At 37.5% G+C, this 72,089-nt stretch overlaps 2 protein-coding genes and 1 pseudogene across 3 annotated transcripts; 1 reads left to right on the forward strand and 2 right to left on the reverse strand.

Annotated features, from left to right (window-relative positions):
* The first annotated feature begins 3,908 nt into the window (after positions 1–3,908).
* On the forward strand, positions 3,909–52,195 carry LOC308640200 (vomeronasal type-1 receptor 90-like; annotated as a pseudogene). The gene is made up of 2 exons: positions 3,909–4,371; positions 51,874–52,195. The product of its transcript is annotated as a vomeronasal type-1 receptor 90-like (transcript).
* On the reverse strand, positions 9,506–10,459 carry LOC308640188 (vomeronasal type-1 receptor 94-like; the record flags this gene model as incomplete). Its single annotated transcript, XM_081312185.1, has 1 exon — positions 9,506–10,459. One exon carries the CDS (start codon positions 10,457–10,459, stop codon positions 9,506–9,508), a length of 954 nt encoding a protein of 317 aa, XP_081168311.1.
* LOC308640193 (vomeronasal type-1 receptor 90-like) lies at positions 35,129–36,076 on the reverse strand (the record flags this gene model as incomplete). The annotated part of the gene is made up of 1 exon (XM_081312186.1): positions 35,129–36,076. One exon carries the CDS (start codon positions 36,074–36,076, stop codon positions 35,129–35,131), a length of 948 nt encoding a protein of 315 aa, XP_081168312.1.
* Positions 52,196–72,089: the final 19,894 nt, after the last annotated feature.

Raw genomic sequence — 72,089 nt, forward strand, 5'->3', positions numbered from 1 at the left:
TTAAGAGAAAAGTTTTGAGTTTGATTCTCCCCAGGTTGCTACTATCCACCAGAGACTAAAGTAAAAGTAAGAGTCAGGTGACATGTTCCACTGGGGAAACCACAGTTCTGAGTTCTCCAGTGGGATCTTGTCACCTTATTGCAGAAGCTAAAATTAAAGCCCTACAGAGAGGTGAGTTAAAGACGTATTTTCCTTAAAACAGTGCAGGATCCACTCAGGTCCCCTGACTCCCCAACCGACCTGCCCAAGTAAGTGCTTTTCTCTTCCTGAGATGCAGCACCAGTGTGTGAGGGGGCTTCTGTGATTGTGATGAAGAATCAAAATAACCAAATGATATGTTAGGTTCTAACATAGCTCTAAATTATGCCTCCAGCTATGGAGCAGGAACTAGGAGTGTAGTTGCTTAATATCACAACAAAAGGACAGTAGTGACCGCCCCTTCCTGGCTTTCAAAGGTCCAATGGTATCCTCCCTCCAGGTCATCAAGGAGAAAGGGGATGATAGTGGAGAGATGATGGTGAACTTGATCTGCGCGATAGCAACGAATGACATGTGCCCTTTCATGTATCGATTGCACATCAGGAAGCGAGGATGCAAATGATAGTATTTACATGATGGTGTCCATGGGGCACCTGAGAAAGCAGCTATGTCCCCCTCCCTCCCTCCAGCCAGTATCCCTCCACACCCAGGCCCTAGAAGCCCAAGTGCTGTGGGTCTGCTTTCCTCACTGCTGACTGGGATGCATCAACTTCGGGATTGTTCACTAGTCTCTGGCCCCTGGGTGATGACATGTAACTCTGTGTTGTCCATGATTTGGACAGTGGCACAATGTGAGATATTTAAGTGATGGCTCCTTGGTCAGGGCAGGAAATGGTGTCTCCACTGGGTTACAGTTCCCTGGAAAGGACTTCATACCCTCAGCTCTAAGGACCCTGGGGATAATTTTTTAAAAGCTAGATTTCCATTTCCGTTTGTTCTCCACTAGTCTGCCCACTTAGACTTTCCTTGTCCTTTCCCACTGGACTCTCCCTCACTGGGACCTGTCCCTGAACTTCTTTTCCACATTATTCTCTTTGTATTTATATCATCGTATTCAGAACCTCCAGTCTGAGGAGACCTTGTTTCCACCAGGGATTGAGTCATGACCTGGGGCTCGGGCCATCAGGGTAGCCAGGAACTGCTGCATCCCCTCTCTCCCCAGAGCTGAGGAGGTGTTCTGGGATCATCCTGGTGATGGACAGGCTTCAGTCTTCTCCCTGATCTCGTGGTTGGACTAGTCCTGGCAGGTGTGAGTGGGGTGAGGCACAGCCGGGAGGGGACAGGCTCAGAGGATTCTTTTTAACTTGCTTTTATGAAATGTCCACATTTTCAGGATGTTTTCTAATAAAACTGATCAATTAGCACAGAAGTAGCAACATTGCATTCTTTATAAAACATCTGCCTGTGAACCATGGAGGGCCCTATGGGTCTCACTGATACACACGTGTGTGACCCGCACAGTGTGAATACGGCCAGCTGCTTCTCAGCCTGTTGTGTCCTGGGGCTGCAGGGAGCTAATGCCTGTGGGGGACCCGTGACAGCATGTGACCCTGCCACTTCCCATGATCAGCACTGTGGGAAAACGATAAGGTTTTCCTGTGTTTGCACGTCCATGGGCCTTCCTGGCTCCATCCCTCCCTCCCATGACAATGCAGGCAGGGTGGCCATCCCCCTGGCAAGGCTGAAACCAGAGTCCTGAGCCCTCCGTCCACAGATATATCAGGTAGCCTGTTTCTCCTGTTTTTCGATGCTCTCCATTTTATTTTCTAATCTGCATTAAACTGAATTGAAGACAAACCTGTATTTCATAACATGATAGAAGGGAATCATCATTATTTCATTTTCTGTAATTTTTTAAAGGCCTCTTCAAGAGTTACATATCCAGTTTGTGTTGCTGTAAAGGTATTTTGGGGTCAAAATGTGAGTGTACATCTTACAACTCACTTCAAGTGTGCACACAGGAATAGGCATCATCTATCCATAGCTACCTGTAGCACTGTGCCTACTAATAACCATCTGTGACTCTTCAAATGTGGAGACTCCTGGACCATTATATTACCACTTTTTCTTTTTGTTTTTCTTGAGCAGAACAAGGGAGGGAATGTTCTTTACACAAATGTGTGAATGAAGGAAAAAAAAACACTTCTTACTAAATGAATCATTTGGAGGAGATTACATTTTTCTAATATCATGAATTAATTTCCACTATTTACAATGACACTTCCACAAAGATTTCAAGTCAATCATTTAACTAGGCTAAAATATTTAAATTGTGTGGACTCCTGGTTGTTATTTTTTCTCACACTTCATAACTGATGTTATCAAACTATAATTTTTTAGGTAGCTGTGGGGATGACTGCTAGTCTTACCCACTTGTTTTTTTGATGATAGAATGGGGGGATATGTTGCTCACCTCATTGTAAATGTTACATAATTCATAGCTATAAGGCAGAATTAAGATGGAAATAAAGAAAATACCTTCATTCTATAGGGAGCTATACCATGAGATTGTAACCATCAAATTTTCTATTACACTATTGTCTCTCTCTCCTCTGGGGAAATATCATTGCTTATGAAAAGAAGATATGAAATATTGTTCTCTTATGTAAACTCCATTATCAGAGTGAGTTTGGATTTCTTTCTCCTAATTAAAACACTAAAAACTCTGACCCCTAAAGTACTTAAGATTTTCCTGGTGTGCTGTTGCATTGCGTACCTGTTACCCCAGCAGCTTGGGAAGCTGATGTACGAGGTTTTCAGGTTCAAGGGTAGACTCATCAACTTAGTGAGACCCTGTCTCATAATAAAAATAAGGGGCTGGGACTGTGGCTCAGTGGAAGAGCGCTCACATAGCACGTGCAAGGTCCTGCGTTTGATCCTTAGAACCACATAAAAATAAAAAAAAATAAAGATATTGTGTCCAAATACAACTAAAAAATAAATATTAAAAAAATAAAACAGGGATGTGGCTCAGTGGTTAAGCACCTTTGAGTTTAATTCCTGGTTAAAACACACACACACGCGCGCACGCGCGCGCGCGCACACACACACACACACACACTTAAATCATGATTACTTTTCAAAATTTTTGCATATGCCAAAGAGGGGACAGAAAAGAAATTTTGGAATTAAATCCTGCTAAAAATGGATGGTTCTGCCCACTTATTTATGGTTTTCTCTGGCATAATCAAATATATGTAAAATAATAAAAGTGGTTATATAAACCTGGGTTCAATATCTGGTACCAAAAATATATATAGAAACAAATTCAAGAAGTCTGCCTTCAGAGCTAACATTTTTCATATTTTGTCTCTAAACTGGTGATGAGCAATCCAGAACAGAGAACACTGAAAATATAGAACTGAATGGGACTTCATCCAGCATCCACATTCTTTCCTTGAGGGTTTTATGTGGACATCCCAGCCATCTGCCCCACATGAACTCACTTTGGATGCTACCTACTGAGCTATTTATGAGGTTGCTGCACATGCTAAGACAAATTAATCCTGGCCCTACCAGTGGAGATAAACAGAAAAGATATTTTGCTTGTGTATTGAGAGTTTGGAAAGGGTGCATTATATAAGTGCCCACTTACTTTGAGGTTGGAGAACTTGGTGGTTGGGGAGGTTGAAGCTGGTAACCACTGTGATTGATGAGAATTTTATCTTTATTTGATCCTCAGACATGGACTGTATATGTCTTTTCACCAGAAAAAAAAGAAAATGACCAAGAGCAGCACCCTTTCCATTTTTCTTGCTGTAAGAAATGTCTTTTATTCCCAAATTGTCCTTGGGATCACAGCTAACATCTTCCTCCTCCTCTTCCACATCCTCACGTTCCTTGTCCAGCGCAGGACCAGGCCCATGGACATGGCCATCGCTCACCTGGCTCTGATTCATCTGCTGATGCTCATAATCAGGGTGTTCCTGGATATAGACATTTTGGGGGTTCAGGATATTTGGAACGACATCACATGTAAAGCCGACATCTACCTGTACAGGCTGATGAGGGGCCTGTCGATCTGCACCACCTGCCTGCTGAGTGTCCTGCAGGCCACCACCCTCAGCCCCAGAGGATCTTTTCTGGCCAAGTTCAAGCACACGTCCCCACAGCACAGTCTGTGGTGCTTTCTCCTTCTCTGGGTGTTCAACATGTTCATTAATGTTCATATTTTAGTCTCTATTGGAGGCCCCTCCAATGACACATCAGATGTTTGGTTTTCCACTAAATCCTGCAGGGTTCCCCCACAGGTTACTATTACAGGATCTTATTTTCCCTGGTAGGAATACTCCGGGATGTCCTCCTTCTCGGGCTCATGGCCCTCTCCAGTGGGTACATGGTGGCTTTCCTTTGGAGGCATAAGAGGCAGTGCCAGCACCTCCACAACACCAGAAGGATTGCACAGGCCTCCAAAGAGCAGAGGGCCACTAGGACCATCCTGCTCCTCATGGGTTCTTTTGTGGTCATGTACTTTGTTGACTGCATGATCTCCTCCTCTTATGGGAAAATGCAGCAGAAGGATCTGGTTCGCCTTGTGTTCCAGATGCTGGTGGGCAATGGCTACACCACCGTCAGTGCTGTGATGCTCATTATACCAAAAAACGAATAATCCAGTTCTTTCAATCCACACTGGGGAGGGCGAGAACATGTTTACACAGGGCCAGATGACCCCTCACAGTTTCATCCCACGTTATTTCCTCCTGAGTTTCCAAAAATTAGTTGATGTTGGAAAAAAACCTAAATGAGGATGAGGGAGATGAAACTTCTGTTGTTCTTTGTAATATCTTTATCAAACTAGGTGAGGTGGTGCACACCTGTCATGCCAGCGGCTCAGGAGGCTGAGGCAGGAAGATCTCAAGTTGAAGGCTATCCTCAACAACTGTGTGAGTCCCTGAGCATCTTAGTGAGGTACTGTGTCCAAATAAAAAAAAAATACAAAGTTCTGGGAATGTGGCTCAGAGGTCACATGCACCTGGGTTCAATTCATAGTTTCAAAAAAAAAAGTGTTAAATGATATATGGGCTGTTTTGTTACTGAACTTGCCTAAAGCAGATACCTTCCCTTGTCCATAAGTAGACCATGACTGTGAACCCTTTGCTGGAAGAAAGCATTTTGGAAGAATAGTTTTGTTTAGTTAGGAACAGAAATATCTTGCCTAAGTACAACTCTTTTGAGGTACATGAGGCAATAGGTGTTTTGATGTATGTTTTTTTTTTTTTATTAGAGCAACAAACATCAATAAGAATAATGAAATCCCCTCCATGTTAACTCCAGGTTTTTTCCCAATATACCTATAACATTATTTCTCCATGTATTTTTTTCTGACTTCATTATTTAACTTTTTTAATGTTATTTTATTTTCGTCTGAATGCTAAACCAATAAAGAGTGGGGAGAAAAAAGCATAAGTAGGTGATCAGGAATCAGAGTGCAGGAGAGCACTCAGATGTCTTGGAAACACACAGATCTAATCCATGTTCCCATCTAAATTTTATTGGCCTTGCAGCCTTGAAGTAGTGGCCTAGTTCTTTCAGCCTCAGTGTAAAATAGAGACCGTATCTGTTTTAGGGTTATCATGTGGATGAGAACAAATAATAGCACTCATTTGGCATCATGTTGTTCTGAGATTCGAAGGATGCAAATAAGATTACTAGCATGGCCCCCGACCAAGGATGTCATGCAATTTATACATCATGTTGTGACATTGAAAAGGTAAGAGTAGCATCTCACCTCTGTGTACACAGACACCATGTATTAACTCTTAATTTTCTTAGTGATTCTCTGAATGCAGTAGTATTACGATCCCCCACATTACAGTGAAGAAATCAAAACCCAGATAAATTAAGTCAGTGGATTGCAGAGGAAATAGGTGAGGAAAGTCAGGATTTGAACTCTCAAGCCCAGGTTACAGGTCCTGAGCCTAACCAATGGTCTGTCTTTCTTGCTAGACCTATGACATGCATAGGAAAGTGGCACACAGGGGTCACAGCCAATGATACAGACAACCTGAGACTAAAAGGCCAACCTGTTCTGCATCCTTCCAGCCCAGAAATACAGCTGGATGGCAGGTGGCTATGGCTTGACCTATGGTAATGTGGCCTGAACCAAAGAAGTCAGGCTGCTGATTGAACCCTAAGAGGCCAGTGTGAATGCTGTTCAGTGGCAGAATTTTAAACCCCTGAAGAGGACACAAACCATCATCTTCCTTCTGGAACAGCATGTGGAGGATCCAAATGCACTTCTGGGTGTGTGGTGGTGGGTCTCCCAAGGGCTCTGGTTGCAAAGGTAGGAGGCTGCTAGTTCTCCTGACTTCTTAAAAGTCTACTTGAACCAGAGGAAGAAGGTTAGGCATGGAGTGCATTTCTTTGCCTCACTTCCTCTAAGTTATTAATACTCTGTAGCAGAAAATATTCAAATATTGTCTCTTTTTTTTTGTTTCTGAGATGCAATCTTCCTCCATTGCAGCGACTGGTCTTGAACTTCCTGCGATCAAGAGATCCTCCTGCCTCAGCCTCCTGAGTCGCTGGAACTGCAGCTGCACAATGCGGTGCCCAGCTCAAATATTACAGAGGATCAACTTAGTGCTGAGGCTACAACTTTTCCTGTCCCCTCAAGCATTTCATGGTCAACTAAATCCATTCTCTGTAACATCATCAGGATATGGGAGAAACTGTTGTTCTCTGTTAGGAAAGAGAGTGGATATGTCTGCGTTTGGATCTTGTGTGACCTGTAGAGTCATTTACCAAAGGGACCAGATATGATCATTAAGGAAAAACAGCCACCATGTCTTCCAGTTAGTGTTGGAAATCCTGGGGTTTCATCATAATTATTTTAGCTAACAGACAAATAATCAAAAACACACACAGATCAAGTCTTCCCGGGCAGGAGGTCAGGAAGGTTTGTAGGTCTCAGATTGGCTCAGAACAGACTTGGGACTGATGGAACTTTTTGTGATATTTATCAGGCCTTCCCAGATCAAGATGCTTGCTTCATAACCTACCAGTTTCACTTGGATCTTGGAAGAACGGACATGCTGTCCATCTGCAGTAACAATAAAAAATGATTGTCTTATCTTTTCAAAGTCCATGTATGGATTTGTTTTGGTTATACTCTTACTCCAGGTGTCTAAACCAAGTTGGCCAAAGTTCACCTTTTTCCTATCTATTCTAGATTCAGCTGAGATCTTCAGAGATTACTCCTGGGAACTTCTCACCCCAGGCCTGCAGCTGTGCCCAGGGACCCCTCACCCTTCTTTGACTGCACCTTCCAGTGCCCCTTTTCCTGCCTCTTCCCAGCCTTTGCTAAGCTGCACTTCCATGTGGGAAACCTTTTTAGCCTCCATACATAGGGAGGACAGGCAGGGTGTTTTTTAAAAAGAAAATTCTATACACCATTAGAAAAAAAAATCATGTTTCCCAAAATGCGATGATCAGGCAAAATGACAATTTTATTATTTCACTTACTCAACATTTTTCAGTCTGCTCCATGACAAGCCTCAAATGACACTAGAAAGATTTTCCATGAGTGCACATCTGTTTAATGGCTCACAGAAGATTACAGGCACAGAGCCCCATTGTTCTCTGGTATATTTATACATTAAAAAAATTTGCATTAGAGCTGCGGACATAGCTCAGCTGGTAGAGTGCTTGCTTCACATGCACAAGGCCATGGGTTCCATCCCCAGCACCACCCAAAAATATTACATTGATCTGCTCTCATATACCTGCTTTATTTAAGGTAAAATAGATACTGAGGAGGCTTTAAAGAATCAACTTATATAACACACATAGTATCATTTCTGTACAAAATTGTAAAATAAAAATGTAAATGATAGTTCTAAAAGTGTGTTCTTTTCTGCCACTTCTGTAAAATGAAGATTAGGGCCTGGAGGACATGCACTTCAAGTATTGTTGCTGGCCCTGGCCTTGAGGACTACATGTCTGACATATTTATACACCTGAACATTTTTTTTTTGGTACTTTTCTATGTGTAAGTTATCAAATTTTTTTGAAAGTAAGGAAATAAAAACTGTTTGCACATCAATCACAACTGGGATTAGCAATGCATGTAGACAGTCTCTGTATTTTTATTGAGGAATTCACTCACACGCCAGGTTATTATTGACACGTATAATAACTTACACTTGTGGTCCTAATGATTTTCTGGTTTAGTATCCTTTGTATATTTTTGTATTTGCTTTGTTCCTTCCTTTCTTTTTTATTAATTATCATTGAGGTTTGTTGGTTTTCTAGAGGGATTATATTTGATTCTTCTCTCTTTATTTTTGTAACAGTGCAATAATGAGTTAATAAACTTCATGTGCATTTAACTACGTTTGCTAACATGTATAATCATAGGGTGAGAGACTGAGAATAAGATTTGAGTTTTCAAAAACACATCTTCAAAACACTGAAAGGAATTGGCTCTAATATTTTAAGCTCACCAAATGACATTGTGGCATTTTAAGAATTTTATCATTGGGCTGGGGTTTTGGCTCAGTGGACAGGAACTTGCCTGGCATTGGTGTGGTGCTGGGTTTGATCCACATAAAAAATAAATAAATAAAATAAAACATAAACATATGTCCAAGTATACCTAAATTGTTTTTTTTAAAAAGAAATTGATCACTTGCTTTTTAATTTCAGAAAAGATATTTTCCACCACTGGGTTAAGATAACAACATTCCTGAGACCCCATATCCTCGGGTTGGTGGAATGTCATTCTGTTTTCTGTGTCTATCAATTTGGGAACTCCAACTTCAACCTCCTTTAAGTTCTTTTTATATAATATTGGTTCTTTTGTCACTGACTTGCTTCACTGAGTAGAGTATCTTGAGGGCTGAGCTATTTGGCATCCTGTGCTAGAATTTTCTTTCATTTTAAGTGTTAATAGTCCAGTGTCTGAATAACATATTGTTTATATATTCTTATGTTTCTGGGTGTTGGGTTCTTTCTACATTTGATTATTTAAAACATGGTTTTATGAGCAATGCTGTGGAAATGACTGTATGATTCTCTGCATGTACTGTGTGTGTGTGTGTGTGTGTGTGTGTGTGTGTGTGTGAATGTGCATGTGCACATGTGCACACATGCATGCTCTATGATATGGTGTTTTATGGTAACAAATGTTTACATGTCTAATTTGAAAAAATATAGATAACTGAGGCAATACAATTATTGAAAATCATTGTGACTATTGTACCTAAAAATAGTTTGGAATAGCCCAGGTCATGAAAAGTCGCATCCTCCTCAGAGTCCCTGCTGGAGGACTCAATGAGAAACATAAAACCTTGGTAATATCTCACAGATAAAGATGGCTTGATTTTCTTTTATGTATTTGCCACTTACATATCCAAGTATACAGCTCTAAGAGAAGAAGAACTCTATATTATATTTAAAGAAAACAGCATATATACTGTGCCATGGTGCATCATCCCAAAGAAATCACATTTTCTCATTTTAACAGAATTTATCCAGCACTGGTTACTGAAATATTTACTGTCTTCTCCCACATATATCTCAAAATACTAATTATACGTTTTTCAGTACTAATGAACACCAAAGGGCTGAAGGAGGCATAGCTATGAGCCACAATGATCTGGATACAGTAAAACACTGGATCACCCTTCAGTGTGATTCTTGCATAGGAGACAATGCTGTCCAAGATGGACATGACCACGAAGCAACTCATGAGCAGCAGGATTGTCTTGATGGCCCTCAGTTCTGGGGATGACACTGGAGACGGGCGGGTGCTGTGGAGACGCTGGGATTGCCTCTTGTGCCTGCACAGGAGAGCCACCATGTATTCATTGGAGAGGGTCATTATTCCTATAAGGGAGACTTCCCTGAAGGTCAGCAGGATGGACAAGCTGTGCCGGAGGAAGAAGGTCATGGGGATAAAGGAGCAGGACTCTGTGATGTACATAATGTTGTCTGAGGTAAAATTGGGTGTAGCAGCAATGGAGATGGAGAGGTGGCTACTGAAGGATGAATAGATGACCCACAGGAAGAGAAGGAAACACAGGTTGAGACGTGAGGATTTATGTTTGAACCTTGCCAAGCAGGAGCTCCTGGGGCTGAGGGTGATGGCTTGCAGGACACTCAGGAGGCAGGTGGCACAGATGGAGAACCCCCTCATCAACCTGTACAGGTAGATGAGAAATTTACACTTCAGGTCATCCCACCTGCTCCCCTGAGGTGTAAAAATTTCCGCAGCTATGAAGCACTTGATGAGCAGAATTACCAGGTGGATTAGGGCCAGGAGACCAATGGGCAGGTCAGTGGGCTTAGGTCTTTGCCCAGTAATGTGCAAGAAGATGTGGACAAGAAGAAGAAGGGCATTGGCCATGACCCCAATGCCAATCACGGTGTACACGGTGTTTTTTATGTGAATATTACTGTACAGTCTCTTGGCTATGTTCATCTTATGGGGGAAATAATTCTGTGAATACCTTTGGAAAAAAGGCAAGAAAATGTCCTCTTTGCAAATATGTCCTTCATCAATCCCAATGGACAACCCTGCAATCGGGAAAATAAAGAGGATTCATCAAAACATTCCTTTATTCCATGTGATGTGTTAATTCTGGTGCTGGGAACAGTGATGCCTGCCTAAAATTCCAATGACTGAGATGCTGGGTGCTTGTGAGCCTGAGGCAGGTGGATCACAAGTATGATGCCACCATGGGCATCTCCGTGCGACCCTCTCTCAAAATACACAAAGAAAAGGACTGGGTGTAATTGGTGCTGGTGCACCTAACCACCGAGCAATCTCCAGCACAAAATAAAGAAAGCCAACAAACAAACCCCCTTAGTTCTCTCTCACAGCACCCAGAACCCATGCCCATGCTCTCCCTTGTCCTCACATCTCCCAGTCTCGGCTGGGTTATAATTTCCCTTGGGGCCTCCACAATGTCATACATAATGTTACTTCAGTTTTCTTGTATATTGATAATTGCCATCTGGGCCCAGTGGCACACTCCTGTAATCCAAGATGCTGGGAGGCTGAGGTAGGAGGATTGGAAGTTCAAAGACAGCCTCAGCAACTTAGGAAGGCCCTAAGTAACTTAGCCACAACCCAATTTCTAAATGAAAAAACAAATTGTGTGGTGGTATAACTCACTCTTCAGCACCCCTGTGGTAAAAAAAACAGAATTACCATTTATCTTAGAACATAATTTCCTCCTACAATCTCATGTCTGAGATTTTCTGGTGAAGACAGAGTCATACATGATTTTTATGTGCCTGACATTGTTGGTCAGGTATATAATTGTTGCTCTACAGTTTTGGGTGAATTGAACTGGGGCTGATTATAGGAAAGAGGAAATTAGCCCCTCTAAGCAAAGAGTATCACAGATCCAATATGCACAGAGTTACTGTATGTCTACACCCTGTTAATTATGGCTTATTTATTGCCACACCAAATATTTACAATATATAAACAAGAAAATGTTGTCAGACTGGTTAGTGTGTGTATATGAGCTGCCAATTACAATAGCATTAGTTTAAGCACTCTGTAATGCTGAGGTACAGTCATCTCAGCTATCAACATAACTACACTTTAAGTATACCCTGGAGGTATGATTGGTGCAAAAAAAATATAGTATGTGTATCAATATTGGAAGTTGATACACATACTATATTCTAGAATTCTCTAGAAATTTTTAGAATTTCTATAAATTCTATAGAAATGTTTATTTTTATTATCATACAGTTCTTAATCCATGTGACTTGGAAGAATCAATTCAGTTATTTTCATAACAAAACAGCTGTGTTGCTGCCTGAAAAGAGAGGAGAGAATTTGGAAAACTCTGCTGGGCCTGGTTGCACATGGTTGTAATCCCAGCACTTGGAAGGGTGAGGCAGGAGGATCCTGAGTTCTAAGCCAGTTTCAGCAAATCAGCAATAAAGTATTAAATATTTCTCTAAACAAAATATGTCTCTAAATAAAATATTAAAAAACAGTGCTGGGGAAGGGGCTCAGTGGTTAAGCATTCCTGAGTTCAATGTCTGATACCAAAAATTAGAAATTTCCAATATAGTAGAACTTTTCCACAGTCTCTTTCAGAGAACTCTTTTGAAATCATAGGTCTGTTCCTGGAATCCTCTGATGTGATTGTACATGTCACTTTTTTTATCCTCAAGCTGGAATAACGAGCCTCAGGTAGAATATTCCAGAAATATTACCAAGAGCATAGTCCGTTTCTTAGTCCTTTCCCATGGTTTACAATCAGAGTAATAATTAGAACTACAAGCAAAATAGAGTTGTTGTTTCTTTTCAAGGTTTTGATTAAAGGACAAGTATCCAACCCAATCTTGAAAGTTGGGTCCCCAGATATTATCTGGATTACAAATTAAAGGTGACGTTTCTCCAGACTCAAGAGTCCCAAGCCTGAATTTTATGCTGAAAAATTTGATGAGTGATCTCGTGGGATAATATTTTTTTTGAAGAGTGTGTATATGTAATTAAATATAACTCATGTGAGATACATGGTATTGTAAAATATTTCTGCCACATAGTAGAAAAAAATTTCATCTGAAAAGCAAACATATAAGAGCAATTTTTTTATGGCTACTGGTTTAATGTCAGATTCTAAGGGGAAGAAAAATGTTAATCACTCTCAAACATTGGAACCCATTGAATAATTCTGACCTGAAGCATGTTTTTAGTTAAAAGTTTTGGAATACAGATTTCCTGATACAAAAATTTATAACGTTGTTTGAAAAAAAAAAAAAGGTACCTGTAATAAGGCTCATGGACCTTGTATACCAAATAGGAATAAAATCCTTGTTAAGTAAATTTTACTGCCATATTGCTATTGATTTGTAAAGTTCTTTATATAAATTATGGCTTTGTTTTCCTATTCTTTTTTTTCTCAAAAAAGAGAAGCCAGTACAAAAAGAACAAAGATGATCGAGGAGAAAAAATTTCAGGTTTTAAGAAGTCATGATCAAGTAATGTGATATATTTCTCCATTCAGTTATCCAATCTATTTGAGATGGTTGCACAGTAATCCCAGAAACACAAAGTAAAATATCAAAGTTACAAATATCTCTAATATTTTTTTTCATTGTAGTTGGACACAATATCTTTCTTTTATTTATTTATTTTTATGTGGTGCTGAGGATCGAACCCAGGGCATTGCAGGTGCTAGGTGAGTGCTCTATCACTGAGCCACAACCCCAACCCCCTATCTCTAATCTTTATTGTTCACAAAAATGATGACTTGAAACCTTATATTTACTGGTAATGATATAAGCGTGTTATCATTTGTAAGATAAAAAATGTCCAGTGATAGCATTCAAAGAATAATCCTTATTGGTTTGTTTATTTTTGTCATCAGGGATTGAACCGAGGGGTGCTTCACCATTGAGCAACATCCCCAATCTTTTTTTAACTTTTCTATTTTTGAGACATGGTCTTTCTAAGTTGCTTAGGGCCTCACTAAGTTGCTGACAGTAGCCTTGAACTTGCCTCAGGCTCCCAAACTGCTAGGTCAAAGAATAATCTTAAATAGATACATATTATCGTCCAAGAGCTACCATTGTAAAATCCTTGTAAAATTACTTTAGCTCATGTAATTTCTGTGAAATGCCATTTTTTCTTTCATTGAGTGGAAATCATTCAAAGAACCTGCAGCCACACTGCATTCTATTGTATGTCTGTATCAATATGTAACCACAAATTCCACAGTTATGTACAATGATACTGTGTCTAGAAACATTCAAATAAAGAATATTAAGTAAACCAAGAAATTCAGCTAGTGAATAAATAAGAATAAAAGCATGGGCTGTAGAAATACTTTATATTACTGAGCTCTTCAAGGAGTACAGTTTAATAATCTAATAAATCAGGGCACTGAATGGGGTTGGCTGCAGAGTACCTTTAGAAACTGTAATCCTGTCGACCTAAAAGTTTTAGAACAGGCGGGGGTGTACAGATGCTATGAATTGACATTAATATTCAGGAAATCATAGCTCCAGTGGAGCTTTGAAAATGACTAAAACGTTTTTTTTTTTTTCTGGAAGCAAAATCCCTCCATAGCAATATGAAAAATGAACTTTCTTTTGATTGCAGCTCAAGGAAATTGGCAATGATCTCACATCATCAAAAGCACCCCCTTAGCTTCCTCAAAGTAGAGCCAGGCTAGACTGGGGTACCCTAGTCACACTCTAACTTCCAAATCACACACACTCACCACTATCAGCGAGCTATGCATGCCAATCACCTCAGTTGGACTTTATCTCAATATCATGCAATAAGTGACTATTAAAAAATGTATTTAGCTGCACCTGCACTGATGAGTCATTTCAGTGGAAAAACAGTCTGGTGAGCATGCTCCCTTTATGGAAACAGAAATTCTCTAGCATGTCCCCCATACCTGTGTCTCATCAGGCTCTCACCTGGCTAGCACAGCAGGGTCCTGGAGATCAGGGGACAGGGCAGGGTAGGCCACCAGCAGAATGGTTTCAAGTTGATAGTGAGGCATGGGGACCCCTCAGAGGAGGAAAACCCAGTAAGTCTCCTTTATTAAATGGATCAGGGTCTGAACATATAAGACATTGTTATCATTTGGCAGCTGCCAAAATTTCATACTAAACCTGAGATACATGACGTCATCCAATAAGTCCCCAAACTAGTAAGGAGGGTTCAGGATGCTGCACCTGAACTTGGGGTCTGGGAGGAATTGGAGAGTGAAAAGGAAGGAGAAAAGCTGTTTGTATGCTGCAACGTGAGATTGGACACTTAGGTCGACATATTCCAGAATGAAGAAGGGACCAGTATCTCTTTTCTGAAACTTGAAATGGTCATGCCTACCTTTTAGGATGCAGATAAGGTGTAAAAAACAGGATTCATCTCTGTCACTTAGCACTCCATGTCCACCCCCCCAACACACACACACACACACACACACACACACACACACACACACAGGAGAGAGCAGAACTTGGTTTGTCATTGTCACTCAGGTGATTTTTTTTTTTACAATAGCTCAAGTTTACCATCATTATCGTCTCTATCATTGCCTTCTTGAAATAGTTTTAAAATTTGATCTCTTGGAAGGTGAGACTGATATTGCTTCAGGCAAGTGACTCAGGAAATATGGATAAAGTGGGCTGCATGCTGTATTTTTTTGGCCCAAGTCGAGCTTGGAAGTAGAAGAACATTATGAAGAAACAGCTGGTGAGTTGGGGGGAGACAAAACCCTCACCAGCTAGGCAACATTGCTGCGTTCAGGGAATTCTCTGAAATAAATGACACACAGCGTATGGTCCTCACAACCGTGGGATATACTGGAGCAAATGAATGGAAGTCCTATTTCGGAGAATAGGATAAGAATTTTACAAAATGCTTGGTAATCTAGCAGTCAGAGAAATGCAAATCAAAACCACCCTAAGATACCATCTCACTCCAGTAAGATTGGCAGCCATTATGAAGTCAAACAACAACAAGTGCTGGCGAGGATGTGGGGAAAAGGGTACTCTTGTACATTGCTGGTGGGACTGCAAATTGGTGCGGCCAATATGGAAAGCAGTATGGAAATTCCTGGGAAAGTTGGGAATGGAACCACCATTTGACCCAGATATTGCCCTTCTCGGACTATTCCCTGAAGACCTTAAAAGAGCATACTACAGGGATACTGCCACATCGATGTTCATAGCAGCACAATTCACAATAGCTATACTGTGGAACCAACCCTGATGCCCCTCAATAGATGAATGGATAAAAAATGTGGCATTTATACACAATGGAGTACTATGCAGCACTAAGAAATGACAAAATCATGGAATTTGCTGGGAAATGGATGGCATTAGAGCAGATTATGCTAAGTGAAGCTAGCCAATCCCTAAAAAACAAATGCCAAATGTCTTCTTTGATATAATGAGAGCAACTAAGAACAGAGCAGGGAGGAAGAGCAGGAGAAAAAGATTGACATTAAACAGAGTCATGAGGTGGGAGGGAAAGGGAGACAAAAGGGAAATTGCATGGAAATGGAAGGAGACCCTCATTGTTATACAAAATTACATATAAGAGGTTGTGAGGGGAATGGGAAAAAATAAGGAGAGAAATGAATTACAGTAGGTGGGGTAGAGAGAGAAGATGGGAGGGGAGGAGACGGGGGATAGTAGAGGATAAGAAAGGTAGCAGAATACAACAGTTACTATTATGGCATTATGTAAAAATGTGGGTGTGTAACCAATGTGATTCTGCAATGTTTGTAATGTTTTGAATAACCAATTAAAAAAAAAAAGATTTGTCAGCATAGCTTGTGTTTAGAATCTTGACATTACCCATATTTTAAAATAAATCTTTAGAAATTTTGGGAGAAGAAGAGAGTGCTTTTTTATTGTTTTGAAGAAATGGGGACTGAGCAGAGTCCTGCCAACCTGGTAATCCCAGGAAAATCCTCCAAATCCCAAAAGCTAAATTTAAGGATTGAGATATTCTGTTCCCAAGCTCTAGGAATTTGTATTGCTGGGTGTTTTGTAGCCACAAATGGGAAAAAACACCATCTTTACTTTTTAAATATTTAATGTACTTGCAAACTCAACATCCTGCACCTGTAATGTGAAATTTCCTAAGTGGCAGAGCACAGGGCCAGGGCTTATAGTATATATTGTGGCAGGAAATGTTTCATTAGAAAATCCTAGGATATACTTGGCAGTAATGTGGGGTTACCCGCTATCAGATGAGGTTTTGAACATAGAAGATTTCCTTCTAAAGACTTTAAAACATGGAACAATAAATTGTTTTAATTTTTGTTAAAATCAATTTTTAATTAATTGTTTTAAAACATGAAAACAAACAGAGCACAGAAGTCACTTATATCAACAGTAGTTCTTTTTTGAGTTGTAATAATGACAGAAACAGAACTATGTATATTTATCAAAAATATGAAATTAAAACATGTCACGTGCCTGGTCAAATGCATTGAATAATTAATGTTTAAAATCGGAACATAACATTGTATAGGGAGCTTGCATATTCACGGAGCTAGTCAGTAACTATAGTCTTGTTCATGAAAACCTAAAACTTATTGAGGTCTTCTATGCAAATTTGGAGACACTTTTTATCAGTCTGTAAAGTCATGAGGAGGCTAGGAAGGAAATGTCCTCATTGTGCCTTACAGGGCACTTCTTCCTTGCCTGAGACGGACTCATAGAGCTCAGGTCTCTTTTGCAGATACCAACGACCTCAATAAGAAACCCAAACTTCCTTCTCCCACAGCCTTCCTAGGACCTCCATGACCACTGTTTCTGCATCTGAGTATCCCAAGCCACTTACCCAGATGGAGGTGATGGGAAGACTCAGTTCACCTGAGTTGAACCTGGGCTGGTTTAGGGAAGGGAGGGCTTTAACCCATCTCTCTGCAGGGCCTTAATTTTTGTGTCTGTAAGAAAGTGACAATGTCTCACTGGAGAGAACCAAACCATCAGGTTTCCAGTGGGACATTTCACCTGCCCCTACATTTGACTTTGTGCTCAGGTGGATAACAGCTGTCTAGGGAGAACTGGACTAACAACTTTTCTCTTAAGTTAATTGACATGTGTACTGGGGGGTCACAGTCATCCCAATCATTTAGAAAGCATCAACTTCTTACATTGTGACATGGGCCAAATTTGTCTAAAATCACCTAACATTTTATCAGGGCACTTTCTGGTCTGAGATGTTCCTGGCACCCCTGTGAGTTGCCATTGGCTTGGTGTCTCAGCTACCATGGATAATGGGTATCTTCTCCCTCAGCACCTTCTTACTGGGTGGACCTGGTTTCTGGGGAGTGTTGGCTCTGCTCTCCATTTTTCAAAGTCCAAGAATCTGGGTTCAAGGTGTGAGTGCAAATTAAATTGGAATTGAAATGTGTTGAAGTAAATACTCAGAGTGCAGGTGAAGCTGGAGTGGGGGTGGAGGTATTCACAGGCTGGTGAGGCTGGGTGAAGTGACACTTGTTTCACTTATTCAAATGCAATTGAGATTCATTTCTCTTATTGAGTTAACCAACAGAGTCATTGGAAGTGGCTCCTTTGGAAGAACAATATTTTCTTAACCATTCTTTTTTTTCAAGTACAACTTTATTACATCCAATTTATTTTTTTTTTCAATTTATAGTGATCATGTATAAAACTGCTATGAATGCTTACATACACATTTGGTGGATAAAACACAGATTGAGATTGTTGGATCATTTGTGTGACTCTCTGTGAAGGATAAGATATTGCAATGCTATTTTCAAATAGCCTGTATCATTTGGCATCTGATAAAATGATACAGGCTATTTGAAAATAGCATTGCAATATCTTAAATAAACCTAGCATTCCTGGTTAAATAAAAAAGAAATTGACATTATTATTCACTCTTTTTCTTGATTTAAAAGAATTTTAAGGGTTCATATTTTCATAGTATGAACTGTTATCAAGGTTAGTAATTTTCCAGATGCTGCTTAAATCTGGTATTTTGTCCTAATTTAAAACACTTTATTCAGATAGTTATCCTACAGGAACTACTTAAGACAACACTGAGATAGATGATGTGCCCAGACTGAATTCACACCAGAACTTCAATTACTTCTTCATCAAAAATTGGTGTGATGGGGGACTTCAGGGGATCATCTTCAAATGACTGTTTGGAATAGGTTTGTATTTTATGTTTTATTTTTGGTATCAGCCATTGAGCTCAGGATTCTTAACCATTTAGCCACATCCCCAGCCATTTTTATATTTTACTCAGAGACACCATCTTACTAATTTTCTTAGGGCCTCACTGAGTTGCTGAGCTTGATTCTGATCTTGAAATCCTCCTATGTCAGCTTCCCTAGCCAGTAGGATTACAGGCATGCAGCACCACAACCAGGTTGTTTGGCACAGTTTTGCTGAAACATTTTCAAATTCTTGGAAAAAATATTTTGACACTTTGAGCGTCATTTCACTTTTCTTTGTAAATTCAGAGGATTTTTTTCTCACAATTGGCTTAAAGTGATTGCAATATTTTATGATGAGTAAATACACAAAGATCAAATTTCCCATTTACCAATGTTTAAGAGAACAGTCAGCGGCATCAAGCGCATTCAATTTTGTGTGCATGTATAATCTCCACCATGTCCAGAAAATTTTCTTCTCCCTAAATGATCTCTATATCCATCAAATAACAATTCCCCTACTGAACCACTTCCTGAGCTACTGGAAAATGTTATTCTATATTCTGTCTCTATAAATTACATTACCCAATGTTCCACCTTCTTGTGTGGATTTGTACAATAATGATTCTTTTTAGAGTGACATTTCATTGGACATAATGTCTTCAACTTTCATCTGTTGTTTCTTATGGTACCCCATGATATATCCAGACCCCATGTTTATACATTCCTATGCATGTGGATATCAGATTGTTTGCACCATTACCTATTATAAATAATGGTACCAAGAGCAAAGGTGTTCAAGTGATAGTTTTGAGTCCTTGCCAATATTATTTGTTATATTCATAAAAAGCACAATTGATAAATCAGATGGCAGCTTATGATGAGAGATGTTTACAAGTTATTAGACATAAGAGAGATGACAGAGACGATTTACTTATTAAAAGCTACTCCAATCTCATATATTTATAAATATAGGGACTAATGCAGATAATAAAATTGAGATTTACCTCTCGGGGGGGTCATGCTCACATTTTCAGTCAGAAATACAACGTACTGCTAGGTACAGTGAAATTCTCCTGTAATTCCAGCAGCTCGGGAAATGGAATCAGGAGGATCATGTGTTAGGCAGCATCAATTAAAGCGAGGTCCTAAGCAACTCAGTGAAACCCTGTCTCTAAATAAAACACAAGATCAGGCTGAGGATGTGGCTCAAATAATATAATGACTTTAGTTTATCTCAGAGGTATATGGAAAAAAAACTAGCATGTATTTCTAATTCACAAGTTTCAAAGAAGTCACAAAAAGCCCCCCTTTGTCTATTCATTCAACACAGAAAGCACACTACACTGTGCCATGATGAATGGTTGCCCAGCTGTGTGGTGGCTCATTATGAAAATTTATCCATCATGCAATGATCAAACATTTACACTCCTTCCCCCATAAGAATTCCAAAAAGTTAAGGCTGTGTTTTTCAGTACAGATGAAAATCAAAGAGCATAGCCATTGGCCACCATCATCTGGATACAACAAGAAACAGGGTCGTTTTCCCACATGGTTGAGGAGGAGACGATGCAGCCAAACAGTACATGAGCAAGAAGAAACCCAGGAGCAGCAGGATGGCCCTTGTGGCCCTTTGTTCTGGGGATGCTTTTGGAGACAGGCTGGTGCAGTGAAGGTGCTGGCACCTTATGTCTATGCAAGAGGGTCAACATGTACCCAATGGGGAGGGCCCTGAGCCCTATAAGGATGACATCCTATAATGCACCCAATACAGTAAACAAATGCCTGAGGAAGTAGCTCATGGGTAATATAGTGCAGGAATCACTGAGGATTATAAGGCCCTGAGTTATAATCACTGAGATTATAACTCCACAGTTGAGTTGTCAACAGCAGAGATTGAGGAGTGGGCACTAAAGGACATATAGAAGTCCCACAGGAAAAGAAGGGATCTCAGGCTGTCCTGTGGGGATTTAGGCTTTAACTTTGCCAAATAGGAGCTTGAGAAAAATAAAATGTGTCCTAATCATATGGACCATGTCACGTTCTGTCACTTTGATCCAAAGTTCAAATTAGCCCATTCCTGACTCCACACGTTGTGATGCCTGATATTCTGAGTTGTTGAGAATTACAGGTGGGCACCACCACCCTGGGCTACTTGCAGTTTTCTTTGTAATTTCAGAGAAAATTTTCCTCACCCTTGATTATAAGGTAATTGAAACATTTTATTATTATGTAAGTACACAAAAGATGATATTTATCATTTATCTGTGATTAAGAGTACTGGTCAGTGGCCTTAAGCAAATTCAAATGTGGGTGCATGGATTCTCTCTACCATCTCCCCAGTTTTTCTTATTCCTAAAATATCTCTAGATTCATTAAATAAAAATTCCCCAGGGCGCACCCTTCCTCAGCTGCAGGAAAATGCCATACTACTACATTCTGTCTTTATAAATTATATGACCTAAACTTCCATTTTTTACAGGTATATTTTATACAAATGTTGATTCTTTTGTGAGTGACAGTCACTTGACCGAATGATTTCAAGATTCGGTGGTTTCTTTCTTTTTTTTTTAAATATCATTTTTATTGTTGTTGTTTATTTTTTATGTGGTGATGGGGATTGAACTCAGGACCTCATGCATGCTAGGCAGGCACTTTACCACTGAGCTATGGTTTCTTATACATCAGCATCACCTTTTCATTTAATGCTATGTTTAGAATTTAATGCAATATTCAGTCTTTGCATATTATTCTACTGAAGATTCCATATGCACCAAAATATTTCTCCTATTTAATGTTGAGTGGAATTCCATGATACATCCAGACCATATCTTCATACATTCATACAATTGGGAATATCAGACTGTCTCTATCACTATTAAAATGTGGTATCCTGAACAATGGTGTTTAAATAATAGTTGTTGTCCCTATATCCAGTTTTTTGTTATATTCATAAAAGTTCAATTGATAGATGAGATGACAGTTTAAAATAAGGGATGTTTACAATCTTTTAGGCATAAAAGAGATTTCTGAGACTCTTGATTTATAAAAAACACTCCAATCTCTCACATACTTATAAATGTATGGACTGATTCAGAAAAATAAGTGATATTTACTACCTAGGGTTCCTTTCACACACCAATCAGAAATATAAAGTTACTAGCTTTGTTGGAGCCATATGGATAATAATCTGTCCTGTTTTTCTCATTTTTAAGCTTAATGTAATCATTTATAAAAACCACTTTGCGCATTCATCCAACATGGAGAGCAAACTCCTTATGCCCTGATGAGTTGATGCATGGCGGTGTGGTGGCTCAGGTCGAGAACTGAACCATCATGCAATGATTCAACGTTGACTGTCCTTCCACCACAAATATTTCAAAAAGGCAACACTTTGTTTAGCTGTGCAGATGAAAACTAAAGGACTGATTGTGGCATAGCCATTGGACACCATGATCTGGACAGAACGGCACACAGGGTCATTGTTCCATATGGTTCTTGAGGAGGAGACCATGCAGTCCAAACAGTACATGAGCACAAAAAATCCTAGGAGCAGCATGATAGCCCTGGTGGCCCTCTGTTCTGGGGAGGCTTTTGGGGACAGGCTGGTGCCATGAAGGTGCTGGCACTGCCTTTTATGCCTATGCAAGAGGGTCACCATGTACCCACTGTAGAGGGCCATGAGCCCTATAAGGAAGACATGCCGTAAGGCATGGAGGATGGTAAACAAATGCCTGAGGAAGTAACTCATGGGTAAGATAGTGCAGGAGTCACTGAGGAATATAAGGCCCTGTGAGGTCACAGTGGAGTTGTCAACAGCAGAGATGGATAAGTGGGCACTGAAGGACATATAGAAGACCCACAGGAAAAGAAGGGACCTCAGGTTGTCCAGTGGGGACTTAGGCTTGAACTTTGCCAAGCGGGAGCTTCTGGGGCTGAGGGTGATGGACAGAAGGACACTCAGCAGGCAGGTGGCAGAAATAGACAGGCCCCTCATCAACCTGTACAAGTATGCAAGTGATTTACATGTGACATCACCCCAAAGCACCCCCTGAGATGTAAAACTGTCTGCAGCTAAGAACCCTATGTTGAGCAGCATCAGGAGGTGGGTTAGGGCCAAGAGACCAATGATCCAGTCAATGTTCTTGAGCCTATTGTCACACAGGAACTTGATGATGTCGAACAGAAAGAGGAGGGTGTTTGCCAATATCCCAATTCCCACTTCAGAGTAAAAGGTGCTTCTTATGTTAATAACACCATGCACCATGTGTTTTTTTTTTTTTTTTCATCATTTGGGGGTAAGGAATCATGGATTACATGTCTTAGGAGAAAAGTAAGAAAATGTATTATCACAAATATTAAATTTCATCCACCTCAGTCAACACTGTTTCCAGGAGCAAAATTTGTTGGTCTATCCCAATGCCCTCTTTCCCCTCTAACTGAAGTTTTGCTGACATACACACTGGAAACCCTTCTTTTCTCTCTATTTTCCAATCATTTTCCAATAATGGCTGGACTACATTTCATGCAAAGTACAAAAGATTTTCCTGTGCATTAAAAATGATCTTATCTGTCATATATTTCTTATTCACAAGCTCCAATGTTATAGAAAATCATTCCCAGATACAACCTTGAATTTTTCTTGATGATATCTTACTGTGAGGGTGGAGTATGTGTCCTTCCTGTTGTAAGGACTATGTACTTTTGGGTCAATTGAAATTATGGGGGTTTAATTATGAAGAAAACCCTCCTAAGCAAAGAGTTTCAATGTGTTAGGCCATGCATATTTACGTTAGCTTCCTGTTACCTTTATTCTGGTTTGGTCATGAACACATGTAATTTTTTTTATATATTCACAGAGAAAATGCTAAGTATTGCAACCTCTGAAGTCAGATGGTTTGAGTATACCTATATAATTATCCACTTAAAATATAAGTATTCAACTTTTAGAAGCCCATGAGCCTGGGCTCTGGACTCGTCTCATCTATAAGCTGAACAAAACCTCATCTTGTCTGTACCCGAGATACCGTGCATGAAACAGGATGGAGCACGTTTTCCATACAGGGAAAGATTGCTGTGCAGAAGGATCTCTATGGAATTGTTCATTTATTTTTTAGACTTCTGAAGATCCTCACTCTTAGAAATCTCTTAATAGTTGATCATCTCTATCACCAACTCAGAGAGGCTAAAAAATTACCAGAATTACAATCTGTTTGGGAATCTCTGTTCAGAGAATATTGAGTGTATTTTAGGACTATTTGATTCCTCTAAAAAACTACCTATGTTAATTACTTTTGTTAGAAAATCACAATTTGACCTATGTGATCCAATATTTCAATATTTTTTCTACTTTAATATGTGCAAAGCTTGGTGCGGTGGGGCACACCTGTAATCCCAGCAGCCCAGTAGGTTGGGAGGCTGAGGTTAAAGAATTGTGAGTTCAGTGTCAGCCTCAGCAACTGTGATGCACTTAGAATCTCAGTGAAACCCTGTGTATAAATAAAACACAAAATAGGTCTAGGGATGGGGCTTTCTTGTTCAATGCCCCTGAGTTCACGCCCCACCAAATCAAAACAAAACAAAAAAACCCTTAAATATGTGCAATCATTGTGGTAAACAGAACCATAATTAAAATATATACACATTAACTTCACTTGAGGGATTTATTACAGTGTAAGTATCAAACCTAACTTTGAAATATGAGTCTTTTGGGAGTCCAAGTTTTCCATCGTCCTTCAAGATTGCAATGACATTTCTCTTGACTCAAGGGGTCCACATATAGAATTGATACTTGGGTTTATTATATTGATGCCTCACACTTACCAGATACATTTTCTACTACAGAACTACATCTCCAGCTCTGATTCTAGAGAATTTTGTAATGACTTACTGGCAGAATATTTTCCTGGAAAACATATATATTTACTTTAACCCAAGCATCTCTTATAAGTAATAATTGAGTTTTAATTTGTGTTTTCACATACTAAACCATAATAACACCTGAAAACAAAGTCTTAAGGCTGAATTAGTTCATGAGCCTAGAGAATGTAAAAGACCCTAAGGAAATCCCAGCTACTCAGGAGGCAGAGACAGGAGGAAATCAAGTTCAAGGCCAGCTAGCAAATTAGTGAGACCCTGTCTCACAATAATATATTAAATTGGGCTAGGGATGTACCTCATTGGTAAAGCATCCTGGGTTCAATCCCTAGTACAAAAACCAAAAGTGCTAAAGAAGGCTGACATGTTAAACATGTGTGAACATAGGCACCACTTGAGAATTCAGAGTTTAATTACAGGTTTTGTTTAAACATTGAAATGCAGATCTATTTTTTTTTTAATTTAACCTTTAGCTGACATAATACCTGGACTTAGAGAGTCTCCTATTAGAATTCAATATATGTTTACATTGCTTGCTGAACACATGGGGGAATTAACAGATTGATTTTCTCACATTGTATAATTTCTAAGTGTGCAGTTTCAAAACTCTTATTTGGTCATATGTAATCACCTGATGCAGACTCTGGTGACCACATTGAGCTATAGACATGGTAACTGCTGACCCAAGCCCTGCAGCTGTGCCCAGGTGCCCCTAACCCCTCCTCTGACTGCTCCTTCCCCTGACCCTTCCCAGATTCTGCTGAGCTGCACTGCTATGTGGGCAACATGTTTACATTCCCTACATGAGTGAGAACATGCAGTAATTGACTGAAAGGAAAATTCTATAAACGATTAGGAAAAAAAAGTTATTTTGAAATGTAGTGAACAGTAAAATGACAATTTCATTTTTTATTTTGGGATTATAGGCATGCACGACTGTGCCTGACTTCTGTCCAAATTTAGATCACGTACAGATTTATTAGTTTATTATATGCATCACACACATATACATTATTCACTTACATATTATGAGATATGTAAGTATTCTAAAGGTAAGTATACAGCTATGTCTGTGTTATTGTCTCCTTTATATTATAAAGCATTCTGGTGATCCGGAGCCCTTCATAATACAAACTAATATAAATTATAAGGCATGTCCTCTCCCAGCCATGAGTCCTGCCACTTAGCACAGAAGAGTCTAGAGGCTCCAGGACAAGATGAGAACTTCCTACCCCCACTGCAGTGTGTTTAAGGGGCCTCCTCAACTAAGGCTCTTAACACAGTGATGGTACTTGGAAACATACTGTTCAAAGCAAAAACAATCAAAAAATAAATTTAATTTTTTTTTAAATAAGAGAAAGCAAACTGTCCTAAGAAATACTGGACAGTCCACAGAGGGGGACATAAATCACGGGTAAAGTAACATGGGTTGGGCATGGTGGTGCACATCTGTAGTTCCAACTGATTGGGAGTTTGAGGCAAGAGAATTGCATTATTGAGACTAGCCTCAGCAACTTAGTGAGGACCTAAGCCTTATAGCAAGACTCTGTCTCTAAATAAAATATTAAAAAGACTAGGGATGTGGCTCAGTGGTTACACCCCTGGGTTCAAACCTTGGTATAATAATAATAATAATAATAATAATAATAATAATAATAATAATAATATAATGATAATATGATAACAGCAACAACAATAACAATAACAGCAGACACAAAGGGGCATAATTTGTTTTGTCTTTTTCATGTACTTAAGACCCCCCTACCCCCACTCCCATCACCTACAGTACATTAACAAAAAATGAACAATGGAGTTCTGAGAGGGGGGCTGGTCCTGCTTCATGGGAGTTTGGGACTGAGGGTAAATTGGACAGCCAGCTGTACTTTGCATCACAGTTCTAGCTGGGAAAGTATAAAGAGCACTGGGGAGAAACAGCTTGCATATCAGGGAGGGCACAACCACTACCAGCCAGGTGCTATGCTGTGTGAAAAACCACTGTGAAATGTGCAAGCTACAGGAATATTAAGGAGAAAATCCTGTAGAATATTTGGGTAAATGAGTGATGGCTATTCCTGAAAAATCTGGTTGATAATTATCCATTGTTCCCATCAATTGGAAAGATTTCAGTAAAGCTCAGGGTTCCCAGCTGTGACTACACAATAACAATAGCTTGAAATCTGTCGTCAGGTTCAGTATAAGGAAAGTTACTTTTCTAACAGCAACAAGAAACTCCAAAGGAGCTTCATCACAGACACTAAGCTGGCCTTACTGAGAAACCCAAACATACTTGCAGGATGATCTGTTTCCCCGATGAAGTCAATAATGACATGAGTCAAGTTCAATTTACTTAAAGAGGAAGAAAATTAGACTGGTTCACATTTGTTCTGTAACTGTATTTGCATGCAAATATGAACTTAAAAAATAAATGTGAGCACAGACACCTGAACAGAAGGAGGAACAACTTTTTCAAATATTCTCCCTAACAAAATGCCTATCAGACACAACCATTATTAGGGAAATGGGAAGGAGGATTTTAAAATGAATAATAAAAAGGAGACCAGATGATTGAACCATGTATTCTTCCTGCTCAACTATTGAAAATTATACTCCCAGATCTTTGGGGGGCAAGGAAAAGGAAACCACTATCAGGTTCACTTGTCTTTTCATGTGAAGGTGACAGAGGACCACTGCCCTCTCACTCGAAATTGGCTACTGGGCAGAACACACAATATGAAGAGGCACCATTCATTTTTAATTTGTGAGATGAAATGTAGGACAAGGAAGATTTCATGAGAAATTACAACACATGGTTGTGGTAATATAAGGTCACCCCTGTTACTTTTGGGTTTATACAAAATCACATTTTAATTTCTCAATATTTAGAAAGTCACGTATCAATGAGCATTCCATTTTTTCAAGAAGATGAGAGAAGCAATGCTGAGCATACTTAATAAAGAGGAGACAGGGAAAATTATTACTTCTCTGACTATTTGTATAGGACTAAATAACATAGAAAACAGGAGCTAGCACATAAGCCATAGGAATTGTTCAGATAAAATTAAATAGGAACCTGAAATAGTAAAAATTTCTTATGGAAAACAAGGAATGATTTTCTAAGTCGCAAAACTAAAGAATGATACATCCTAGGAAGATTTCCTTCATTGCATCTCACAGAGCAGTTATCTGGCTGAGTGCCGTGGATAAGGCTGGATAGCTTTTCTAAAGCTACCAAAACCCTCACTAGGAGACCCAGTTTGCCCCTTCCTCCCTCATCCTAGAAGCCCATGAACTCACTGCCCACATCCGGGAAAACAGAGAAGATCTTGGCTGGATGGATGCCGGCCACTTGGTTTACCTGAGAATAACCTGCACACTTTTAAGGAAAGGTTGAGCTCATCTCTCTGTAGCCTCTCATTTGAGTGTCTATAGTTAGATAACAGGGGCCTCCCTGGGGAGCACAGGATGAATGAGTCCCCAGCGAAACATTTCACTTTCCCCTCGATTAGATTCTGTCCTGGATAACAGCCATCTGGGGAGATTGGTGCTCAAAATTTCCTCTAAGTTCCTTTGACAAAAAAAAAAATATGTCTGAGATCCGAATTGTTTTCCCCATAGGTAATCTGAACCTTTTCTCTGGTGGCTTTTAAAAGCCTATCTTTATTGGGTATGCTAGGCATTGCACGACAGTGTGCCTCCGTGTCATACTTCTGAAATTTTGTACATTTGATGTCTCTTCAAGTTTCTTGTATTTGATTTTCCAGTTCGTTCTTCATGTTTGGGAAATCTTCTGATATTATTTCATTGGAGAGATTGTGCATTCCTTTGATTTGTATCTCTTTGCCTTCCTCTATTCTGATAATTCTTAGATTTTGTCTTTTCATGTTGTACCATGGTTCTTGAAAATTCTGTTCATGGTTTCCTACCATCTTCCCTGTGAGGTCAACTTTATTTTCAAGATTATATATGTTGTCGGGGCTTGGGGTTGGCTCAATGGTAGAGTGCTTGCATAGCACAGGTGAGGCCCTGGGTTCCATCCTCAGCACCACACAAAAATAAATAAGTAAAATAGAGGTATTGCATTCAACTACAACTAAAAAGTAAATATTAAAAAAAGATTATATATGTCCTCTTCATTGCCTGATGTTCAGTCTTATAGGTGATGTGGTCTATTGGTGATGGGATCTATTGATTTTTTTATTTGGTTTATTGTTTTCTTCATTTCAATTTTTTTTGCATCTCTATCTCTTGAAATAAACTTTTACTACCTGTATTTCCTCTCTTATCTCTTTGTTGGTGTGATCCATTGTTGCCTGTATTTGTTCTCTTCTATTATTCTTCACTTCACAGATCATTTTAATCATGTTTTTTTGGAACTTCTTATCTGACATTTCATCTACTGTACTGTGAGTGAATTCTGTTATTATATCATCTTGGTTTGTCTAGAGCATTTGCTTCCCTTTTTATTTTTCATATTGACTTTGTGTCTCCCTCTCTAGCAGTGAGGAATTGAGGTATTAAAATTTCTACAGTAAAATCTTCTAGTGTCCCTGCAGGTTATCAATACTGCACATTTAAGGGGGAGATCCATGTTTACAGCACCCAATGCAAACAATATGCAGCCTTAAACCCAACAGCTCTTGTTTAGACAATTACATTTTTGTCACAATAAACAGAAATGATGTGTTCAATTAATGTCTAATATATATATATATATATATATATATATATATATATATCAGGTTGGCATAAGCATTTACAGTTTCTTATCATGGGCAAAGAGTGGGGTGTATAATGTAGGCTTCCTGAGGTAGGAGGTGAGAACACAGAGGTATTAGATCATAGGAAAAGTAAAAAGGAATCAAAAGAAGTATGCAAGCAGGGATACCTCTGGTGTAACCAGATCTGCAGGGACCTTGGTGATAGTCTTGCAGGTCTGATTTGTGGGTATTAGTTTTATATATTGCTAATTTGCTGAATTTTTGAGTTCTAGAAGCTTTTGAGTGAAGTTTTATGAGTCTTCAAAATGTGTAGTGATGTCATCAGAAAATATAGGCAGTTTTAACTCTTATTTTTCTACTTATATTTCTTTAGTTTTATTCTTTCTTTTTTTTAATTTCTTTATTCATGATGATGAGGAATAATGTCTCAGGTTTCCAACAGAATGGACTCTGCCTGAGCTTCAAGTATGTTTCATCTGACTGCTATTACCTCAACCTCAGCCTCCAGAGGTACCACTGTTTTTCTATATTTTTTATTGTGCACTTTCAAGTGATGCACAGCTTGAATTCTGAAATTTTCAGCATGAAAACCATGAAGAACATGAGCAGAAATGTCAGAAAACCAGGTGATACCCTTGAGAATAGAGTCAAGAAGAGGGTGCCAATCAGACATTGTAGAGAGAGGACCCTCGGAGACATGGGAGACACTAAGAATTATTAATCCCAAAATTCAGGTATCACACCATGAGGAATGGATATGAGCTCATTTTAACTTCATATCAAAGTGAGAGTAGTTGTGTTGTCTAAATGATGGCTACACATTATTTTTTTGTCAAGGAAACTTAGAGAAAATTTTGAGGACCACTCTCCCCAGATGGCAGCTTATTATCCAGATTAGAATAAAATCAAGAGACAAGTGAAATATTACACTGTGGACTCCATAGTCCTGTGCTCTCCAGTGGGATCTCGTCACCTTACTAGAGACACTAAAATTAGAGGCTTCAGAGAGATGATCTAACAGCCCCTTTTGCTCAAAACTCTGCAGGTTATTCTCAGGTGCAGCAATTGCCCCACATCTATCCAGATAAGTGCTAAGTTGGTGCATGGGGCTTCTAGGAGGAGGAGGTTGGGAAGGGAGAAACTGAGTCTCTTAGTTTTTTTTTTTTTTTGTAGATTTAGAAGAGACACTCGGCTCTGACCACTATCCTCAACCCAGACAACAGTGCTCTGTAAAACGCAATGAATGAATTCTTCCTAAGTTATGTCATCTGTTAAATTTGAGACACATTATTTGTCAATGATTTCCATAGGAAATGTCCATTATATCAGAATTCTGTTACATTTTTATCAGCCAGATGTAGCAGCAATCAAGTTACATATGCCCATCTATACGATCTCGTGTTTCATATTTTATTTACTTTTGTGAAAATAGGCAGGAAGTAAAAAGTTTTCCTGATTATTTTAAAGAGAGAGAGAGAGAGAAAGAGAGAGAGAGAGAGAGAGAGAGAGAGAGAGAGAGAGAGAGAGATTTTTAATATTTATTTTTCAATTTTTGGTGAATACAACATCTTTATTTTTAATTTTTTAACAATTTTTATAATTTTTATTTTTATTTATTGAACCCAGCGACTTGTGCATGCCAGGCAAGTGTGTTACCACTTGAGCCACATCCCCCAGCCTCTCCTGAATTTTATTTTAAAATACTGAGTGTTGCTCCCCCCATCTTCCTGAACAAATAGAACTATTACTAATATGTGGCTTCTAAACCTTGAGAGATTAGAAACTAACTTGAGACATTCCAGAAGGTAATAGGGTAAACTCACATTGCTGCAAGCTTCTATTTTAGGTTCTCAAACCTTTCTTGTCCTACATTTAACAATTTGAAAATTAATGATGCCCCTCCAAATCCCATTACCAAATTTCCAGGAAGAAGGCTGTGATCCTGATATCACCTTCACATGAAATATTAAAAAGATAAGTGATCTTGATGTTAGATACATTTTCCTTGCTCCAAAATACCCTTGTTTATAACTTGCAATAACTGGGTGGAAACAATGTTTTTGTCCATTAGTTTTTTTTCTTTTAATTATTCATTTAAAAATTCACCTTGTCAAATTTGCTAATAATGAATGGTCTGAAAGGCACTTTGTTAGGAAGAATACTTAGACTTCAAGCTGAAATTCATCCTGTTCAGGTATGTATGCTCATTTTAAAGTACATCTGTTCATGCACATGCACTTACAGAAAAAAAAGTGTAAAACTATCTCTTTTCTTCCTCTTAAAGCAATTCGGACTTGACGTGGCGCCCTGTTGGGTATAGAAAATAGATAGAACTGCAGGACTGTGTTCAGTGAATAAGCCAGACACAGAAACAGAAGCCCTGCATTGACTCTGTCCTGTGTGGATGACAATGAAATAAGTCAAATGGATATGATATGGAAATAAATAGAGGTTTAGAAGAGCTGCATTTACAGAGAATGGATTCAATCAGAGGATACTGCACATGTGTATGAAGATGTCACACTTAACCCCATCACTGCACATGGTGAAAACACATTAGCAAAATAGTTTAACAGCACATGAAACTGAATAAATCATTGGTGCTGTATTACAGAAATGAGGGCAAAAGAGGCAAACTTAATCTCTCTACAAAAACAACCAACCTCAATAATAAACAATAATAGAGAAAGAAAGAGACATAACACATACCAAAATATACAAAGGATGAAAAACCAGAAAAATAATTAGGACAACAAGTGTAAGTTCTTATCCATACCAATAATTCCTCAATGAAAACACAGACTGTAACTACGGTCTAATAGACTGTCATCTATACATTGCTAATCCTAATTAAGATTGATTTGCAAACAGTTTTTATTTTCTTGCTTTTTAAAAAAATTGATGATACAGTACATATAGAAAAGTACAAAAAAAGTATACAGGCATATGAATAGGTCAGACAAGTTTTCATTGAGGCAGGGCTTGCAACAATACTCAAAGCCCTAATCTCCATTTTACAGGAAAGGTATAAAATAACACAATTTAAGAACTAGCATTTAAGTTTTTTTATTTTTTTATTTTTTTATTTTTTTAATTTTTTTAATTTTTTTATTTATTTTTTTAAGTTTTTATTTTTATAATTTTCTACACAAATGATAAAATTTGGATTACATAAATTCATTCCTTAAACCTTCCTTGGTATATATTTTACCTTAAATAAATCAAATATAGGAGAACAGACCTGTGTCATTTCTAATGTAAAAAAAAAATGTCAGAGGATAACAGGGCTCAGTGCATCTGATCTTCAATGACCCATAAAATATGAAACAGATGTGTTCTCATGGAAAATCTATCTAGTCATTCTCAGGCTTGTCCTAGGAGCAGACACCAAAATGCAGAGTGGGTGAAAGTATAAAATTGTCATTTTTCTTGATCATCCCATTTTGAAAAAAAAATGACATTTTTTTCTTAATGGTGTATAGAATTTTCTTTTTAGAAAAAAAAAACCCTGCCTGTCCTCAATCATGTATGGAAACTAAAAATGTTGACCACACAGACATGCAACTAGGCAGAGGCTGGGAAGGATCAGGGGAAGGAGCAGTCAGAGGTGGGGTGAGGGTCACCTGGGCACAGTGCAGGGCTGGGGTCAGCAGTTCTCATGTCTATAGCTCAATGTCACCACCAGAGTCTATATCAAGTGATTATATATAACCAAAGAATAAAGGAGAAGTGTTTTGGGACTCCTCAAACTTCAAAAATGCTAAAATTTGAGGAAATATAAAATTTAATCATGCTTATGAGATCAGCAAACTCTGTGAACATGTCTAGAATTATAATATTGTATTCCAATTCGATGTCTAAACATTATATCAATTAAAGCTCAAAATAATGAACAAATCTGCATTTCAATGTTCTACCCAAACATCCACTGAAGGTCTAAACTCATAAATGTCACCCTATGTTCACAAAACTTTAACCTGTCATCTTTTCTTGGCATTTTTTTTTTGTTCATATGTGTTTTGTGCCATGGATTTAACCACGGGCACTATACCACTGAGCTACATCACCAGGCCTTTTTTTTAAAAAAATATTTTATTTTGAGACAGAGTCTCACTAAGTTACTTCGAGCTCATGCTAATTTGCTGAGTCTGGCCTCAATTGGTAATAATCAGCCTCCAATGTTTTCACAAATGCAAAGATCAGCTTCAACAAATAAGTCACATTAGCTAGTATTTGCCACAAGCACAAGCTAACCTGAGATAAGTCTCTGCCTCTCACCTTACTCTAAGTTAGCATGGCTCCCATGTAGACCAGAAGTAAGTACAATTCTTGTACTTCCTACAGGACAAATAGAATATAAAACTGACTTCCAGTTCAATTATATTGAAAGAGTCACTACAAAATTATACACTCTGAAGTTACAGCTCAGGACTCACATTTCAACACTGGTGAAACTGACCTGTCTGATGTTTCAAATCAAAACCTGGACACCAAAGTTAAGGATGCAAAAGGGCCAAGGTAAAAGCAGCCAATATTGTATTCCTTACCCTTTAAGGTCAGCTCGGATACAGAAGATAATGGTGCCCCTCTAAGGTCCCCATGACACTGGTGAGGCACCTGAAAGCCCCATCAGAGGGATTGAAAGGACCCAAGAAAACAGAGATCCAACCAGAGCACATCCTGCAAAGAGGAGGGTCACTGGACAGGGAAACATTTCAGATATATCCAAGAGAAGCCAAAATCATTTAACACGATGCTGACCCATCCTGTCATATGGCACAACTAGTAGAGAAAAAGTTAAAAATAAACCAAGAGGCTTCCCAAAAGTTCCCAAGAGTAATCTCTGAAAGTCTCAGCTGACTCTAACTGTACATAGATAGGAAAAAGGTCCATTTTGACCAACTTGGTCTTAGATACCTGGCAGAAAGTGTATGACCAAAACACAGTCAGACTTGGGCATGGAAAGAGAACACAATCGTCCTTTATTGTTCCTGGAGATGGACATTATGTCGGCCCTTCCAAAAGTTAAGTGAAACTGGAAGGTTATGTAGGAAGCATCTTGCAGAATCACAAGACTGTTCGGAGTCAATTTGAAACCTACAATTCTCCTGAGCTCCTGCCTAGGCAGATGTAGTGGGGGGCCATCTGTTAGTTACGTGAGGGCCTTCTCCTGGAATGGAAGCCAGGGAAATTTAGGTTTGGCATTGTGAACTACCTGTGGCTCTCCAAGGGCAATAGATTGTCCAAACTATGTGACATTTGTCTCGAGTCTACTAGGAAGATACTTCATAGTAGCTCTGGAGATGGGCGTAACCTGTTGGGATCTGGACAGGCCACACTTAATTGCCACAGGTATATCAAAAAAGTTGTAGTTGTGGAAGATATTTCTCTTCCCAAGACTCAACAAAATTATTCTTCCAAAATGTATTCTTCAAGCAAAGGATTAACAGTCATGGTCCATTTATGGACAGGGAAGGTATATGCTTTAGGCAAGCTCAGTAAGAAAACAGCCCATATATCATCAAACACCTTCTTTTTTTGAACTAGGAATTGAACCTAGGGGCATTTAACCACTGAGCCACATCCCCAGCACTTTGTATTTTTTTTTTAATTCAAAGACAGGGTCTCACTAAGATGCTTAGGGACACACATAATTGCTGAGGCTAGCCTTCAACTTGAGAACTTCCTGCCTGAGCCTCCTGAACCACTGGCATGACAGGTGTGCACCACCTCACCTGGTTTGATAACGATCTTACAAAGAACAACAGAAATTTCATCTCCCTCATCCCCATTTAGGTTTTTTTCCAACATCAACTAATTTTTGGAAACTCAGGAGAAAATAACGTGGGATGACACTGTGAGGGGTTATCTGGCCCTGCTTAAACATGTCCTCATCCTTTCCAGTGTGGATTGGAAGAACTGGATTATTCGTTTTTCGGTACAAATGAACATCAAAGCACTGACGGTCGCGTAGCCATTGCCCACCAGCATCTGGAAGACAAGGCGAACCGGATCCTTCTTCTGCATTTTACTGTAAGAAGAGGAGATCACACAGTCCATAAAGTACATGACCACAAAGGAACCCATGAGGAGCAGGATGGTCCTAGTGGCCCTCTGCTCTGGGGAGGCTTGTGCAATCCTGCTGGTGTTGTGGAGGTGCTGGCACTGCCTCTTATGCCTCCACAGGAGAGACACCATGTACCCACTGGAGAGGGCCATGAGCCCGAGAAGGAAGACATCCTGGAGTATTCCTACCAGGGAAAATAAGATCCCGTAATAGTAACCTGTGGGAGATTCCCTACAGGATTCAGTGGAAAACCAAACATTTAATGTGTCATTGGAGGAGCCTTCAATAGAGACTAAAATACGGATATTAATGAACATGTTGAACACCCAGAGAATGAGAAAGTACCACAGACTGTGTTGTGGGGATGTGTGCTTGAACTTGACCAGAAAGGAGCTTCTGGGGCTGAGGGTGGTGGCCTGAAAGACACTCAGCAGGCAGGTGGTGCAGATCGACAGGCTCCTCATCAGCCTGTACAGGTAGATGACAGTTTTACAAGAGATGTTGTTCCAAATATATTGAACCCCCAAAATATCTATGTCCAGGAACATCCTGATTATGAGCATCAGTAGATGAATGAGAGCCAGGTGAGCGATGATGAAATCAGCGGGCCTGATTTTGCGCTGGAGAAGGCACCTGAGGACGTTGAAGAGGAGCAGGAAGACATTGGCTGTGATCCCAAGGATAATTTGGTAAGAAAAGACATTTTCTACGGCAATAAAAATGTGAAGTGTGCTGCTCTTGGTCATTTTGTTTTCTGGTGAAAAGATGTTACAGAGTCCATGTCTGAGGATAAATACTCATCATGACAGTTGTTACCAGCTTCAACCTCCCCAACTACCAAGCCTCCCCATCTCAAAGTATGTTCATACTTATAATTAACATTTTTTTTTTCTGAGAGAGAGAGAGAAAATGAATATGAATCAGTTTTTTTTTGTAGATAGACACAACACAATGCCTTTATTTTTATGTGGTGCTGAGAATCAAACCTGGGTCCCACACATGCTTGGCGAGTGCTCTACCACTGAGCCACAATCTCAGCCCAATAATTAACTTTTAATGTGCCCTTTCCATCTTCGGTTATTGTTTCTCCTGTGTAGGGCCATGATTAATTTGTCTTTTTATGCACAGAAACCTGCTAGGAAAGCTCAGTATGTAGCATTTGAAGTGAATTCAAGTGAGGCAAGGTGCAGGAATATTCACATAGAACTCTCAACAGAAGAATGACCTTGGGGGACCCTTGTAAAACTCTGTAATTTTAGTGTTTCTTTTTCTAGATTTTTTTCTCACTAGTTTGCAGATGAAAAACCAAAATATGGGCTCTGAAATCAGACTTCAGACTTCTTGATTTTATATATATATATAAAATATTGAACCCAGGATTGCTTAACCAATTATAATATTTTACATATATTTGATTATGCCAGAAAAAAACATATCAAAGTGGGCAGAATCATCAATTGTTAGTAGGATCTTATTCCAAAATCTCTTTTCTGTCCACTCTTTGGCATATTGAAAAATGAAAATTAGGGGCTGGGAATGTGGCTTAAGCAGTAACACGCTTGCCTGGCATGCACAGGGCACTGGGTTTGATCCTGAGCACCACATAAAAATAAAATAAAGATGTTGTGTCCTCCAAAAACTAAAAGTAAATATTTAAAAATCTCTCTCTCTCTCTCTCTCTCTCTCTCTCTCTCTCTCTCTCTCTCTCTCTCTCTTTAAAAAAAATAAAAATTATCATAGTTTAAGTGCCTTTTTAAAACCCAGATTTGAACCCAAAGGCACAAAACAACTGAGTCACATCTCTAGATCTTTTATTTTTATTTTGAGACAGGGTCTCACTGAGTTGCTTTGGGCCTCACTAAGTTGATGAGGCTGGCCTTGAACCTGCAAATCTCCTGCAACAGCTTCCCAAGCTGCTTGGATAACAGGCACGCACCACTGCAACAGGAAAACTTCAATACTTTGTGGGTCATACATTTGAGTGTTTTAACTGGGCTACAAAGACCAGACCTCACCCTGATTAAATAGTTTACACAAGAGAACAAGATTTCTTATCTTCTTTTAGTCAGCAATGATATTTCTCCAGAGGACAAAGGAGGAAATATTGTAATAGACAATTTGATGAGAACATCTTCATGAAATATCTCCCTATAGAATGAAGGCATTTTCTTTATTTCAGTTTTAATTCTGCTGTATATGTAACATGTACAATGAGACTAGAACACTTCCACACATTCTTTCATCAATAATACTCTAAATTATATTCATAGCTACCCAGAATATTATAGGTTGATTATGTCAGTTACTAAGGGTGAGCAAAAGAGGCAAGAGGTCAAGACAATTTTAGTGTTTTAGCCTAGTTAATTAATTGCTTGGAAATATTTGAGGAAGGGTCATTTTCTATAGTGAAAATTAATTAAAGACATTAGAAAAATTTAATCTCTTCCAAATGATTAATTTAGTAAGAAGTTTTTTTTTTCCATTCAGTCACATCTTCAACAAAAGATTTCCTCCCTTGTTATTCTCAAAAAAAAAGAAAGAAAGAAAAAGGCTAATATAATGGTCTAAGATTATATAATAATGGTCTAGGAGTCTCCACATTTGAAAAGTCACAGATGGTTATGAGTAGGCACAGCACTACATGGTTTATTTATTTTCCATGAAGCTATGGGTAGATGATGCCTATTCCTGTGTGCACACTTGAAGTGAGTTGTAAGATATATGCTGACATTTTGATCCCAAAATACCTTTACAGCAACACAAACTGGATATGTAACATTTGAAGAAGTCCTTTAAAAATTACAGAAAATGAAAAAAAAATAAAATTACAGAAAAAATCATATTTTTTTCATTTTCTGTAATATTATAAAATACAGGTTTTTCTTCAGTTCAGTTTAATGCAGTTTAAGAAAATAAAATGGAGAGTATTGAAAAAGAGGAGAAGCAGTCTGTCTGAGTTATCTGTGGATGGAGGGCACAGGACTCTGGTTTCAGCCCTGCCAGCTGGGTGGCCACCCTGCCTGCATTGTCATGGGAGGGAGGGATGGAGCCAGGAGGGGCCATGGACTTTCAAACACAGGTAGAGAACTGGGTTTTCCAGGGAGCATTGCCTGAACAAGTGGAACATTATTTTTTTTTTCTATAGGAGAAATTTCCTGGTTACAGCTGGAAAACCTTATCGCTTTAGTAAAGTGCTGATTATGGGAAGTGGCAGAGTCGGATGCTGTCATGGGTCCCCCACAAGAATTAGCTCCCTGCAGCCCCAGGACACAGGAGACAGAGAAGCAGCTGGCCATCTGCACACTGTATGGGTCACACACGTGTGTATCAGTGAGACCCACAGTGCCCTCCATGGTTCACAGGTAGTTTAATTATAGAGAACAAAATGTTTCTATTCCATCCTACATTATCATATTTATTAGAAAACATCCTGAAACACGTCAACATTTCATAAATGTAAGATAAATGAATCTTCTTAGCCTGTCCCCTCCTGGCTGTGCCTCACCCCACTCACACCTGCCAGGACTAGTCCAACCAGGAGATCAGGGTGCAGACAGAAGGCCTGTCTGTCACCAGGATGACCCAAGAATCTCTCCTCAGAGCTCTGGGGAGAGAGGTGATGAAGTAGCTTCTGGCAGCCCTGATGGGCCAAGCCCCAGGTCATAGGTATGAATATGAAAAAAATAAGCCATCCTCAGACTGGAGGTTACACATATGATGACATAAGTTCAAAGAAAATAATGTGGAAAAGAAGTTCAGAAATAGGTCCCAGTCTAAAAAGGTACAGTGGGGGAAAATCTAAGTGGGCAGATTCAAGGATAAAAACAGAAGTGGAGAATAAAATGGAAATGAAACTCTGTTTTTTTTTTTTTAAGGTATATAGCTAGGGTCCTAAAAGCTGACAGAGTGAAGTCCTTTCCTGGGAAATTTAACCCAGTGGACAATTCCTTTCCTGTCATGAACAAACAAGCCATCAGTTAAATATTTTGCATTCTGCCATTGTCCAAATCTCAAACAACCCTGAGATATATGTTATCTCCCAATGGGCCAGAAACTAGTGAAGAACACTGAGGTCAGTGCACCCCAGTCACTGGTGAGAAAAGTAGATCCCAACAGCATCTTGGGCTTCTAGGGCTTGTGTGTGGAGAGACATAGGCTGGAGGTAGGGAGGAGGACATATCTTCTTTCTCAGGTGCACCATGGACACAATCATGTAAATTGTGTAATTTGTGTCCTCATTTAATGAGGTGCTTTAGATTCATGAAAGGGCATATTTCATTTGTTTTTATTGCACAGATCACCATCACCTCTTCACTAACATCCCCTATCTCTTTGGAGAGAAGACACCATGGGATCTTTGGAAGCCAGGAAGGGGCAATCACTACTGTCACTTTGTAAAATTAAGCAATTGCAGCCCCTGATCCAAGCTCTAGTTAGAAATCTTCAGGCATCCAGAGCACCATTGCTGTACTTTTGTTAGATCAAACCTGAGAAAAAAATACATCAGCGTAAAGAAAATGCTATTTGCTATTTGTTAAAAATGTGAAGATAAACTTTATTTATATGTATCATATTTGAAAAAAATCCACAATATAATTTCCTTCTGATTAGCTAAAAAAAGGATCTTGTGTATATAAATATTTCTCATTATCTCAGCTATAGAAGGAAATGCTTAAATGAATTTAAATTGAGATTTTGAGGGAAGATAAAGAAAAACAACTGTGTTTAATAAAATTCTGGTCTAAAATTTTATCTCTTCTGTAGTGAATATGAATACAAATTAGCAATGCTGAAGCAGAAATAACCAGAAAACTTAATAGTATGTACTTTGAGAACTGATAGAGCAAAATAGCAATTAAACTCACTGCGGTCTGAGAAATAGATGGAAACCTAAAATGATATATTTAAATTTTTTTTTCTTACTAAAAATTTAATAAAATTAAATTTTCTTATTAAAAATTTGACAAGGGTCTGAGGTTGTATCTCAGTGGCAGAGTTCTTGCCTAGTAAGTGTGAGGCATTTGGTTTGATGGTCAGCACCACATTTTAAAAAATTAAATAACTGTACATAAACAACTGAAAAAATTAGAAAAAAATAATAAATGTTCAGAAGTAACCAAATTTAAAGGCAAAAGATAGTAAGAAGAAAATTTTCTTCAGTCCTCGAAGCTGTTGAGTGTGGGTAGAACTGGATGCATAATTCAGAGCTACCAAAGAATCTAACACACAATTTGGCTATTTTGATTTTTTGATCCTTCATCACAATCACAGAAGCCCACTCACACTCTGCTGCTGCATTTCATGAAGAGAAAGGCACTTACCTGGGCAGGTCGCATGGGGAGTCAGGGGACGTGAGCGGATCCTGCACCATTTTAAGAAAAAGATGTCTTTAGCTCACCTCTCTGTAGGGCTTTAATTTTAGAATCTGTTAGGAGGTGACAGGTTCCCACTGGAGAATGCACAACTGTGGCTTCCCCCAGGGGAACATGTCACCTGTCTCTTACTTGTACTTTAGTCTCTGCTGGATAGTAGCAACCTGGGGAGAATCGAACTCAAAACTTTTCTCTTAATTCCCTGCACACATCTGTGTGAGGGATCTGAAGGTTCCCAAACACATAGACCACAAGCATTCTCTCTTTTTAAAAATCTACATTCAAATTAGTCCCAAACCACGTTCTACCCTGCAATGCTTCTACTCTGGGATGAGTGAATCCTGGCTCCACGCATAGATTCCAAGTGGCTCTGGGGTCCACTCTCTAAAATGTGAGATCATCTTTTTTGGTCCACTATCATGCTGACCATGTGGTTGGGGTAATATGTCTAGTAGGATTTCCAAACTCAGCTGGAGGTTTTCAGGGCTGTTTCAATTTAAGAAAATTACCAAAATATCCATTCTGACCATAGCAAAAGAAGCAAAAAAAATATGTGAAGCTAATTTCTTTTCATTCTTAACGAATTCTTCAGGAACAACTCTTCAAAAAATGGTTCTGGGAATATTGGACTTTCGTGTGTAGTATAATAAAATTTAACCTCTATCTCTCACCCTACATAAAACTCAACTCAAAGTGACCAAGAACCTAGGTATTAGACCAGAAATCCTGTGTCCACAAGAAGAAAAATATAGGCACATCTGAATATCATGTTGTTTGTATGAACAGAGTCCCTTAGCAAGATTCCTAAAGAGAAAAAGGAAAATCAAGATGAGATGCTATCAAACTAAATTTTTTTTTCATAGCAAGGGAAACAATCAAGAATGTGAAGAGAAAGCCAGAGAATGGGAGAACATATTTGTCTCTCAGCCACAAAATTAACCTCTATAATATACAAAGGACTCATATATTTCTCTCTTTCTCTCTCTCTCTCTCTCTCTCTCTCTCTCTCTCTCTCTCTCTCTCTCACACACACACACACACACACACACACACACACACACAAACACACACTCAAATGAACAAATGGGCAAAGTAACTTAACAGACACTTAACAGAAGAAATACCAATGACAAGCAAACTGGAAAGATGAACAATATGTCTAGCAATTAGAGAAATGCAAATTAAAAGTACACTGATATTCCATCTCAATCCAGTCCGAATGGCAAATATCAATGTCGGCAAGGATGTGTGTGTGTGTGTAGGGGGCAGTTTCACTCAAACATTGCTGGTGGATCTGCAAGTTTCTGTGACTATTATAGAAAGCTGCATGGAGATTCTTCAGAAAATGTAGAATACAATCATCATTTCAATAAGTCATCCCACTTCTCAGTATATCCCAAATGGACTTAAACTCCACACACTACAGTAAGGCAGCCACATCAATGTTTGTATCAGCTCATTTCACTATATCTAAGCTATGGAATCAACCTAGGTGTTGGAATAGTACTCAGTCAAAATAAAGAATAAAATTATGCCATTTGCTGGTACATGGATGGAATTAGGGACTATTATGCTAAGTGAAATAAGCCAATCCCCAAATCCCAAAGGCTAAATATTCTTTCTGATGTGTGGATGGTAACACATAATAAGGAATTGGGGAAGGAGAAGTAGAAGTTCATTGGATTAGCCAAAGGCAGAAAAGGGATAGAAAGTCGGATGGGAATAGGAAGGACAGTAGAATGAACCAGACACAACTTCCCTTTGTTCATATATAAGTACAAAACAAGAGCAACTCTACATAACTTTTATCCAAAAGAATGGGATCCTAATTAGAATAAGTTATACTCTGGGTATGAACAATATGACAAAATACAGTCCTCTCTCATTGTATAAGTAGAAAGAACAAATATCAGCAACCAATAAGATTGATCAATGCTGGGCTAAGATGACCCAAAGGAAGACAGTAAAGACCCAAATCAACAAATGAGAGATTAAAAAATGAACTATCAGCACAGACTCTTGTGAAATCAAGTGGTAAACAAAAGACATTTGAAAAATGTACACACCCCAAACCTCAAAAATCTAGAAGATATTGGCTGATTTCTAGAAACATGCAAATTGCCTAAACTGAATCAGGAATATACAGTGTCAAAACAGAAATACCAAATCATTAAACAGAAACAGTGACTTTTAATCAAAAGTCTCAGAAAAGGGACTCAGGTTTTGGCTCAGGGGTAGCATGACTGCCTAGCATGTGTGAGGCACTGGGTCTGATTTCCAGCATAGCATACACATAAATAAAAATAAAGTCCCCTTGAGATATCTATCTACCTATCTATCTATCTATCTATCATCTATTTTTTTTAAAGAGAGAGTGAGAGAGGAGAGAGAGAGAGAGAGAATTTTTAATATTTATTTTTTAGTATTCGGCGGACACAACATCTTCGTTTGTATGTGGTGCTGAGGATCGAACCCGGGCCGCACGCATGCCAGGCGAGCGCACTACCGCTTGAGCCACATCCCCAGCCCCTATCATCTATTTTTTAAAGAAGCCTACCTACAAAGAAATCCAAGACTAGAGGGGTTCTAAAGAGAGTTCTACCTGACCTTCAAAGAAGAAATAATACCAGTCTTTCTTAAATTATTTCATGAAATTAAAAAAGAATCAATGCTCCCAAACACATTCTATGAGTACAGTATAACTGTGATGCCCAAAATAGATTAACCATCTAAAAAGGAAAGCACAGACCAACATTGATGAACGCAAATGCAAAACCCCTTAATATTAGTAAACAGCATTCAAAAACATATTAGGGAGATAATACATCATTATTAAGTAGGCTTGATCCCAGGGATGCACTTCCAGTCCAACAGACACAAATAATAAATATAAATCACATTCTTAATAGAATTAAGAACAAGAATTATATGATCATCTCAATAGTAGCAGAAAAGGCCTTTGATAAAATACAGTGAGCATTCATTTTAAAAACACCAGAGAAACTAGGGATTCAAGAAACTTAACATTATAAAAACTTTATATGACAAACCCATAGCCACAATCATACATCATGGAGAAAACCTGAAAGTATTTCTTCTAAAATAAAGAACAAGATGAGGATTTCCACTTTCACCACTTCCATTCAATATAGGTCTTAAAACTCTAGTCAGGGTGATCAGGCATGAGAAAGAAATTAGGGGCATACAAATTGGAAAAGAAGTCAACTATCACTGTCTGCTAATGACATGATATAAATATATTTGAAACTTCCCCCCATAATTCCACCAGAAAACTTCTGGAGCTAATAAATGGATTTAGCAAAGTAGATGGATACAAGGTCAATACTCAAAAATTGATAGCTTTTCTGAGAAAGCAATCAGGAAAGCCACTCACCTTCACATAGCTTCAAAAAATTCTTGGGAATTAATCTAACCAAAGGTTGAAAGATTGCTACTATGAAAACTAGAATACTGAAGAAAGACATTGAAGAGAAACTCAAAAGATCAAAAACGTCTCGTGTTCTTGATGGGCAGAATTAATACAGTCAAATGCTCCTATAATCAAAAATGATATATACATGGAATTTCCATCAAATACTAATGCCATTTTCCATAGAACTAAAAAAAATCTTAAAATTTATTTGGAGGAATGAGTCCCACTGTAGTCAAAACAATCTGAGCATGGAAATCCTACAGAAGGCATCATAACTATGTTATGACCATGCATAATCTTACCAAGGCAATTGTCAAAACCAATGAGATGAAGGTGCCTATCTTGACAACCTCGTCTTTCCTCCAGGGATTGACTGAACATTGGAAAGACCTGGTAGCCAAATTAACTAAGCTGTATAATGCTATCGCCCTGGCCCTACTGTTTATTATAGTGATAATATTTTCTTGCATTGTGTGACACTTAAGTAATCCTGTGAAGGCCAGGGAATGGAAAAAAAACAATGCTGGCTGAAATCCTTGCAGCACAGTCAGAGGGGGGAGATGTGAGGACAAGTGCATGGAGTACTGCATACATGGCATATGTTAAGGGCATCTGAGTGGCAGGCCACTCCCCCGTGCTAGGCGAGTGAGCGGCAAACCCCTTACCCCATAGGCATAGCCTTGGGTGTGAGGGCATATATTTCAGCGTTGCACTTGCTCCATGACCCAATCCTTGATTGGTCTCTGCAAGGACAGTTGGCCAGAAATTTTATTGGCTGTCTATAATCTGCTAAGCTACTGCCTGAATATATATGTGTACACACACACACACGGTAACTGCATAATAAAATCAGACCTGCTTTCTGCTTGGTCTCTGGAGGTCTTGATTAGTGAGTCTGCAGCCACACTCTCCTCTACCTTGTTCCGTGGACTTCCTCGGTGAATGAGAGAGCTCATGCATTCAAGGATGTTCAATCTTCTGCTATGACTGCAGCTCAGAGCCTATAGCTCTGTCTCTGTTTTTCTATTTCCTTTCAAGTGCACTTTTGTGTGATGCCACACCTTGGATCCTGAAATCATCAGTATGGAAGTCCTAGTGCACATGAGCAGTAACATAAAAAACTCAGGTGACCCACATGAGAATGGAGTGGGGAAGAGGGTTCCTTTCAGACATTGTAAATAGAGGACCTTCAGAGCCACAGGAGGCACGGGGAGACTCTGCCCAGAATCCAGGCATCATGACATGTGGAATGGGTATGGGCTAATTTCAACTTTGGATGGAAGTGAGAGAACTTGGGGTTTCCACATGATTGGGACAGACTTTTTTTTTTTTTTTTGTCAAAGGAACTTGGAGGGGGCTGGGGATGTGGCTCAAGCGGTAGCGCGCACGCCTGGCATGCGTGCGGCCCGGGTTCGATCCTCAGCACCACATACCAACAAAGATGTTGTGTCCACCAATAATTAAAAATAAATATTAAAAATTCTCTCTCTCTCCCTCCTCTCTCACTCTCTCTCTAAAAAAAAAAATAAATAAAAAAAAAAGGAACTTGGAGGAAATTTTGAGCATATCTCTCTCCCCAGATGGCTCTTATCCAGAACAGAATCCAATCAAGGGGCAAGTGAAACGTTCTACTGGGGACTCCATCATCCTGGGTTCCCCAGTGGGATCCTGCCATCTATATATAGACACTAAAATGACAGGCTGCAGAGAGATGAGCTCACACACCCTTTCCTTAAAAGTGTGCAGGTTATTCTCAGGAGCACCTAGTGGCCAGCATCCATCCAGCCAAGCTCTTCTCTGTTTCCTTGGATGTAGGCTGTGAGTACATGGGCTTTTATGAGGAGGGAGGAAGGGGCAAACTGGGTTTCCTAGTGAGGGTTTTGGTAGCTTTAGAAGAGCCATCCATCATTAACCATGGTGCTCAACCAGACAACGTTGCTCTGTGAGATGCAATAAAGGAAATCTTCCTAGGATGTGTCATTCTTTAGTTTTGAGACTTAGAAAATTACTCATTGTTTTCCTTAAGAAATTTCCACTATATCAGGTTCCTATTTAATTTTCTCTGGAAAGTTGCATATGCTATCTGTGCTAGCTCCTGTTTTCTATGTTATTTAGTCCTATACAAATAATCAGAGAAGTAATAATGTTCCCTGTCTCCTTTTTATTAAGTATGCTTAGCTTTGCTTCTCTCATCTTCCTGAAAAAATGGAATGTTCATTGATAGGTGACTTTCTAAATATTGAGAAATTAAAAAGTGATTTTGTATAAACCTGAAAGTAATAGGGATGACCTTATATTACCACAACCATGTGTTGTAATTTCTCATGAAATCTTACTTGTCCTACATTTCATCTCACAAACTAAAAATGAATGGTGCCTCTCCAGATTGTGTGTTCTGCCTACTAGCCAATTTCGAGTGAGAGGGCAGTGGTCCTGTGTCACCTTCACATGAAAAGGCAAGTGAACCCGATAGTGGTGTTCTTTTCCTTGCCCCCCAAGGATCTGGGAATATAATTTTCAATAATTGAGCCAGAATAATATATGGCTCATTAATTTGTTCTCTTTTTATTATTCATTTTAAAATTCTTCTTCCCATTTCCCTAAAAATGGTTGTGTGTGATAGGCATTTTATTAGGGAGAATATTGGGAAAAGTTGATTCTCACACTATTCAGGTGTTCATATTTTCATGCAAATGCATTTACAGAACAAATGTGAACCTATCCCCTTTTCTTCTTTAAGTAAATTGAACTTGACTCATGTCATTATTGACTTCATCAGGGAAACAGATCCTCCTGAAGGTATGTTTGGGTTTCCCAGTAAGGACAGCTTAGTGTATGTGATGAAGCTCTTTGGAGTTTCTTGTTGCTGTTAGAAAAGTAACTTTTCTTATACTGAATCTGAAGACAGATTTCAAACTATTGTTATTGTGTAGTCGCAGCTGGGAACCCTGAGCTTTACTGAAATCTTTCCAATTAATGGAAACAATGGATAATCATCAACCAGATTTTTCAGGAATCACCATCATTCATTTATCCAAATATTCTACAAGATTTTCTCCTTCATATTCCTGTAGCTTGTATATTTCACAGTGGCTTTTCACACAGCATAGCACCTGGCTGGTAGTGGTTGTGCCCTCCCTTATGTGCAAGCTGTTCCTCCGTAGTGTTCTTCATAGTTTCCCAGCTAGAACTGTGATGCAAAGTACAACTTGCTGCCCAATTTCAAGTCAGTCTAAAATTGGCATGAAGCAGGAGCAGCCCCCCTCCCAGAACTCAGTTGTTCATCTTTAGTTAACATACAGTAGTTGATGACAGCAGGGGGGAGGCTTAAGTACATGGAAAAGAAAAAACAAATTATGTCCCTCTGTTGCTGCTGCTATTATATTATTGTTGTTGTTGTTGTTATTATTATTATTATTATTATTATTATTATTATTATTATTTTGGTACAAGGTTTGAACCCAGGGGTGCTTAAACACTGAGCCACATCCCTAGTCTTTTTAACATTTTATTTAGAGACAGGGTCTTGCTATTAGGCTTAGGTCCTCACTAAGTTGCTGAGGCTAGCTCAAAAATGCAATTCTCTTGCCTCAGACTCCCACACTGTGGGGATTACAGATGTGCCCCACCATGCACAACCCATGTTACTTTCCTTGTGATTCATGTTCCCCTCTGTGGACTGTCCAGTATTTTTTTTAGGATAGTTTGCTTTCACGTGATCTCTTCTTCTTCGGCAAAGTTAGTTTTTGCAGTTAGTGTGTTCACTTACTCTCATATGTACTGGAGAAAGGATATTTCTTTTTCTTGCTACTATGCTGGAATTTTCCTTTCAGAAAAAAATAAGAATTTCTGGTCATTTTAAAGCAACAATGAACTGAGGTTATAATTTCTGCATGGTACTGGAAATTCATGGCTTCTTCTCATCCATGCTTTCTCCAAAATGTCTACCTTTGCACGAATAGATTTTTAAGTAACACTGAAAATAATTTTATCTAATTTTCAGATGTACAGGTGATTGAAATGTTACTATAAATTTTATAATGGTAGGCGTTTGAGTGGCCCTATGTATTGAAATCAATTAAACATAATGAAATAAAGTCTTCATTTTCCAGAAATAGCATAAAAAATGCAACTTCAGCACTATCATTTTAAATTTTTCATTTTAGAATGTTGTAAATAAACATTATATATGTATACATATAGACAGGTAGATGGATGATAGATAGATAGATAGATAGATAGATAGACAGATAGACAGACAGCCAGACAGGTATATAGATATTACCTTAGAAATTTTGAGTTTTACTTAAATCATTTCAATTCACAAAACAATGGATAATATACATAATATATAGACATTCTGTAATTCTTCACCAGTATATATATATATATATATATATATATATATATATATATATATTACCTTAAAATTAACTGGTATATAAGAAGAGATGTGCATCAGTTTTATGTTCAAGGACATCATAAAATAACAGGGCCATGCTCCTGTGATCATCTGTGATCCATATAACATCTAACAGATGTCCCCTTATGTAAAATACTTCTAGTGTCATTCCCAAGCTTGTCCTGGGAGCAGACCAAATATGCTAATGAGTTAAAAAATAAAATGGTCATTTTGCCTGTTCACCTCATTTCTGAAAAAATGAACTTTTTACCCTAATTTTTTAGAATTTTCCTTTCTGTGAAATACTGCATGTCCTCACTCATATAGGTAATGTAAACATGTTGTTGACATAGAAGTGCAGCTCAGCAGAATATGGGAAGGGGCAGGGGAAGGATGATTCAAAGGAAGGGTGAGGGGCACCTGGGCACAGCTGTGGGGCTGGGGTCAGAAGGTCTCATGCCTATAGCTCAATGTGGTCACCAGAGTCTACATCAGGTGATTACATGTAACCAAATAAGAGTTTTGATACTCCACACACTTACAAATTATACAATTTAAGAAAATCAAAATGTTAATTCCCCTATAAAGTGTTCAGCAACCAATGTAAACATGTCTTGAACTCTAATATGAGACTCCCTAAGTCCAGATATTATGTCAGCTAAAGGTAAAATTAAAAATAAATAAGTCTGCATTTCAAAGTTTAAACGAAACCTGTACTTATACTATGAATTCTCATTTGTTGTCCAATGCTCACACATCTTTAACATTTAAGCTTTCCTTATAAATTTTGGTTTTTGTACCAGGGATTGAACCCAGTGCTCTTTAACAATGAGGTACATCCCTAGCCCAATTTTAATTTATTATTTTGAGACAGGGTCTCACTAATTTAATAGCTGGCCTTGAACTTGACATCCTCCTGTCTCTGCCTCCTGAGTAGCTGGGATTCCCTTAGTGTCTCTTACATCCATAGTCTCATGAACTAATTTAGCCTTAAGACTTTTATTTCAGGTGTTATTATGGTTCAGTAAGTGAAAACACAAATTAAGTTTCAATTATTATTATAGGAGATGCTTGGGTTAAAGAAAATACATATGTTTTCTGGGAAAATATTCTGAAAGTAAGTCATTACAAAATTCTCTAGAATAGGAGCTGGGTATATAGTTCAGTAGTAGAAAATGAATCTGGTATATGTGAGGCATCAATATAATAAACCCACGTATCTATTTTACATGTGGACCCTTTGAGTCGGGGTCCATTGCATTCTTGAAAAATGACAGAAAACTCGGACTCCAAAAAGACTCATATTTTAAAGTTAGGTTGGATACTTACACTGTAATAAATTCCTCAAGTGGAGTGAATGTGCATCTATTTTAATTATGGTTATGGTTACCACAATGATTCCATGTATTTAAGGTTTTGTTTTGTTTTGTTTTGGTACTGGGATTTGAACTCAGGGACATTGAACAAGCAAGCCCCATCCCCAGCCCTATTTTGTATTTTATTTATAGACAGGGTCTCACTGAGTTTCTAAGTGTATCACAATTGCTGGGGCTAGCACTGAACTAGCAACCCTGTAGCCTCAGCCTCCCAAATTGCTGGATTACAGGACTGTGACACCATGCCTGGCTACCCATATTTAAGTAGAAAAATATTGAAATGTGTTTCTGCTAGTATTTGACAGTGAACTTGGATCAAATAGGTCAAATTGTGATTTGATAACAAAAATTCTTAACATAGGTAGCTGTATAGGGGAATCAAATAGTCCTAAAATCCACTCAGTTTTCTCTGAACAGAGATTCCCAACAGATTTTAATTCTGGTAATATTTAGCCTTCCTCAGTGGGTGATAGAGATGATCAACTATTAGGAGATTTCTATGAATGAGGATCTGCAGAAGTCTAAAAAAATGAACAATTCCACAGGGATCTTTCTGCACAGCAAGCCTTCCCTGTATGGCAAACGTTCTCCATCCTGTTTCCTGCATGGTGTCTCATGCACAGAGACAATGAGGTTTTCTTCAGCTTATAGATGAGATGAGCCCTGAGCCCAGCTTCATGGACTTCTCAAAGTTGAATACTTATCCTTTAAATGGAAGATTACATAGGTCTATTCAAGCCATATGACTTCAGAGGTTGCAATATTTAGCATTTTCTCTGTGAAAATATTAACAAAATCACATATGTTCATGAACAACCAGAATAAAGGTAACAGGAAGCTAACATAAATATACATGGCCTAATACATCGAGACTCTTTGCTTAGGAGGGTTTTCTTTCTAATTAAACCCCCACAATTTAAATTGACCCAAAAGTACATGGTCCTTACTACAGGAAGGACACATACTCCACCCTTGCAGTAACATATCACCAAGAAAAATTCAAGGTTGCATTAGGGAAAGATTTTCTATAGAATCAGAGCTTGTGAATGAGAAATATATGACAGTTGTGATCATTTTTAATGCACAGGAAATCCTTTTATACTTTGCCTAAAATGTAATCCAGCCATGATTGAGAAATGATTGGAAATGAGAGAGGAAAGAATGCTTTCCAGGGTGGGTCAGCAAAACTTCAGTTTAAGGGAAAAGGGGGCATTAGGATAGGCCACCAAATTTTCCTCCTGGCAACAGTGTTGGCTGAGATGGATGAAATTTAATATTTGTGATAATGCATTTTCTTACTTTTCTCCCTAAGATATGTACTTCATGATTCCTTACCCCTAAAGATGAGAAAAAAAAACCACATCATGCATGGTGTTATTAATTTAAGAAGCACCTTTTACTCTGAAGTTGGAATTGGGATCTTGGCCAACACCATCCTCTTTCTGTTCTCTGTCATCAAGTTCCTGTGTTACAAGAGGCTCAAGGACACGGACTGGATCATCAGTCTCTTGGCCCTAACCCACCTACTGATGCTGCTCACCATGGGGTTCATAGGTGCAGACACTTTTCATCTCATGTGGGGTTTTGGGGGTGATGTTACATGTAAATCTGTTGCCTATTTGTACAGGTTGATGAGGGGCCTGTCCATTTTTGCCACCTGCCTGCTGAGTGTCCTGCAGGGCATCACCCTCATGCCCAGAAGTTCCTGCTTGACAAAGTTCAAGCCTAAGTCTCCACAGGACAGCCTGAGGTCCCTTCTCTTCCTGTGGGTCTTCTACATGTCCTTCAGTGGCCACTTCTCCATCTCTGCTGTTGACAACTCCACTGTGACCTCACAGGGCCTTACATTCCTCAGTGACTCCTGCACTATCTTACCCATGAGCAACTTCCTCAGGAATTTGTTTACTGAACTAGGTGCATTACCAGATGTCTTCCTTATAGGGCTCATGGCCCTCTCCAGTGGGTACATGGTGACCCTCTTGTATAGGCATAAGAGGCAGTGCCAGCACCTTCATAGCACCAGCCTGTCCCCAAAAGCCTCCCCAGAACAGAGGGCCACCAGGGCCATCCTGGTGCTCATGGAATTTTTTGTGCTCATGTACTGTTTGGCCTGCATCATCTCCTCCTCAAAAACCATGTGGAACAATGACCCTGTGTGCCATTCTGAACAGATCATGGTGTCCAATGGCTATGCCACCATCAGTCCTTTGGTTTTTATCTGCACGGTGAAACAAAGTGTTGCCTTTTTGAAATATTTGTGGGGGAAAGACAGTCAACGTTGAATCATTGCATGATGGGTCAGTTCTCGACCTGAGCCACCGCACTGCCGTGCATCAACGCATCATGGCATAGTGAGTTTGCTCTCCTTGTTGGATGAATGCATAAAGTGGTTTTTAAAAATGATTATATTGAAGCTTGAAAATGGGAAAAACAGGACAGATTATTGTCCATATGGCTCCAACAAAGCTAGTAACTTTATATTTCTGATTGGTGTGTGAAAGGAACCCTAGGTAGTAAATATCATTTTTTTTTCTGAATCAGTCCATACATTTAAAGGTGTGTGAGAGATTGCAGCAGTTTTAATAAATCAAGAGTCTCAGAAATCTCCTTTATGCCTAATAGATTGTAAACATCCCTTATTATAAACTGCCATCTCATCTATCAATTGAACTTTTAGGAATATAACACAAAACTGGATATAGCAACAACTATTATTTAAGCACCATTGCTCAGGATACCATATTTATAATAGTCAATGATAGAGACAGTCTGATATTCCCAAGCATATAAATGTATAACAATATGGTCTGGATATATCATGGAATTCCACTCAACATTAAATAGGAGAAAGATTCTGACGCATAGGAAGCCACAGATGAGTCTTGAATTTATTCTGTCAAGAGGGTACATGGTGATCCTCTTCATAGGCATAAGAATCAAAACTCTATACATTTACATAGAGTGGGGTGGAATCTTCAGTAGTATAATATGCAAAGTCCGAATATTGCATTAAATACTAAGCAGCATAAAATAGGAAGGTGATTCTGATGTATAAGAAACCACAGATGAATCTTGAAATTATTAGGCCATGTAACTGTCACTCACAAAAGTATCAACATGGTGTAAATCTACCTGTAAATGATGGAAGTTTGGGTCATATAATTTATAAAAACAGAATGTAGTAGTATAGCATTTTCCTGCTGCTGAGGAAGGTGTGCCCTGGGGAATTTTTATTTAATGAATCCAGATGTAAGGAGGATGACACACACAAGTCACACACAGAGGAATTCCTGCACAGGTTATCTTTTCAGGATTATTTTAATTTTTAAAATGCAGAACCTCATTTATGTCAGTTGGTAGAATTCTTAGGATTGTTTTAATATCTGATAACCTTCTGTCACTAATCAGAGAGCTGAAAAAAATTACCAGAATAGTACAGTACACTGGAAATCTCTGTTTGGAGAAAATTGATGGAGCTTATGACTATTTTAATTTTTCTATATAGTTACATATTTTATGTATTTTGATTATCATGTCAGACTCTGACCTATTCACACAACTGCTATTATAAAATATTAGAAAGAACACATTTTTTTGCATTGTTTTCTATATATATTTGTGGAATTATTATGGAAAACCAAACCATAAATTAAAATAGATCCAGGTACACTCCATTATGAGGATTTCAATAAAGGATAAGTATTCAAACTAATCTTAAAATATGAGTCTTCTTGGAGTCCAGGTTTTCTTCCATCTTTCAAGAAAGCAGTGGCATTTCTCCAAACTCAAAGAAGTTTAGATATAAAATTGATACTCAATTTTTTTTTTTGCAATTCTGGATCTCAAGCCCAGGACCCCATACATTCTCCACTACTGAGCTACATCCACAACCCCTGTTTGAGAAAAAATTGTAATAACTTACTGTCCGAATATTTTTTTCTGGAAAACATGTATTGACTTTCATGCAAGCCTCTCATATATGTAATAATTAATATTTAATTTGTGTTTGTACATACTGAATCAGGATATTATCTAAAATGTAAATTCTTAAAGCTAAATTAGTTCATGGGCATAAAGATGTAAAATATAAGATACTAAGAAATTCCAAGTCCTCCCAGGGACTTGGGAGGCTGAATCAAGAAACCACAATATTGAGGCAAGCCTCATCAACTAACGTGGCCCGAAGTAACTTAGAGAGACCCTCGCTCAAAATTTTAATGAAAGAGCCGTGGACATAGCTCAGTCACATAGTGCCCCTGGGTTCAATCCCAGGTACCATTGAAAGACCCCCGGACCCTCAAATCCCCCGTCCAAAAGAACTAGCGTCACACTGGCTGCAAAAGCAAGAGGCAAGTTTATTAATACACAGGCGCCTGCGGGTGCACAGCAAAACCTCAGCCGAAGCTTTGGTGAACTGGCACACCGGGCTTTGGGGTACAGATCTTTTATAGGGAAAAAGGAGTTGTTTTCTACCTAGCACAATAACAGGTGTTTTTGAATCCAGCATACACGTCACTTAAAGGGTAAACTTGTTTTTCACTATGATAAACTTGTTTTTCACTATGATGAACTTGTTTTTCACTATAGGTTCCCGAAAAACTCATCAATCTAACAGGTTTACATTGTGTTTCCTCCCTGTTCCCGCTTATGATCCCAGTTTGCTCAAGCATGTCCTGTGATGCGGGCAGGGTGCCCTTTCTAACAGGTCATGTGGTGAGCTCACCTGTTCACTACATACTTTCTACTTTTTATAATCAGGCCTTAGGTTATGGGGCTGGGGTCTTTCACCATAAAGAAAAAAAAATTGCTAAGGAAATCTGACATGTGAAAGATTTGAGAATATACAGTAACTTTAAAAAAAATTTATTTATTTTTATTGGTTGTTCAGAACATTACAAAGCTCTTGACATATCATATTTCATACATTAGATTCAAGTGGGTTGTGAACTCCCAATTTTTACCCCAAATGCAGATTGCAGAGTCACGTCGGTTACACATCCACAATTTTACATAATGCCCTATTAGTAACTGTTGTATTCTGATACCTTTCCTGTTGGGAAAAGTATAAACAGCAGCCGTACCCCAGAGAAAATACCCCAACATGGCGCCTAAGGACTTCTCCTTCCTACCTTCTTCTTCTCTGCAGTGGCGCGAAAAGTTCCCGCCCTTGTGAACTCTCCCGCCAGCGCCAATTTCAAACCTCGCTGGCGGGGAACCTTAGTCCCAATGAGAACTAATTCCTGGGCGCTGGAGCTGATATCTAGAAGAACTTGCCAATAAACAGGTGGCCTGCCATTTATCTAAGCCCTACCATCTCCCCTTTAGTTCTATATAAGCACACAGCTTTTTGCAATAAAATTGGAATTCTCCCGGCGAAGTGTCTTTGCGTGGGGAATTGTTTCAACAAGTATTACAATGTAGAGAGGAAAAACTATATAGAACATTTTGTCTCTAGGTACATGTAAGGATAATATCAAAGATTAAAATAAATAGCAGTTAATCTATCAGGAATCAGAATGTGCTCACAGTGTAGTTATAGCAACATTGGACACTTAAGGTTTAAGATATAATCTTTCAGTAATTGTGAAACTTTTTCATGTTTCCATGTAGAATCAGCTTTGTCACAATATAACTACCTGAATTACAAAACTTCAAAAATACTTACCTAAAAGTTTAATAGACCAGATTACATATAGGAGAACACTAGGGGAAGAAAGCTTGATAGTTTGCTTCCAGATGTAAAATGAAAAGGTGGGTGAAAGATAAACTTCCTAGACTAATATTTCAAAAGTACATTCATTTCTTAACATTACCTCCACAAATTAGATGGTCTAGTTAGCTTTTGCATGCTACTGATCTCATAAACCTGTCTCAAAGTTATGCAGTACAGACAAATTAAGGAGACTAAGTCGCTCTCTTTCTGTCTAGGTTTTGACATACTTTTGGAATTTGGATTGTTCTATGTGGAAGTGCCTATACTCTTTCAGTGTAATTTCTTAGAATTTTCAGTTTGGATTCCAAATTGCTAATTTTGAGTTCCATCTGACTTCTTATTGAAGCAAAATTAGTCTTTCTTAACTGCTCTGAAATTTCCACAGCTACTGCTTGTGCCTATAGAAAATAAAAAGAATATATTTTAGAAACAATTAGAACCAAAATAATTATTATGTATTTATTTTATTTAGTTCTGAGTAAAAAATTCAGACAGCAATTTTAAATGTGAAGAGAAAAGATGCCAGACTTTAAACTTCTGTCATCAGTATCAATTACATTAAATCTGAACTAATAATAATTGAGTTCTTCCTCTCCTACTTTCCCTACTTATTCCCTGCCCTCGTCCTCCTCTCTATCCCTCTCCTGTCTCCTGTCTCCTCCTCCTTCTTTCTATTGCGAATGGAACCCAGGCCCTTGCACAGGCTAGGCTAGCTATGTACCATTGGACAGTGCTCTCAGTCATGAATCATTCTCATCTTAGTACTCAGATCATCTGACAATTTAAAAAATAATAGAATCAATTCAAATTATAAAAGTTGAAAATTTTACCCTAACAATTCAAAAGTATGTTATATTTCTGCATCCATTTTTTCTTGTCTCCTCATAGTCTTATTTGTGCCCACTATCATCAAATATCCAACAGTTATCTGATGAAAATCATTACTCAGATTGAATTAGCTTTAAGAATGATGTAAACTGAAGTATTTTAAGGGAGTATCACATGTTTTCTTCCTCTTGGAAATCTACACAATAACTTTCCTCAAGAGATACAGAATACACATATAATGTATATGTACAAAATACAATTTACAATGAAATGAATCAAAACACACTGCAGATAAATAAGACAGCCTGTAAAACCAGAAGTACGTTTTTGCTTCTCCTCTAAATTCCATCTTGCTTGTTGTCACATTCCCCCCATACTCTCTGGCCTTGTTCTACTCTAGTGCTCTGTGTGTTCCTTGGGAAGTTTATTACATTTTTCCAACTTCCTTTGATTTCTCTCTCTTTTTTAAAAGTGAATCTTGTATACTTTTCAAAAAAAAAAAAAACAAGTTCTGCATAAAACAGTCATAATTTGCTTTCAAATGTAAATGCCTTGAAGACACAGTGTCCATCTTTGCAGTAAGATCATCCATCTGCATGAATAAAATAAGTATGTAATAACAAAATATGAAGATAAGATATTTAAAATATTTGACACAAACTCAATAAATTTTACATAAACTCAATTGCAACAAAACATAATCTCTACCAGCTTTATGATGAGTAGATTAAGTTTCTATAATACAATATATTAGCTTTTTCAGTTGGTCAAGGATTACAGATCTATACAACCCTATTCTTGCTACATAATAAATGTTGAGGAAATCTATATAGAAGATTTTTTTCCCATACTAAAAAAAGTATGAACATTCTACAGATGAATTCACTATTAGATTAAGTTAATTTAATTTTATATTTTATCACTGAAATAGAATAAAAGTCTTGACAGGTCAATCTCTTAACAAAAATTATTGGTGATATCAAATAGTAATTTTGTTAAAAAAAAAACTATTCGGCAGTAATATATTCCATTCATTCTAGAGCAGGTGTAAATATTACCCTCACCTTGAGTTGGTGACAGAAAAATCATAGAAAGTTCATGAGAAAGAAAAATTTATTTTTATGTGAGCTCTGAATAAAAGAGATCAAGTAAATAAAACCAGACAAGACAGAAAGCACAGCATGAGTAAGACAGAGATATGGTAAACTCAGCACAATTCATGAAGATCACACCAAGAGGCATGGTAATAAAACATGTCCAAACATTAAGTTGTAAATACCAGCCATGTACTGCTGGTGTAGCCAAGAGGTGGAGGCATTTTAAGGTTCACCAACTGAAAATTGGCTAAGTGACATAGTCATAAAACAGAATTCTACAGAGGATCCCTGAAAACAGTATTCTAAGTCAAAGAAACTGGTTAAAAAAAAAAGGAAGACCTACTGTTGTATAAATCTACTTGTATAAAATATCCATTACAGAGTAATTTAGATTTGGAACTATAAGCCAATTTCTTCAAAAAAACTCCCCAAAAGCAAGAAGTAATACCAAGAATCAGTAAATGGGGCCTGATAGTTCAGTAGTAGAGTGCTTGCCTAGCATGTGTGAGGCTCTGGGTTTGATCCTCAGCACCACATATGAATGAATAAAGATACTGTGTCAATCTACAACTAAAAATAATTTTTAAAAGAATCAATAAGGGGCTGAGAATGTAGCTCAGTGGTAGAGTGCTTGCCTTCCATGGGTGAGGAATTGGGTTTGATCCTCAGCACCACATAAACATAAATAAAGTTATTGTGGTATATATACATCTAATTTTTTAAAAAGTATCAATGAATGGGTTGGTATCAAACTAAAATCTTTTTCACAGCAAAGGAAACCATCAAGTATATGAACAGAGAACCTACAGAATGTGAGAAAATCTTTGGCATGTGCACCTCAGATAGAACATTAATCTCCAGAATATACAAATAATTCAAATTATATAACACCAAAAGAACAACAACAGCAAAACCCAAATAACCTAATCAATAAATGAGCAAAAAAACTGAAAAGGCACTTCACAGAAGAACATATGAAAATGGTCAAGAGATACATGAAAAAAATTTGAACATCTCTAGCAATTAAAGAAATGCAAATGCTACAATGAGATTGCATCTCACTTGGGTCAGAATGGCAATTTAGAAGAATACAAGTAATGATAAATGTTGCCGGCATTGTGGGGAAAATGGTCACTTACACATTGCTGATGGGACTGCAAATTGATGCAATCACTCTGGAAAGCAGTATGGAGAGTCCTCAGAAATCTTGGAATGTAACGACCATTTGACCCACTTATCTAATTCCTTGGTTTACACACAAAATCCTTAAAATCATCATACTACAGTGACACAGCCACAACAATGTCGGTAGCAGCTCAAATCACAATAGTTAAGATATGAAACCAAATGAGGTGTCCTTCAATAGAAGAATAGATTTTTTAAAATGTGTCATATACACACAATGGAATATTACTCAGCTGTGAGAAAGAATGAAATTATGGGGGCTGGGGATGTAGCTCAATCGGTAGCACGCTCGCCTGGCATGCGTGCGGCCTGGGTTCGATCCTCAGCACCACATACCAACAAAGATGTTGTGTCTGCCGAAAACTAAAAAATAAATATTAAATTCTCTCTCTCTCTTTCTCTCTCTCTCTCTCTTAAAAAAAAAGAATGAAATTATAGCATTTGCCAATAAATGCATGGAACTGGAGATCATCATGCTAAGTGAAATAAACCAATTCCCCAAATCCAAAGGCTAGAAGTTCTCTCTCATAAGTGGATGCTAACACACAGTAAGAACAACAATAAGTGCTGGCGAGGATGTGGGGAAAAGGGTACACTTGTACATTGCTGGTGGGACTGCAAATTGGTGCGGCCAATTTGGAAAGCAGTATGGAGATTCCTGGGAAAGCTGGAAATGGAACCACCATTTGACCCAGCTATTGCCCTTCTCAGACTATTCCCTGAAGAACTTAAAAGAGCGTACTACAGGGATACTGCCACATTGATGTTCATAGCAGCACAAGTCACAATAGCTAGACTGTGGAACCAACCCAGATGCCCTTCGATAGATGAATGGATAAAAAAATGTGGCATGTATACACCATGGAGTATTACGCAGCACTAAAAAAATGACAAAATCATGGAATTTGCAGGGAAATGGATGGCACTAGAGCAGATTATGCTTAGTGAAGCTAGCCAATCCCTAAAAAACAAATACCAAATGTCTTCTTTGATATAATGAGAGCAACTATGAACAGAGCAGGGAGGAAGAGAAGGAAGAAAAGATTAACATTAAACAGAGACATGAGATGGGAGGGATAGGGAGAGAAAAGGGAAATTGCATGAAAATGAAGGGAGACCCTCATTGCTATACAAAATTACATATAAGAGGTTGTGAGGGGAATGGGAAAATAAACAAGGAGAGAAATGAATTACAGTAGATGGGGTAGAGAGAGAAGATGGGAGGGAAGGGGAGGGGGGATAGTAGAGGATAGGAAAGGTATCAGAATACAACAGTTACTAATAGGGAATTATGTAAAATTGTGGGTGTGTAACCGACGTGATTCTGCAATCTGCATTTGGGATAAAAATTGGGAGTTCATAATCCACTTGAATCTAATGTATGAAATATGATATGTCAAGAGCTTTGTAATGTTGTGAACAACCAATAAAAAAAAGAAATGGGGGAGGAAAGAATAGAATTTAATTGGATTAGACAAAAGGGATGGGAGTGAGAATGGAAACAGAAAAAACAATAGAATAAATATGACACGATTTTCCTCTGTTCACATATGAATACATGACCAGTGTAACTCCACATTATGTACAAATATAAAAATATAAATTTATACTTCATGCATGTAAATATCAAAATACAGTCTACTGTCATGTATATCTAAAAAGAAAAATAAATAAGTAACTAAATAATTATTGTTTACATTTATAAATAACTAAAAAAAATTGGTGGTTTTCTAGGACTTTGGAAGTGTAGGGATTAAAAAACTGACAGCTAAGAGGTTCCAGGTTTCTTTTCAAAACTTGAAAATGTTCTAAAAATTAACTGTTTAAATGGTTATATAACTCTGTTAATGAACTAAGAGACACTGAATTTTACACGTTAAATGGGTGAATTGGATGGCATGTGTATTACATATATCATAAAAATGCCTTTTAAGAGATCTACTGAAAAAAAAAACTTAGCTAACATTTTTTTTTTATTTTCTAGTTTGGATATCAGTCCAGACATAATACATATATTTATATGTTTTAATAATATATCTAAAATAAAAGAAAAAATAAAGATACAGCCCAAGTTTTTCAATAATTAAACAATAACCTAAACATATCTGTATTTTGAGAAATACATGAAAAGTTTTGTACACATTTTTCAAAACTTAATTTAGTAATTACCTCTAGTTTCTGTATAGATGCACAAAAATGAAAGAAAATAATAAAAAAATTTCTAAAACATTCTATTAAACAGCATTTCTGATTTAATTTTCATTATTGTACCATGAAAGTAGAGAAAGCATTAAAAGCTGCTGGGTTATAGAGAAAAGTCTCAGCTTTCCTCAGACTAGATATTTTAATAAAAGGTGTCTGATTTTGTAAGAGAAAAATTTCAAAATACAATTTTAAGTGTAAGAAATAAGTGCTGTATAAAGATCCCCATATATAATAAAATCAATTTTAATGAAAATATAAAGAAAGGTGTTGAAATTACTATCCCAGAACATTTTTATTACTTAATTAGGTATCGATTTTTTGTTGACATGTTCAATTTTGTACATACGTGACATTTGTCTTAGTGTCTTCATTAAATCCTCTCTTTATCTTTTAAATTTATGTGAAAATGTGGTAAACCTTTTAGTGAAACCTCTGATACACATTGTAATTTCAGGTTACCAGCTGGTTGTTTTTCAAGACGTTTCACAACTACCTGATATTTCTGTTAATAATTTTGTTACTCAGCTCTATAAAAATATATTAATAACATTTTAAAATTATGTTTACTCTGAAAAAAAATCACTACATACATCAGTTTATCCTCTTTTTTTTTTTTTACATGTGTGTACACTCCTGTTTATTTGTGAATTCCCTTAGGAAAACAGAAGGTTGTTTACTCCTGCCTAATAACTATCACATTCCTTAGACAACAGGGTCAAGCCCTGTATCTCTAGATACTGCCCTTGATAAAGTTGCAATGTTTAACAACCTACTGAATTCTCAGTCAGAAATGGTTACACAGGTCTCACTGGTGGTGATGAAATCTACAGAGATTATTAGCCCTCTCTCATTAGAAGCTCAAATTAATACCCCACATCCTCATGTCTTTAAACTTTGCTACAATAATTCCAATATACATTCACAAAGAATAAAGGAGACCCTAGGTAACCTGGTCTCCACCTCACCTCACTGTCTGTCCACATCTCCAAGAATTCTCACTGGTCCTCAAACCATTCCTGCTGTAGATAAACCCTGCCACACTCATTAGTCTGGACATGGGGGTTTAGTGCCAAATTAATGAACTTTAGATGGCTACAATTATCTTTGTACTTAAAGACACTATATAACTTTCAGAATAGGAATTGGGCCATGAAATGAAGAAAACTATTAGCAAGTTATCATGGATATACAAAATAAATTACAGATGAAAAACTGTGGTTTTTCTGCAATTCATCACATTAGTTCCAATTTATGATAATGACATATAGATGCTTTTAAAGAGGTGGACAAGTCATGAATGAAAACAAAAATATCAGGACAGTTATCTTCAGATTTATGTTGAATTGAAATGACTAAAATAAATTTACCAATTAGAAATATATAAAAATATAGTGAAGAAAGTCTGTTACAAAATACAGAATCTACATTTCAGTTCAACTGGGAAATCTGGAATGAACTGTCAAAGTAACTAATTTAATTGAAACTAGGTATGAGCATTTCTATTATCTATTTCATTGTGATCTTAAAGTATGGCAATAAGAACATATGAAAATTGTTATTCAGTGATGGGATGTAGCTCATTCTTAGAGCATGTGTAAACTTTGGGTTGAATTAACAGCACCAAAATTAGATATTGTTTCAGCATTATTGATACCATATTACTAATGTCAGCATATACATCTACAAAAAATCTGTAACTCAATCTCTTAAATCTTTATAAGAAACATAATTTCTTAAACTGAGGGATCTGTCAAGCCCAAGTTTTTAAAATTTCCTCCTTTTTAAATATTAAAATGCATTTTACCTAAGTCTTTTGTGTTCAGTTGGCACATGAGTATCTATAGTTATTTTAAAATATGTACACAGTGTGTAAGAATCAGAGCAGGAAAATTGAAGACTGAGCACTTCAAACACAGATTGGTTGTGCTGTGAATGAGGTCTAAATTATATTTTCTGGAACACAGGTTGTACTTCTGTGTTGATATAGAAAACACAGTTATACTATCTACATTTTTATATTCATCAAGATTCAACATTTAGCCCTAAGCGGATATTGTCCCATCCGGCAGGACACATCAACGTGAGCAGCGAACCTAGATGGGGAGGAATGAAGGGACAAGAAACATGAAAGGTGACAGCAAGACAAAAGTTCTGATCAAGCTGAAAACTTTTATTGTTCACACAGGGGTATTTATATGCTGGGGATGGGGAAGCTCTCTAATTAGCAATTGCTGAGTGGGTATTCATATGCTGGGGATGGGGAAGGTCTCCGCAATTGCTGGATGTGGGTGGTAAAACTGCCAGCTGCAAGATGTCTGATGATCCTGATAACCACAGGATGTTCCAGGGAGATAGGTAGCTGCAGGATGCCTTCTGGGCAGGATGTCTCCCAGGGGGCTGTCAGGCTAATCTTTGAAAGAGAATTTCCTTCTAGTTCCCGACAAGATATCACTTTGAATATTCCTTTATACAGTTAACTTGCTTGATACTTACTTCTTCTGCTTTCTCTTTTCCATATTGATCCAGTTGTTCTTTTAAATGATTAGTTTCATTGATTAATTCCAAATATTTTTTTTCCAGCATGAGATGATGTCGGTCATTCTGAGCTTGAATTTTTTTTTATAACATCATAAAATTTTGTTGGATATTAATAACTCCATTTTTATTGTCACCTCTGTTCTGATAGTAATGCCATTGGTCTTCACGCAATGTAGTTTCACTTTGTAGTTTAGATACTTTCTCTCTAGAAGCTTCCTGCTTTCTGAGGTGTTCATTCCTTTTTTTGTGTGTTGATTTTGATACCCGTGTTCCACCCCTTCAGTCGGCACTGTCTTTGTTTTAGGTGTCTGTTTACCTGTTCTGTAGCCAAAGTCATTATTCTCAGAGGACCTCTTATCTGAAACAGCTCGTTTTCTAGGTCACTTGTTTTTTTTTTGTTTGTTTTTGTTTTTGTTTTTGTTTTTTTCAGGCATTGGAACCTCTTGGGAAGAAATCTCACTACTAATTTTTAGGTTAGATATATCAAGATTATTTTCTTCCTGCGAACTAAAGTCGTTATCTCTTGCTGTCTAGAAAGCAAGATCTAGATTTCTTTTTGGTGTTGTTCTTTCACCATGATGGTTTTGAGCAGCACCAGGTCGGTAGGGTGGGATTTGACTTCTGTTTCTGATATTTCTATGCTTAGTTTTTCACTCTCCAGTGTTCTCTCAGCTTTCCAAATATCCAACAGTTCATTGTCCTGGAATATTTCCGTGTTTCCTCATTCAATTTTTGTGTCCATGGAAGACTACTATTCTTTGTTGTTAAAATTTCAATATTCTCAAAGCACTTCTTTTCCTGGTTCTGATATTTTATTATGTCCATTCCCAGTCTCTTCATGGAGATTTCATCCTTATTCTTGTAATATTTATGCAGTAGCTTGTTCTCTGTCCCATTACTAGTAGAAACCTAAATAAAACCAATGATACATTTAGCTAGCACTCAATAAAATGATATTTCATAATTTTCATTGAAATTAAAGAATAACCTGTACATTTATATGGTGAAAAGGTTTCAATAAATAGATACCCACCTGAAGAAAAATTAGATGTAACTTCTGAGCTTATAGAAATATAAATTCCCATGAGTCCAAAAGTTAATTCAAGAAAATGGATCTATGGGAGTAAAAGATAGTTACAACATAAAGAATGTAAGAACTACCAGGTTCAGGGGCACATGCCTGTAATCCCAGTGTCTCAGGAGACTGAGGCAGGAGGATCACAGGTTCAAAGCCAGTCTTCAGCAATTCAGTGAGATCCTGACTCATTCATAAATAAATAAATAAATGGCTGGAGACGCAACTCAGTGGTTGAACACCCTGACTCAACTCTTGATTATAAAAAAAATTAAGGATTGAAAAAAAATCTGCATTACACCAGAATGAAAGAATAGATTAAGTGATTAGTTTTCTAATGCAAAAAAAAAAAAACTTTGTAGAACAAAAGAGAAGCCACAGAGAATATCCACATATATACATTTATCTAATACTAGACAAAAACACTATAAAACATGTATTGTGAAAAGGATAGGTTCTTCAACTAATGGTGCTGGTAAAACTGAAAAACCATATGTAGTAGGAGAAATTTAACCCCTATTTCTAACCCCACACAAAACTCAACACAAAGTGGATCAAGGACCTAGACATTAGACAAGAGACTCTAGGCCTACTATAAGACAAGACAGGCCCAGCACTCCATCATGTTGGTATAGGAATTGAATTCCTCCAAAAGACTATTAAAGCACAAAAAGTAAAATAAATAATGAATAAATGGAGTGGTATCTTTACAGCAAAGTGAACCATCAACAATGGGAGTAGACAGCCTACAGAATGGGAGAAAACCTTTGTCACTGACACCTCAGATAGAACATTAATCTCCAGAATATATAAACAACTCAAAAAAAATAACATACACAAAAAAATCACCCCCCCACAAAACAAATAACCAAATCAATAAATGAATGAAAGAACTGAGCAGGCACTTCAAAGAAGATGTGCCAACAGTTCACAAATATATGAAAAAAATGTTCAACATCTTTAGCAATTAGAAAAATATAAATTAAAACTACACTGAGATTCCACCTCTGTACAAATAAAATGATAAATATAAACAATGCAAGTCACAATAAATGTTGGTGAGAATATGGGGAAAAGATTCACTCATACATTGCACCAAGCAATCACTCAGGAAAATAATATAGAGATTTCTCAGAAAACCTGGAATGGAATGACCATTTGACCCAGTTATTCTGCTCCTCAGTGTATACTCAAATGATACTATAGTGACACAGCCACATAGATATTTATAGCAGCTATTCACAAAAGCTAAGCTGTGGAACCAACATAGGTACCTTTCAACATAGGAATTGATAAAGAAAATGTGTCATATATAAACAATGGACTCAGCCATGAAGAATGAAATTATGGCATTTACCATAATGGATGGAACTGGAAACTATCATGTCAAGTGAAATAAGCCAGTTTTCCAAATCCAAAGTCTGAATATTCTCCTTAATATGTGGATGGTAACACACCTAAGGGTGATGGAGAAAAGAATAGAAGTTTGTTGTATTAGACAAAAGAGAATAAAGGGCTGAGAGGGGAGGGAAAAGAAAGTAGAATGAATCTAAGATCACATTTCTATGTTCACATATGAATACATGACCAGCAAAACTACGACATTTTCAACCACAGGAATGGGATCTTAAATAGAAAAAGTTATATGCTATGTATGTGTAATACACCAAACCAGCTATACTGTAATGTATACCTGAAAAAAGTCAATAAAAATAATAATTCACTACTTCTCATCTGGATCCACTATAGGATCATATGATCTACATGTTAAACAGTTAAAAATTCAAAATATTTTTATTATTGACCTATCTATTGGGATGGCTTCAGTGGTGAATAAAAGAACATTTAACTTTAAGAAGAATAATTTCACAATCTGACACCTTATACAACCAGCCCATAGTAAAAGCCACTATAGGATCATATGATCTACATGTTAAACAGTTAAAAATTCAAAATATTTTATTATGGACCTATCTATTGGGATAGCTTCAGTGGTGAATAAAAGAACATTTAACTTTAAGAAGAATAATTTCACAATCTGACACCTTATATAACCAGCCCATAGTAAAAGCCTTATTAGCTCTACATCTACCAAGACAAACAAAAGTTCTCCAATGTCTTTTCCTAAAAATATTCCTAGCATATTCTGTTTTCTAACATTTTGTAGCCAGGAATAAGAATTGCATCTATTGATAAATGAGAAATGTAGGAACAGCATTAAACACATTATGTATATCAATGAACAATGTATCACAATTCTGAAAATTAGCACAAGGCTAAAAGCATAGGCAAGTTGCAGGATTTCTCCATGTCTTTTGCCTCTGCTTTTAGTTCTCATCCACAATGTCAGTTATTTCTGTCCTGTGAATGGATAAACACCAAAGAAGCCTATGTTTCAAAGTAAAAAATGACAAAGAAGGCAAAATGTGTAAGTCTGTACTAAGAAAATCCCAAGTTTGCTACTCAGGAGCATTTGTTTCATCTCAGTGAAGTTTGAAATATGAGTCAATATAAAATAAGGGAAATAAATGGATCTTATGTATTAAGAACAAATACTTACCAGTAACTTATTTCTAAGAACATATGGTATGACATTGTTTCCAAAGGTGTTTTGTACTGAAGTAGGAGATTACTTGGAGGAAAGTGATTGTTTCTCTTCTCAAAAGTGAGAAAATGATATACAAAACCAGGGTATTTGCTGGCCCCACTTTTCCTCCTTACTTAACAGTGAGAATAGTAATACAGGTTAACACAACAAGAGAGTGCCGTCACTTCCCCAAACTAGAAGAACTACTATTAGAAGCAAGGGTTTTGAGGTCATAGAAAAACCATCTATTCCTGTGGAACATATTAAAAGTCTTTTCTCTTTATAGGCTACTCTGAAAGTCATTATGGGATTGCTGCAAAGAAATAGAGTTGAATTAAGAACACTACTTAATTCAATGGGACAAAACATACCACCCTCACCTCTAAAATTTATACATTATGATTATACATATATGGATTTAAAACCCTCTATACCTTCCCATGATTAATACAGTTTAACTATGTCACACACACACACACACACACACACACACACACACACACTCATTTGAAAACAGAAGAAAATAATTCAGGAAACATTTCCTTTCTGCATGTCTCTCTCTTTGTTTGCAAAGATGTATTACTGAAATTTTATATTATAAATTCTGGTCTCAGGGAAATTGTCTATAGGTTTCATTTTGTTCTGCTAAAATCTACAAATTTATTTCAGCAAGGTATTGCCTGTATATCAGCAGGTGATAAAAGTCTAAAAGCTTAATTCAAGATTAAAAAATAATACTAAAAGGTAGATTTATTCTTTATGAGTCAATGTCTTACATTTCAACTTCACAAATGACAGATAAATTTGGGTGAGTGAAAACATTTCTTAAATACAGGCAGAAATGTAATTGTGACACTTTTTAAAAAAATGTTTTAACTAGTTGCATAGCTATTTAGTCTGTATCTTAACATAAAAACCCCTAAATTGGTATTTATGTCAGTAATTAAACTAAACTTCTTCATTCAGGAAACAAATGCTGAACATCTACCAGATGCCAAGATTTGCTGTAACTAGTTTTGTCATAAATGTCATCATTTAATTTTAGAGTCAGATAACATTGTGTTTTAAATCAAGATAGTAGTTCACACCCCACATACCAAAGATTTGAGAAACAGCAGACTTCATATAATGGAGGTCCTGTAAGTCTGTATTTTCTGGCATTGTGGGAGATGTCTGAAGTGTGTGGATGTACACACACATGATGACTGCATGTTGGTGAAATTGCCAAACAGCACATTCCTCACACCACATTGCCATCATTAAGTGAAACATGGCCACATACAGTAAGTTAAAAGGATGTTATAAATAATGCAGATGAAATAAAGTAAAAACTTGAAACTTTACAGAAGGTTCGTTTACCTGATTAAAATGATTCCTTGAAGTCTCCAATTCTGTATCTATTGTACAAACAGAGATTTCAGCTTGCTTTCTCACTTGATCCTCTTTGTTATATTATGCTTCTTTTAACAGTTTCTTATTTTTTTCATGTAATATATTATCATTTTTTCTCTTTGCCTCTTCTTCTTTTAAGGTATATATGAAGTTAAGTATGGTAACTTTTAATTGATTTTTGCCAGAAAAAAAAAAAGTCTTTTTATGTTCTGGATCTTTTTATGCTGATTTAGTATCCCAATAAAAATTCTTTCATCTCAGAAGCTTTTCTAGTTTAACATTTTAAATTTCTCCTTTAATCTTGTCTAAAACATACATAATTAAAAGTAGACACTACAGAAAAGGAATTTTGAAATTATTTGGTAAATTGACAAGTTTAAGATCATTTTTTTTCTTGCAGTATCATAGATCCACCCCAGTTAAAAAGGTAATTTCAAGTCAAATAAGTTTTAAAAACTTATGGTTTATATACAAACTTATGGATTCAGTAGTAATATGATTTATCTTTATAAAATATGTCAGGTATACCTACAACTAGCTTAAAGTGTAATAGCATATTCAGAAATTCTTCTTTCAATATCTTCTTTTGAGGCTGGGGATGTAGCTCAGAGGTACAGTGCTTGCCTAGCATAGGTGAGGTTCTGGGTTCAATCCTTAGCACCACATATAAATAAAATAAAGATATAAAAATGTAACTTTTGTATTACTATAACCCCAAACTGGGATAAGCAATCTAATACCTGTTATTATTCTTTTTATGTTTCTTTTATGGTAACACTTTCGTTAATCATTATGTATTTTACAAAGAACTTAAAATCCAATTTTGAACAAGAAAGGACCTAGTATTTAATCCAATAATGAAGAGTAATGTCCTTCAACAGATGAATGGGTAAAGAAAATATTATATATTTATACACACACACAATGGAATATTAGCCATAACAGAAATAAATTTATATCAACATATAGTCTACTGTCATGTATACCTAAAAAACATAAAAAGGTATATGTCCTTTCAATATAGAAATCTAAACAAATTTAATTTATGAATGAGAGTGAATTTGAATAAAATAATTTGTAATCAGTTTCCATTTTATTTTTTAATGAATGTTATTGTTAAAAGTGTAGCTGAGGGTCTATCTCAGCACTAGCACACCACATTAGTCTCACAAAACCCTGGGTTTGATCCCAAACATCAGAACAAAACTATAAATGTATAAAAACATTTTTCAGGGCAGTGAAAAATGCCTCATTTGTTGATTCTAGTTATTAAATCTTGTGCTATGGGTGTCCTATTGAGGAATTTGGAGCCCGACCCCACAGTATGTAGATCGTAGCCAACTTTTTCTTCTATCAGACGCCGTGTCTCTGATTTGATATTGAGCTTCTTGATTCATTTTGAGTTAACTTTTGTGCATGGTGAGAGAAAGGGATTCAGTTTCATTTTGTTGCATATGGATTTACAGTTTTCCCAACACCATTTGTTGAAGATGCTATCCTTCCTCCATTGCATGCTTTTAGCCCCTTTATCAAATATAAGATAGTTGTAATATTGTGGATTGGTTTCTGTGTCCAGAAACAATAAGAGAGGTAAATAGGGAGCCTACATCCTGGGAACAAATCTTTACTCCTCACACTTCAGATAGAGCCCTAATATCCAGAGTATACAAAGAACTCAAAAAATTAAACAATAAGAAAACAGATAACCCAATCAACAAATAAGCCAAGGACCTGAACAGACACTTCTCAGAGGAGGACATACAATCAATCAACAAGTACATAAAAAAATGCTCACCCTCTCTAGCAGTCAGAGAAATGCAAATCAAAAACACCCTAAGATACCATCTCACTCCAGTAAGATTGGCAGCCATTATGAAGTCAAACAACAACAAGTGCTGGCGAGGATGTGGGGAAAAGGGTACACTTGTATATTGCTGGTGGGACTGCAAATTTGGAAAGCAGTATGGAGATATCTTGGAAAGCTGGGAAATGGAACCACCATTTGACCCAGCTATTCCCCTTCTTGGTCTATTCCCTACAGACCTAAAAAGAGCATACTACAGGGACACTGCTACATCGATGTTCATAGCAGCACAATTCACAATAGCAAGACTGTGGAACCAACCTAGATGCCCTTCAATAGACGAATGGATAAAAAAAATGTGGCATTTATACACAATGGAGTATTACTCTGCATTAAACAATGACAAAATCATAGAATTTGCAGGGAAATGGATGGCATTAGAGCAGATTATGCTAAGTGAAGCTAGCCAATCCCTAAAAAACAAATGCCAAATATTTTCTTTGATATAAGGAGAGTAACTAAGAAGAGAGTAGGGAGAAAGAGCATGAGAAGAAGATTAATATTTAACAGGGATGAGAGGTGGGAGAGAAAGGGAGAGAGAAGGGAAATTGCATGGAAATGGAAGGAGACCCTCAGGGTTATACAAAATTACATACAAGAGGAAGTGAGGGGAAAGGAAAAAAAAACAAGGGGGAGAAATGAATTACAGTAGATGGGGTAAAGAGAGAAAAGGGGAGGGGAGGGGAGGGGGGATAGTAGAGGATAGGAAAGGCAGCAGAATACAACAGACACTAGTATGGCAATATGTAAATCATTGGATGTGTAACCGATGTGATTCTGCAATCTGTATACGGGGTAAAAATGGGAGTTCATAACCCACTTGAATCAAAATGTGAAATATAATATATCAATAACTATGTGATATTTTGAACAACCAACAATAAAAATTTAAAAAAAAGAAATTTGATGAATAAAAAAAAAAAACAAAAACAGAAAAATGCCTCATTGGTGGGATACAAACTTTCTTGAGAGCAACTTAAAAATCCTGAAATCTTTTTAAAGTTTCCCAACTTTAACCAAATAACTTTATATTGAAGTTTTTTCAAAGAAAACAGAAATATAGAAAATTATTTTTTCTTTTCTTTTGTTCTCAACCCCATCTTTTGAACCCACAGAAGCTAAATCACTTAGCTACATCCAAAGGCCTTTTTCATTATTTTATTTGGAGACAGCATCTCAATAGTTGGCTATATTGATGAGACTTGGTTTGAACTTTTGATCCTCCTGTCTCTGTCTCCCAAGCTGCTGGAATTATAGGCACATGCCATGGTATCTGAGTAGAAAATGATTTTTTCTAAATAATATTTCTTGAAACATTAATTGTAATAAAAAGTTTAAAATATAAACAAATCACAATCCCAAATTCTGTTTGTTAAATAAATAGATTCCTAGCACATGGGGTTCCATAGAGCCATTAAAATTGTGATGGGGAAAATATGCACTTAGTTTTTAGAAGTAATCACACTTAATAATATGCTATCATATTTGTAAGAATTTTATAATTTATTCAAGTTTTCTCCCTTGCAAAGTGCTAACAGATAAGTCAGCAGTTAAAAACATCTCCTTTTTATTTCTACTGGAATAAAGGATTTCTTTTACATGTACTGAACACTGTGCAGTGACTTCTTTGGCATTTTACTACCCTTTGAAGTGAAGAAACTGCTTTCTGGGTTCTCAACAGGCTAACAGAAT

Source organism: Spermophilus citellus, assembly GCF_964194105.1.
Source record: "Spermophilus citellus genome assembly, contig: SCAFFOLD_36, whole genome shotgun sequence".
Taxonomy (NCBI): Eukaryota; Metazoa; Chordata; class Mammalia; order Rodentia; family Sciuridae; genus Spermophilus; species Spermophilus citellus.